Raw genomic sequence first — 54481 nt, forward strand, 5'->3', positions numbered from 1 at the left:
AGGGAAGAACTGAATCCTGCCCCATCCTGAGTCTGGTGCACAGCCCGAGGGTAAACATTCCTGGACACCAAGAAGGGACGGTTCTCTAGAGCCCTGCTCCTAAACAGAGGGGGCTTCCAGAAGACAGATATAGTCCCAAACCCCCATGGACGGAGGGTCCCTGCCTTATCTGGGGGCTACCTTAGAAGGGAGTTCTACAGAGATGTGGTTGCCGTGGAAATGTGCCTTCATGTGTGTATTTGAATTAAAAAATTAAGTCAGGCTTTTTTCTAAAAGAAATTCTTTGGCTGATTGGTTTGACAATGACACCTGGCTTTGTTATGTGAATTGTATAGCAGACAGTCGCCATTGGTTGAATGAGTTAAATCTGCGCCTCCAAGGCTGGGAGGGAAATATGTACACAAAGCATGCAAGCAACACACAACACGCCAGAAATTCCATCCTTTGCAATTTTTTGACATTTATATTTTTTAATATGTTCAACATCACCTAAAACGTATGAGGGGATACTCATTTTTTCTAATTTTTTGAGACCAGGAGTGGTCCTCTATTCTTGTAAAAAAGATTAAAAACTTTTATTGGAACACAAGTCCATCATTTACATATTGTCTATAGCTACTTTGGAGCTACAACCACAACAGCGGATACAGTAGTGCACCAGCGACCATCTGCTGGGTAAAGCCGAGAATATTTACTGCCTGGCCCTTTCCCTTTAAGGGAGACGTTTCCCCAGTGGGACCTGGCTTTTGCTCCTCCTGGCTCCCACTGCTTCTATTCCTTGTCAACCTTTCCCTCATAACCTCCAGCTCATTTTCCAGCTTCAGATGAACTGAAAGAATTAAACCAGACTCAGCTCAGGTCTTCTATGAAGCCTTCCTTGATCAGGGCCCTGGAGCAGAACACACCTGGGTTCAAATCCCACCCCTGCACAGTACTAGAGACTCAATGCCTAAATGTCTAGTGAGTTGGATGAGTTACTTAAATGCTCTGAGTCTCAGTTTCCCCGTCTGGAAAATGGGGATAATAACACCTGCCTCCAGGCTGTAGTGAGGGCCTGTCTCAGGGAGGGCTCCACAACAGAGTGATCTTCGTGGCTGTGACTCATTTCCTGGTCCATCGCCATCCTGACTGCACTGCTCTGTGTTGCCTACTTGCCTGTCTGCCTCCCCATACTCACTATTGCCCCGACTGTGACGTCCTCAAGGGCAAGGTTTCCATCTCTGCTGTCTGGCCTTGTCTACCCTGGCCCAGCTCACCGCAGAGGCCCAGCCACTGTCGATTGAAGGAAAGAGCTGGTTCCTGGGGATGGGGACAGAGGCTGAGGACACACCTGGTCACTGCAGGCAACTCCATAGCGCAGCTCGTTCACAAAGTGCTCGCAGTTCCTGCTGGTCAGCTGGTAGACCACCTCCCGTCCCACCAGCTTCTCTGCCTGCTGAACGATTTTTCTGGGAGGTAGCGGAAAGTACCTGTCATCATGTTTGTTATTGATCCGGTACCTGTCCCGCCCAACTACCACAGACAGCAGTTCCTTCTTCACTATGGCTTTATCCATCAGGGCAGACATGACACTGGCCGCACCAGCTCCAGCAAACTCACCTGTGGATCCACAAAGAGGAAAGAGAGATTGGTCCTGGGCAAGGCTTCAGGGACTCAGGGCTGGCCCTGAGGCAGACAGCCTCATTGTCCTTGGCACCGTGAATAAGGGTGAGCTAGGGCAGGCCTGGCCATCCTGCCTCATCTCAAACTCAAGAAGAACAGGTGAGACCCAAGGCCGCGTGATTGGAAAGGTCACTGGGATTTCCTGGGCTCTGGCTTCCTCATTTCTGAAGTGAAGGACGTGAGTTTTTCCAAAGTACCATGGGAGTTCAGATGTTCCTGAAAGCATCAGTGGGCAAGGTAGCCTGAGGCACGACAGAGGAGGCCGGATCCGCCACATCCCAGTCTCAGCTTCCCCCTCACTAGCTCGTGGCCTTAAAAAGTCACCCTCCCTGAGTCGGAACCAAGGAGCCCCACAGGCTAGGGTGGCATCTTGAAATAGCCAGAAAGGAACCAGTTGAGCAAGACAGTGGCCCGGGTCCCTGCCTGGGCTCACTCATTGTGTTCAAGCAAGTCCCTTCTCTCCGGGCCCCAGTTTTATCATTTACAAATTGAGGGCTTTGGGCCAGATGATGACCACCGTCTCCTAGCTCTACATTTGCCCGTTCTCCTCTAAGTGGACATCAGCCTTACCCAGGCCTGCTGGGAAGCTGAAATGAGACACCTGGAACTGTCACGGAGGGCCCAATGGACGCCAGGGTGTCAGATGAATCAGCTGAAGGCAGCCGGATTCACAGAGAGCCAATCGGTGCAACGTCAGTCTCCGTATAGCCAATTCACCGATTGGCCAGTTTCTAAATTTACTCTTTTTATTTATTTATTTTTTCTTTCTGTTTTCGTTATACTGTAGTTCACTAGTTTTCATTTTCTTTTCGGAAGGGCATTTTAAAGAATGCTAGCTTTGTCTTTGCCCTGCTCACTCCAGCTGCTGGAGCAGGGACAGGGGCAGAGAAGAGAGACCTCTGCAGAGGAAAAAGCAGAGAGAAGGGTCAGCACTCAGCCTTGCTGGACTGCAGATCCCAGAAAGAAGGGGAGGCTGGAGGAAACCAGACATAAAGTATCTCCCAACCTAGTCACGCCTTCTCTGCTTCTAATCTCTCCTTCCCTGCCCCTCAGGCTTCCCATCTTTTTCCCTAGTCCCCCTGCCCACCTCTCTCCCCATCTGCATCCCTCAGTATCCCCAAGCCCTGGTCTCTCTCCCTTTCCTCTCAGTGTCCCCTTCCCTGCCGCCTCTTATCTAGGATGCATTGGTTTCTTTCTCCCAACAGAGGGCAAACTCTCCCATATTACTGGTGAGGCTATAAAATGGTACTCTGGACAACAGTTTCCTATGAAGTTAAACATTCACTTCCTATAAACCAAAAAAACCAAACTGAGTGCCGTCGAGTCAATTCCAACTCATAGCGACCTTATAGGACAGAGTAGAACTGCCCCATAGAGTTTCTAAGGAGCACCTGGCTGATTCGAACTGCTAACCCTTTGGTCAGCACCCGTAGCACTTAACCACTATGCCTGGTGGTGTAGTGGTTAAGTGCTACGGCTGCTGACCAAAGGGTCGGCAGTTCACTTACCATACAACCCCACAATTCTACTCCTACATATTTACCCAAAAGAAATAAAAACCTAGGTCCACATTAAAAAAAAAAAAAAAACCCTATAGGAATACTTATAGAGGCTCTATTCGTTACTGTGAAAACCACCCAAATTTCCTTCAGCTAGTGAAATAAAAGATGATACAGCCAGACCGTGGAATACTACTCAGCAAGCAAAAAGAATAAAGTACTGATACCTACTACCACAGAAATTCATTATGCTATATTAAAGAAGCTGTACACAAAAGACTACCTACTATACAATTCTATTTATATAAATGAAGAAATTGTCTAGCAATATCATTAATATCACATGCTAGCAAAATTGTGCTGAAGATAGTTCAAAATTAGCTGCAGCAGTATATCAACAGGGAACTGCCAGAAATTCAGGCCAGATTCAGAAGCTGATGTGGAACCAGGGATATCATCGCTGATGTAAGATGAATCCTGGCTGAAAGCAGAGAATACCAGAAAGATGTTCACCTGTGTTTTATTTACTATGCTAAGGCATTTGACTATATGGATCATAACAAATTATGGATAACGTTGCGAAGAATGGGAATTCCACAACACTTAATTGTGCTGATGAGGAACCTGTACACAGATCAATAGGCAATTGTTCAGACAGAACAAGGAGACACTGAGTGGTTTAAAATCAGGAAAGGTGTGTGTCAGGGTTGTTTCCTTTCACCATACCTATTCAATCTGTATGCTTAACAAATAATCCGAGAAGCTGGACTATATGAAGAATGGGGCATCAGGATTGGAGGAAGACTCATTAACAACCTGCATTATGCAGATAACACAACCTTGCTTGCTGAAAGTGAAGAGGACATGAAGCACTTACAGATGAAGATCAAAGACCACACCCTTCAGTATGGATTACACCTCAACATAAAGAAAACAAAAATCCTCACAAGTGGACCAATAAGTCACATCATGATAAATGGAGAAAAGATTGAAGTTGTCAAGGATTTCATTTTACTTGGATCCACAATCAACACACATGGAAGTAGCAGTCAAGAAATCATAAGATGCATTGCATTAGACAAATCTGCTGCAAAGGACCTCTTTAAAGTGTTGAAAAGCAAAGATGTCACCTTGAAGACTAAGGTGTGCCCGACCCAATCCTTGGTATTTTCAATCACATCATATGCATGTGAAAGCTGAACAATGAATAAGGAAGACTGCCAAAAGAAAGAACAAATCATGGGAGTACAACCAGAATGCTCCTTAGAAGCAAGGATGGCAAGACTTCGTCTTACAGACTTTGGACATGTTGTCAGTAGGGATCGGTCCCTGGAGAAGACATCATGCTTTTTTAAAAGTACAGGGCCGGTGGAAAAGAGTAAGACCCTCAGTGAGATGGATTGACACAGTGGCTGCAACAATGGGCTCAAGCATAACAATTGTAAGGATAGCACAAGACCCGGCAGTGTTTCGTTCTGTGGTACATAGGGTCGATAGTCGGAATCAACTTGACAGCACCTAACAACAACAACATATGACATTCTGGAAAAGGTATAACTATAGACACAGAGAAAACATCGTAAGTTTCCAGGAGCTGGGGGTGGGGGGGAGGGTGTTCACTACGTAGGGACACAGGGGAATTTGGGGGGATGAGGGAACTGTTCTACATCGTGATTGTTGTGGTGATTACCTGACTGCATTTATCAAGGCTCATAGAACTGTAGACTATGTGATTGGATCCATAGTCTACTACGGAATTTTATTATTTGTAAACTATACCTCAACAAACTTAATTTTTAAAAGCTAAACTTGAATACACATACACACACGCTATACAACTGCTCTGAATGGTTGTGTAGGGTTCTATTGTATGCAGGTATCTACTTTGTTCAACCAGCTCCCTACTGCTGTGCACTTCTGTGGTTTTCAATGATTCTGCATTTTCTTTAATGCCATGAAGCTTCAGAAGGAAGGGGAGGTTGACTCAGCACCTAGCCAGGCCCTGCTCCAGTGCCTTCACACACACTCCTTCATTTCAGCCCTCCAGGACCTGGAAGGCAGATATCCTTATCCCTGCTCTACAGAGGGTGCAGCTGAACTAGGCAAGGTGAAGTTACATGTTCAAGGTCACACAGTTGGTAAATGCAGGGGCCAGGATCCCAAACTGGCTCTATGTAATTGGGAGGCCCACGCTACTTCCATTACACTAGGCACTGTTGTAAATGCCAGTTGTCACCTATTTGACGGAAATAATTGTTTCTTACTCTTTTCCTATACCTCCTGAACAAGAAATACACAGGAGATAGGACACATGTATCAAGTACAATGGAGAACCTGGAACTGAAACCCATTCCATCATGGAAAAAGGTCAACAGTCTGTCCATAGACTTATGATAAAGAGGACTAGCAGTTGATACTCTCAGCAGGGAAGAGCATGATTCATTCAACAAGTATTCACTGAGTGCTAATGGACCACAACTACCATAGCCTCCACCAGACTGAGTTCAGAACAACTAGATGGTGCCCGGCTACCATCACCAACTGCTCTGACGGGATCATAATAGAAGGTCCAGGACAGAGCAGGAGAAAAATGTACAACAAAAATCAAACTCACAAAAAAAGACCAGACTTACAGGTCTGACAGAGACTAGAGAAACCCCAAGAGTGTAACTCCCAGACACCCTTTTAACTCAGTACTGAAGTCACTCGTGAAGGTCACCCTTCAGCCAAAGATTAGACAGGCCTATAAAATAAACAATAACACACGTAGTTCTACCACATATACGAGGCTAAATGGGCACACCAGCCCGAAAGCAAAGACAAGAAGGCAGGAAGAGACAGGAAAATTGGATGACTGGAAATGGGGAACCCAAGGTCGAGAAGAGGAGAGTGTTGACACAATACAGGGTTGGCAACCAATGTCACAAAACAATTTGTGTATTAACTGTTTAATGAGAAACTAATTTGCTCTGTAAACTTTCACCTAAAGCACAATAAAAAAAAATTAATTAAAAAATATTCTCCGAGTGCCTTCTGTGTGCCAGGCACTGAAGTGAGGACAATCACATAATTCATCGGGCATCTGCCCACACTTCCAAACTCCATGCTTATGTGTAAATACGGCCCATCCTTACTTGGAGGAGCCAGGTGGATCACATAACCACCTCCCACGTAGATGGCCCAGTGCTGGTAGCCAATGCGAAAAATCTCAATCAGGTCTCCAAGCTTTGGTCTATCCTGCAACAGAAAAACAGAGACAGGCATTGTTGTGCCCTCCCAGGAAACATCCAAGCACTCCCTCAGCCCTGGTCACCAAGGCAGGAAACAGGGAGGGGAGGTCTCTTCACACAGGTGGAAGCTCCTCCCCTTTACTGAAGCTGCTGGGGCTGGAAAGGTGTTCTTCAGGGAAGGAGGAGATGGGGTGGGGGAGTCTATGAAGTCGGTGTGCACAGCTGGGTGTGAGTGTTTCGTATGTACAGAGCATGTTTGTGTCAGTGAGCAAGTTTGTGATTCCTGAGGACATCTGCAATGCCTCATAGGGGGCCACGGGCCACGTATCAAGGCCTGAGTGAGGCTTGAGATTCAGAGCTCCGACTGGCAAAGCCCAACGTGCCAGACAAGTGCTGAGCCCATGACCCACATTACCCTTTGGGTGAGAACATCATCACCCCACCAGACAAATGAGGAGACTGAGTCTCAGGAGTGTGAGGCCACTTGCCAATGATCCTTACCTAGTGAGTAGAAGAGCAAGTTTGAAATCTAGGTCTGAACGTTTCTAACATTTGTGCCCTTAATGAGCTCAGGCCAGCCTGGGACAGGCTGGGCTTAAGGGCACGCAGCTCCAGGCAAGGGATTACAGGGTGGGGTTCGGAGTCGGTGGTGGGGCAGTGCCCCCCTGGGATTCCTGTGGACAGAAGGCACGTTGTCCTGGCTCAGGTCAAATGTGAGACACACCCTAGGCATAGGAATTTTGTGTCAGGAATGCTCCGAGGCCAGCCACCACCCATCTTCCACCTGACTGATAAGCTGGGTCACATGGGGTGGGACCTCCTGACTAGGCATTTGAGCTGCTACTCGGAGTGGTGAGGTTACCAGTCAACTGGAAGCCTGGAAGGGACAGTGAAATCTTTGACAACCGGGTCAAGAGTCCACTTGACCAAAGATAGGATGATTTGAGCTCAAAAAGAATAATAACTGTACTTAGATGGAAACACGTGTTACATCCATGAATTCTTACTGATATTTTTTAAACTCCTGAAGGATGCCAAGGAATCACCACGTTATCCTAAAAACAAGTAAATAAAGGAAAAGATTCAAGTATTTCCTAAATGAACTACACTGGGAGAACTAAATTAAAAACAACCACAAAACTCAAACTCACAAAACAATACATATGGAGTACTATTATTTATGTACACAAATGTGTACAGAAATATTTGGAAGGACACACACCAAATTGTATAGAGGGGGAGGTATCTACAAAGTGGAGGATGGTGAAAGGGACTTTAGCCTTAATACCAATAGTTTTTGTTTGGGCTTATCTGTTTTTTTTTAAACCAGGAGAATGTATTATGTATTTCTTCTGGAATTAAAAAAAAAGTAAAGACTTTGAAGTCAGACCTACCTAGGCTCAAATCCCCTCTCTGCCTCTTGGACAAGTTACTTCCTCAGAGTATGGGTGCCCTTATCATAGAATTGGGGGTAATTGTTCCTACCTGACAGGGCTGCTGCCAAGATTAAATACAGCCCCTAGCAGATGTTGGAGGAATGCAGCGAGTGCTCAGGAAATGTGAAATGTGGCTTTTATTAAGTCTGAGGGAAAAAGCAAGGGACGGAACAGGGGCAAAGGGATGAAGGGAAAAGCTGAGGTGCTGACAGTGTTTGGAGGTGAGGGGGCAGGAACACCTTCCTGAAAAGCCCCCACCATGTCTCCACAAAAGTCTGAATCATTTTCCTGGACCCTCCTGCCCCTGCTCCTGCCAGGGACCAACTGAAGAGACTGTGACCTAGGAGGTGGGCCCTGGCCAGTGGGCCCCTCAACACTGAATGACTGGATGACGGCTTGGAAAACCTCAAACCCAAACCCAGGGCATGTTGCTCCTCAGCCTCAGTGGGCCAAACCCCACGCAGCCACTGAGACAGGGAAGCCTCTGGGCTTGTGGCCCAGCACTGTGGCTCCTTCCTCCCACTGTGTCTGAGAGAACCGGACCCTCAGGCCCCCTCAGCATGTACCCTGTGTCCCCTCTGTGCCAGAGCTGCAGACCAATGAGGAAAACAGGCATAATCACCACTAACAGGGTTATTGTTGCTGTTTGAAATAAAAGCTTTAGAAATCTTTCTGGGGCACTTACCGAAGACATCCTTCCAGCAAGATGTTGTCTTGTGCATTTGGTCCAGCCTTCTAAGAGTTTCGTTTTTCGTTGGCCCTACCCAGCAATGTAAATATTTCAAAAACTGGATCAAGGTTCACATGAGTATTGCCCTGTCTAGAAACAGGACCAGGGCACACACCAAGTCAGCAAGTGTCTTAGGATAGGTTCTCTAGAGAAGCAAAACCAGTAAAGCATATAAATATATACAGATAGAGATTTGTATCAAGCAAATGGCTCACGAGGTCGTAGAGACTGGAATGTCCCAAGTCTGTGGGTCAGGTTGGTGGCTTCTCCTGATTCATGTAACTACAGGGGCTGGCGAACCCAAGATCAGCAGGTCAGAGAGCAGGGCTGTTGCTCACAGGCTATGAAGATCATGGAATCTCAAGATCAGCAGGCAAGACAGTAGGTAAACTGCTAGCTCAAAGGCCAAGAACTGGAGGTCGGACAAACAGGAGCCGGCTGCAGGACCCAGAGCAAGCAAAAGCCCATGAGCCTTGCCAGAATGTCCACTTACGTTCAATGCAGGCCACACACCCAAGGAAACTCCCTTTCAACTGATTGGCTACTCACAGCAGATCCTGTTATGGGGGTGATCACATTCTATCAAATCTCAACCTGGAAATGATTACAACATCATAAGACTGCCAAACCCCTCAGAATCATGGCCCAGCCAAGCTGACGCACAATCTTAACCATCACAACAAGTAGGTCTGGAAATTAACATTCCCAAAAAGAGGAAGACACTGTAAGAGATGGATTGACTCAGTGGCTACAACCATGGGCTCAAGCATAGCAACAATTGCGAGGATGGCGCAGGACTGGGCAGTGTTTCGTTCTGTTGTGCATAGGGTCACTGTGAGTCAAAACCAACTCGATGGCACCTAACAACAACAATAACAAATTCTGTCTTAGTTATCTGGTATTACTGTAACAGAAATACCACAAGTAGATGGCTTTGGCAAACAGAAATTTATTCCCACACAATTTAGGAGGCTAGAAGTTCAAAATCAGGGTGCCAGCTAAAGCTGTAAAATTCTCAAGGACCCTTAGCATCTCTGCGGAGCCAGCTAGTCTCCCAGCCCATGTGGTCTTGCTCCCATGAAGACACAACCTCTCTCAGCATTTCCGCTCCATTCTGTTGTGGTTTCAGTGGAGTGATCTTTGGAGTATTCCCAAGCCTTAATTATGGAAGGAGACAGTGGGGTTGGCTTAGCTAATTACCTCCTGCCACCATTGGCCAGAATCCTTTGGATCTACCCCCACTGAGGATGCTGGACACCTTCTGAGTGGCTGACCTTGAGTCAGGTGGTCTTGGCTCATCCAATCAATGCCATCTCCTTGCAACCACATCACACCCCTGCTTCCCAGAGCAGGAGGGCTTGGCTGGGTGCTTTCAGCTGAAGGGACCAGCACAGTGACTAACTGTACTGTGCAAGGAGGAAATGGGAAGAGATGTCACTGTCCCCATTCTGGGTCTTGCAGCTTTTCACCTAATCCAGTCTGTTCAGAGTGCCAGGAAATCAGGCTGAAGAGCCACATAAAAGGAGAGTCAAAGCAAGGGCAGGTGGGCTGGGAATTCTGCTTGTCCACCTGTCCATGCAGCTCGTAGGTGGGAAAAGGGACCAAAGCTCTCTCTACTGGGCAGAGAGTGGGGCAGAGGCAGGTCACACACCCAGCCTGCTGGCAAACAATAGGACTACCGCCTGAAGTACATTCATGTTTAATCTTTTTATATTTTTTTCTTATTTTATAAAAGGTGATAAAAATAAAACCTCCGTGTTTCCCACTCCCTCCGCCAACCATCCAGTTCACCCTCCTGGAGGCAACATTACCAGTTTGTTGGTATTCGTCCAGGAATTTCTTAGCTTAAATATACTGTATGTGTGTGTGTTTTAGGTGAGAGTTTACAGAGAAAATTAGTTTCTCATTCAAAAATTTATACACAAACTTTTTCGTAACATTGGTTGCAATCACTGCACTGTCAGCACTCTCCCCCTTTCTGCTCCAGGTTCCCCGTGTCCCTGCCTCCAGTCTTCCTGTCCCTTCCTGCCTTCTTATCTTAGTTTTTGAGCAGACATTGCCCATTTGGTCTCATATATTTTATTGATCTAAGGAACGTGCCCCTCATGCATGTTATTGTTTGCTTTGTAGGTCCGTCTAATCTTTGGCTGAACGATGGACTTCGGGAGTGGCTTCAGTTTCAGTCTTGAATTAGCAGGGTGTCCAAGGGCCTATAGTCCTGGGGGTTCCTACAGTCTCTGTCAGGCCAGTAAGTCTGATCTTTTTATGTGAATTTGAATTTTGTTCTACATTTTTTCTCCCTCTCTGCCCGGGACCCTCTATTGTGATCCCTTTCAGAGCAGTCAATGATGATAACCTGGTACCATCTAGTTATTCTGGGTTCAGCCTGGTAAAGGCTGTGATTCATCAGTCCTTTGGATTAATATTTTCCTTGTGTCTTTGGTTTTTCTCATTCTTCTTTGCTCCAGACAGGATGAGACTAATAGATGTATCTTAGATGGCTACTTGCAAGCTTCTAAGACCCCAAATGCTACTCACCAAAGTGGTATGTGGAACATTTTCTTTATGAACTATGTCATGCCAATTGAGCTACATGTCCCCTGAGGCCAGGGTCCCCAGGCTTCAGCCCCAGAAACTCAGCCCCTCAAGGTATTTGGATGTGCCTAGGAAGCTTCTATGACTGCGCCTCCTTTGTGCTCTATATATGAATATACATACAAATATGTATGTAAAAATATCCACAGCCTAACCCGTATACGCACATGGGTATACTTCTACACACTCTCTCTACCCTGTTCTACACATGTATCTCCCTATATGTCTGCTTGTTAGTTATTGTTTGTTTTTACTGTTGTTTTAGAGTTGTATATGTTATAGTATTTACTGCGGATGCCTCTTTTTTTTTTTTTTCCTGGTGTTCCTCTAATGTCTTCCTTTGCCTTAGTCAATTCTACACATATTTCTTAATTTTGTTGTTGTTAGGTGTCATCGAGTTGGTTCCCACTCATAGCAACCCTATGTACTACAGAAAGAAACACTGCCTGGTCCTGCACCATCCTCACAATCATAGTTATGCTTAAGCCCATTGTTGCAACCATTGTGTCAATCCATCTCATTGAAGGTCTTCCTTTTTTTCGGTGACCCTCTGCTTTACCAAACATGATGTCCTTCTCCAAGGACTGATCCATCCTGACAACATGTCAAAATTATGTGAGATGTAGTCTCGCCATGCTTGCTTCTAAGGAGCATTCTGGCTGTACTTCTTAATGGGTTTCATTATATCTTATACTCTATAAAAGAATATTCAAAATATAACTCTAAGATATAACAAATAACAATAAGATAGCCGTGGACCAACAGCTCAGTTGAAGAAATAGAAAATAACCAATAAATAATCAATATCCATGTCACACGAAAGCTTGTATCTGAATGTTCATAGCAGCATTATTTACAACAGCTGAAAGGTAGAAACAACCTAAATGTCCATCACCTGATGAATCTATAAACCAAATATGGTATATTCATACAATGAAACATTATTTGGCCATAAAAAGGAATGAAGTACATGCTACAACATGGAGGAAACTTGAAAACATTATGCTAAGTGAAAGAAGTCACTCACACACACACACAAAAATCTGTATCTATCTATCTCTATATACATATGATCCCATTTATATGAAATGTCCAGAATGGGCAAATATATACACACAGAAAATAGATCTGTGATCGCTTAAGGCTGAAGTGAATTTGGGGCCACTAAGTGTGATAGCTAAGAGGTGGGGAGTTTCTTTTTGATGAAAATGTTCTAAAATTGATGGTGGTGAGGGTTGCACAAGTCTGTGAATATACTAAAAACCATTGAACTGTACACTTTAAATGGATGAATTGTATGATTTAAGCCTGAAACCCTCCCCAAACTGAATTTTCTATACAGTGTAAAGTCCATATCGTTATCCAGTTGCTAGAATGCTATTTACTAAATCGGCCAGAGATCAAGAAATTGTGGCCCACAGGCCAAACGCAGCCTTCCACCTGTTTTTATACAGCTCAGTACGGGTAGTCCCCAGATTACAAACAAGTTCCATTCCTAAGTCTGTCTTTAAGTGGAATTTGTATGTAAGTCCGAACAGTTAGGTAGTTTGTATCTAACGTTCCAACTCATAGCAACCCTACTATAGAGTTTCCAAGGAGCAGCTGGTGGATTCGAACTGCCAACTTTTTGGTTAACAGCTGAGCTCTTAACCACTGCATCACCAGGGCTCCATTAGTTAGTTAAATGTTTGTCTTAGTATATAGTACATAGCGTGCCTTTCTATACATAAAAAACCATTAAAGAAACACTTCCAGATACAGTAAAACATCTTTAACATAATAATAGTAATAATAATAATGTTTTGATGTGTGTCAGAAAGTAGTGCTTATTTGTTATTAGAAACCATTGTATGCGCTTCGAATTTTTAATATAATAGGCTTTATGGTGGTTGGTTCAATAACTATGGGCTGTACATAAGCTGCAGGGCTTTGAACCAGGACCGGTTCAGTCATGGCTGACGAAGTTAACTGGAAGAATCCCAATTTATTTAAATTTGGGTGATCCAGACCATAACTGGAACAGGAAAAAATAAATGTATGAAGCTCTGGAATGGGAGACTGGGAAGAGGGGTAGTGAGGCCTTCCAAGAGCCTGATGCATGAGATTGGATTATTGCCAGGACTGAGGACAGTGACACACAGTCGAAGCATCACGGTCAGCCGCCATCTTTTAGTGGCGCACCGCAGTTTTCCACGCTGGGCAAAATCCATCAGGCAAGAGATCTGGTTACTATGCAATGCATAGGGTACCATTGCTTTCTAAGAGGGAGACTGAGTTTCTAACAGGGCTTCGACCTGTAGTTCTGCCCATTCTGGTTATGGCTCCACTTTACCCAACTTTTAAAAATTCGGGTCTGTTCTGGTGTCACTTCGTTGGCCAGGATTGAACCAGGAAAAATCAGTTGGAACCCCTGGTAAGTTGGACGTTGGTTACCCAGGGACTGCCTGTAGCTGTCTTAGTTTTCTAATGTTGCTATAGCAGAGGAGCCTTGGTGGCACAGTGGCTAACGGCGTGGCTGCTAACCAAAAGGTCAGCAGCTCAGATCCACCAGCCCCTCCTTGGAAACCCTATGGGGCAGTTCTACTCTGTCCTATAGGGTCACTGTGAGTCAGAATTAACTTGATGGCAACAGGTTTAGTTGTTTTGTTTTGGGGTTTTTTTTTTTTTGCTGTAACAGAAATACCACAAGTGGCAGGCTTTAATGAACAGAAATTTATTTTCAAACAGTTTAGGAGGCTGGAAGTCGCAGTTCAGGGTGTTGGCTCTAGGGGAAGGCTTTCTCTGTCAGCTCTGAGGAAAGGTCCTTGCCTCTTTTCAGCTTCTTTTCCTTAGCCAACTTCATGTGGTATGTATTTTTCCCTCCATTTGTGCTAGCTTCTCTCTGCCTAATCTGCTCTTTTTATATCTCAAAGGTAATTTGGCTTAAGACACACCCTGTACTGCTATGACCTCTTTCACACAAAAAAGAAAACTATTCTCAAATGTGATTACATCCACAAGTATAGGGATCAGGATTGTAACAGAAAAAATAAACGTCTCACAAATTTCAGAATTGCTGCAATCTCTGAGAGCAATAGTCCGCAAATCATTACCCTGACTTGCCTTAACTTCAAGACTCAAAACTGCAAAAATTTTCCACAACACATAGAACCTTGTATTGGATGGCTGATTAGTAAAATATTTCAAATAAGAAAAAGAGTTTTTTCTTACAAAGATAATTATTTGATGGCAAAAAGGGTTCACCTGGATCAAACATGAATTGCTCTCCCAAGAGAAATATGTAACATCTTGTTCTGTACCTGGTTATTTATAACCTACATCTGTGCTGACTTGGATTATAAAAACCTATGCAAAACCCTCTCTTTGGGAGCATTCTCAATTTTGAGTGGAGAGTGCTTCCCCGATTTGCAAATCATGATAAGAGTAAACTCCAATCATTTTCTTAAAATTAACTCACTCTTCTACTAATTTTGACAAAATGCACAATACATATTTCAGGGGGACACAATTCAATCCGTAACAGTAGCTAAGATTCATTTTGAACAGCCAGAAAAGTAAAGATTTTTTTTTTTTTTCTGCTCACACCCTATCACATATGAGGTTAATGACCAATTACTATCCCCATCCCCACTTCACACATTGGAAACTGAGCCTCAAAGATGAGACATTCCCAAGGCCACAACCAGCCAGTTGCTGAGCTGAGACCTAAATGTCTTGACTCCTTGTCTAAAGAATGTTCCACAACTTTTACCTCCCCATACAAACCCAATCTGTGAAAATGAAACCAACTCCTACCAACAGATTGACTGCAAAATGATGGTGTCATGGATTGAATTGTGTCCCCCAAAAAATCTGTGTTGGAATCCTAACCAGTGGATGTAATCCTTTGGAAACAGGGTTTTCTTTGTTATGTTAATTACATCATACCCAAATAGGGTGGTGTGGTGAAATGAGCTCCTTTATGTGATCTTTTGCCTTGGTTCTTTGGAAAAATGGCTTGAGAGATTTTTTTCCCTAAACCCTGAGGAGTTACCTTTGCCCTAATTTTCTACCCCAGGTGGTTTGTTACTTTTGTCCAGGTTGATTGACATTTTCTGGGCAAGCTGTAGACAATCTGACTTTTTGTCTGGTCCTGGGCTGCAGCCAGTCCTGATTGGTATGCGCCTTTCAGGGATTGGTCAATACACCCATGCCAATGAAATGAGTATGGAGTATGCAAATGAGGTGACTATGGCCTACTATGCAAATGAATTATCTGAGGCCTACCAAGAGCAGATTGGTCAGTTTGTGGCCCCCCCCACTGGGAGGGGCCATGCCTTGAAATTGATGAGCAGTTGTGTATATACAAGCAGCCAGCCCCACAGAGTTTTCCAGACAGAAAAAAGCAGGAAGAGAAACAGCAGGAAGAAGCAGAAGAAAGGAAGAAGAGAAAAGAAGCAGAGATAGAGGAGGCAAAGAACCTTCTAAAAGAGCTTGTAACACAGGTCAAGGACTGTAAACACTGAAGACAGAGCGAGCCCCAGAAGAGGCCCTGTAGCAGAGTTGGTGGTGACAGACAACAGAGCCAAGAGGAGCCTGTCCTGACAGGGCCGAGAGGAGTCTGTTCTTAAGGGGCTGAGGGAGCTGAGCGGAGGCCTGAGTGGCCGAGAGGAGCTGAGAGAGCTGCCCAGCGCTGAAGAAGAGAGACTTTGCCTGCGTGCTTCCTGGTCCTGATCCTGAGTTGTAGCCTGTTCATCCTGACTCTGAGTTATACCCTGTTACTTCCTTAATAAACACAACTGTAAGTATGATCTGTGAGTTCTGTGTGGCCACTGCAACTTATTATCAAACCCAGAAGAGGACAGTACCGTGGGACAGATGGCTGGGGTCAGAATTGGTAAAAATGTTTGAGAGTGGAGGTATGTCTAACCTCCACCTAATGGGAATCAGCTTTGGGCTGGTCCTGGTCATTATCCCCCCTGAAGTTAGACAGGTTCTGACACTACTATTACCATCATTTTACAGGTGGGTTCTAAATCTAATCACTTCTGAATTATAAAAAGAGCAGATCAGGCACAGACACACACACGGGAAGACAGGTGCTATATGGTGATCATCTACAAGCCAAGGAACCAAAGAATACCTGAGGTTACTGACAAGAAATTGACATTGACCCTGATTTGAACCTTTAGCCTTCAGAACTGTGAGAAAATAAATCTCTGTTCTTTAAAGCCACCCATTTGTGGTATTTCTGTTATAGCAGCACAAAGTAACTAAGACAGATGGGAACCCATAAACAGACCTGGTGAGAAGCAAAGACAAGCTGGATGTCTGCCCCACCCCCTAAGAGAGCTGGCCAGTGTCTGGCTGTGGGCAGTGGGTTGCAATGAGAACAGAAGCTAACTGTGATGGTCAGCTTTATGTATCAATTTGGCTAGGCCATAGACCCAAATTGTTCGTTCAAACACTAATCTAGGTATTGCTGTGAAGGTGTTCCGTAGGTATGATTAACATTCCAATCAGTTGACTTTAAGAGCATTATCTTAGATAATCCGGATGGCCTGATTCAATCAGCTGAAAGGCCTTAAGAGCAGATCTGAGGCTTCTCCAAAGAAGAAATCCTGCCTATGGACAGTGCTTTCAGCCTGTGACCAAGAGTTCCAGCCTGCCCTTCCTGATGGCCTGCCCTGTGAAATTCAAACTTGCCTAGCCAATCAATAAGCCAATTCCTTGCAATAAATCCATATGCATATATATTCTATTTGTTCTATTTCTCTGGTGGACCCTGAGAGATACACTGGCTAAAACCGAGGACCAGGCCACTCGGGGCAGAGAGAGCTATTGGAAGATAAAGTGGGCCAGACTGCAGAGGGCCTCATGGGCCAGACCCAGGGGCCTTTACCTATTTTCCCACAGGAGTTGGGGCCCCCAGGGGCCTCCTGTTGTCTGACCAGTGCCGCAGACCTCCTGTCACTGCCAATAGAGAGGCCTCCTGTTGCTACGACCCAGGCTGTGTCTCCAGTGCAAAGGATGTGCTTCCCAGGGAGCCCCAAACAGCCTCTGCACACCCCAGACTGAAATGAAACAATAGAACATCTGACCTTCAAGGACCAGCCTAAGGTGGTGTTACCGCAAATTGTGGGTTCGAGCCGCCTGCCACAAAGCCAATACTGAGACAGGAGGAGGTAGAAGGCTTTATTGAATACTGGTATTCAAGAGAGAAAAAAAAAAAAAAGTTCAAGAGAGAGAGGGGGTTAAATTTCTCCCAAATTCTGTCTGCCCTAAAGGGTTGGTGGGAGGGTTTTATACAGTTACCTAATTTTAATGTTTTGAGCACGTAGCCCACAGATGGCCTTATACATCTTAAAACAACTACAAAAGCTCTTCATTAAAGTAAAGATAAACATGTCAGGCATCTGGACTCTAATCAGTATATTTGTAACAGGCTGAAAAACCCTCATAAGAATCTCTCAGTTAGTGGAGCTGTTTTGCCAAGTCCACTGTGGCTGAGATAGGGAGCAAGAAAGAAAGCCTTCCTGTCGGTTTGCAGGCTGAGGCCATTTCTCAAGAGAACAAAGAAAGAACAAACGAGACCAAGGCCACAGGAGCTGAGGTAGCTTCACACCCCTTTGGAAGAGACCGGTGCAGGTGGTGCAATTAAAAAATGTTTAGAGATTACTTAGAGCATCGCTATGGCGTTAGTCATGTCAAGCTCTCAATCACCTATTTTGAATAGGGGAAAACATGTTGTAAGGTATTAGGGTGTTTGTTATGTGTAAGAGTGGAACAGGTTGCTCAGCTATATTTTGAACAGAGCCTGCACCATTTTCCAAGGACTAGAGATTAATCACAGCTTATACAGCTATACTAAAACAAAGGAGAAAATATATTCTAATATTAAAACACTAAAGAGAATGCATTTTCACTACCTCAGTGGTGCCTACATGGCAGCCCTCTGCTGGGATCAACCTGGAGCCTTCCAGGACCTCCCTCCCACACCAAGCCAGCTCCTATCCAGGGCTCTCCAGGCTGAAAGACCTTTGGACTCTTCCAAATCCCCCATGCTATTCTGTTTTTACTTGTTACTGTGTCAACCCCACTCCCAACCAGGCAATGAGTTCACTGAAGCCCAGAAAGGCATCTGGGTCAGAGCCAGGGCCAGGCAGCAGAGGGCTGCAAATAAAAGTTGCTGAGTTAGACTGAACAAAAGTGACTGCGTAGATGCCACACTTACCACTAGGCAAAAACCCATTGCCGTCTAATCGATTCTGACTCCTAGTAAGCTCACTAAGTAAGAGCAGAGTGATTAGGCTGCTTGGCTTGAACACAGGTCAAGGGTAATTAGATGGATGGAGACTCTACAGGCAGAGGACACCTAGGGAAGGAGAGAGAGGAAGATTCTAGGATAAACCTGCAGCTCCAAGGTTTCAGCTCAGCCTGAATCAGGAATAGGAATAAAAGGGTAAACTAAGGAAGCAGTTTCCTTGGTAATGTGCTGAGACAGGGAAGGAGGGATAGTCTAGAGGGCAGGGATGCTCTCCTCCCGTGGTAAGGAGGAGAAGGCTGGCCAGGGACCAGGTGGACATTAATGGAAAACCAGAAAGTCTTGGAGTAAGACTGGCCAGGCAGAGGTCTGGCAGTCCAATGGTGCCAACTGCCCTAGAGCCTTACTCCTGGGCCCCACCAGGGAGAAAGACCAGAGCAGGGGGAGAAGCACAGGGATAGGAGGGGACCAAAACCACCTCAGGAGGTGGCTTTGCTGACTAGGTTGGTGTCTCCTCAAATGTTCCAGGAAAGGGATCTGGTTGGCTGGGAAAGGGGGGTAGAAGCCAGACCCCACTGGGGCTCACAGGATAGGTGGACTAAAGGAAAGGTTGAGGACCCTAGGAGGTTCCTGAAACCCTGACCTTCTCTCTCCTGGTCACCCCTACTCCCAACAGCCCCACTGTGAGGGCAGCACAGAGCTATCTTCCTTCTACCTCCCTTCTTCACTTCAGAACTCACAGATACAGGTTGGACCCCTCCTGCTGTGTAGATTCCAGGGGTCCCCAGGAAATGGGTGGGCTTCATCTTCAAATCCTCCTCCCCCCGCCTCGCACATCAGCATCTAGTGCCCTGCTAGCGCATGAAATGTCTTTGTGTAAATTAGAAAATGGCTTCCCTTCCAGGCAGAAAGTTTGGCCAATGGATCTAGGGCCTTCGTGTACAATTATAACATGGAACAGGATCCATACTTCACACAACACACAAAAAACTAAATCAAAATGGATCAAAGACCCAAATATGACGTCTAAAACGATAAAGATCAGGGAAGAAAAAATACGGACAATGCTAGGGGCCCTAACACATTGCATAAATACAATACAAACCATAACTAACATGCACAAACACAAGAAAATAAGCTAGATAACTGGATAAGATAAGGTAGATAGCTCATCAAAAGACTTCACCAAAAGAGTAAAAAGAGAACCTACAGACTGGGAAAAAAACTTTTGGCTGTGATATATCTGACAAGAGCCTAATCTCTAAAATCTGTAACATACTTCAACACCTCAACAACAAAAAAACAAATAACCCAGTTAAATGGGCAAAGAATATGAACAGACACTTCACAAAAAAAAGACATTCAGGTGGCTAACAGACACATGAGGAAATGCTTGCGGTCATTAGCCATTAGAGAAATGCAAATCAAAACCATAATGAGATACTATCTCGCCCCAATGTTACTGGCACTAATCAAAAAAACAGAAAATACAAAGGTTGGAGAGGTCAAGAAGAGATCAGAACTCTTATGCACTGCTAGCGGGAATGTTAAATGGCACAGCCACTATGGAAAACGATATGGCACCTCCTTAAAAAGCTAGAAATAGAAATACCATACAATCCAGCAATCCCACTCCTAGGAATATATCCTAGAGAAATAAGAGCCACCACACAAATAGACATGTGCGCACCCATATTCATTGCAGCATTGTTCACAACAGCAAAGTGCCCACCCACAGGTGAATGGATAAACAAATTATGGTATATACACACAATGGAATACTATGCAACAGTAAAGAACAGTGATGAATCCTCTAAACATCTCACAACACGGATGAATCTGGAGGGTATTATGCTGACTGAAATAAGTCAATCACAAAAGGACAAATATTATATGAGACCACTATTATAAAAACCCAAGAAAAGGTTCACACACAGGAAAAAAACAATCTTTGATGATTATGAGGGACGGGAGTGGGGAGGAGAGAAGAGGGAATCACTAACTAAATAGTAGACAAGTTAACTTTGGTGAAGGGAAAAACAACAATATAGGGGAAGGCAGCACAACTTGTCCAAGGCAAAGTCACAGAAGCTTCCTAGACACATCCAAACACCTGAGGGACTGAGTTATTGGGACTGAGGGCTGGGGACCATAGTTTCAAGGACATCAAGGTCAATTGGCATAACAGTTCATAAAGAAAATGTTCTAATCCTAATTTGGTGAGGAGTGTCTGGGCTCTTATAAGCTTTCAAGCAGCCACTGAAGATACATCTATTGGTCCCATCATGTTCAGAGCAAAGGAGAATAAAGAAAACCAAAGACACAAGAAAAATAGTCCAAAAGACTAATGGGTCACATGAACCACCGCCTCCACCAGCCTGAGCCCAGAAGAACTAGATGGTGCCCAGCTACCGCCACTGACAACTCTGACAGGGATCACAATAAGGGTCCTGGGCAGAGCAGGAGAAAAATGTAAAACAAAATACAAATTCACCAAAAAAAGACCAAACTTAGTGGTCTGACAGAGACTGGAAGAACCCCCAAGACTATAGACCCAGCACACCCTGCTAATTCAGAACTGAAGCCACTACTGATATCCACCTTTCAGCCAAAGATTAGACAGGCCTTTAAAACAAACAATAACACACATGAGAAGCTTGCTTCTTAGTTCAATCAAGTACACGAGACCAAATGGGCAACACCTGCACAAAAGCAAAGCTGAGAAGGCAGGAAGAGAAAAGAAACCTGAAGGAATGGACACAGAGAACCCAGGATGGAAAGGGAAAGGGGTAGAGTGCTGACACAGTTTGGGGGTTGCAACCAATACCACAAAACAATTTGCATATGAATTTTTGAATGAAAAACTAATTTACGCTGCACACTTTCACCTAAAACACAATTAAAAAATTATTTTAAAAAAATTTTAATGGACCTCTTCCTGTAACCATCACAGCCCTATTCCAGAGCACCTGACTTGGGGGGCAGACAACAGGATTTCACCCCCTCTTTGCCCTCTCAGCATCCTCGTCCCTCAGAAACAGTTGTCTCCTCCACCCCCTCCAAACAGGCCCCACCAGCCTGAACTTAGGTTCCAGGCCTGCACACACCATCAATATACAAACTCATACACGAATGATGGATAGGAACAAGATTTTCACAGCACTTTAGTGACAAACATCCAGATAAAAGGGGCACGTGAAGACATTTCCGTAACATAGCCTCCAGGGTCAGCTAGTCCTGGTTTCACCTTCAAACAAAACGTGAGGCTGAAGGTAGTCCATCTTCCGTTTCCTTCACAGTGCGGCTGGGCAGCCGGTGGGACCGAGGCTGCAAGTCCACTGCTGGAGAAGCCACACTTGGTGGCTGTGGGGCCTGGAACTTAAGCCTGGGGCTTCGAGAGTACTACTAAGATACGCATCTGTTATGGCCTAAATAAATCCACTGCCAACAAAAAATATATATATATGCAAACTCATATACTTGCCTGTCTTGAGTCCCATTTCTTACAATATTTGACTAGACATAATCTGACAATTTTGACTAGTGGGCAGTAAGAGCCTAAATGTAAATGATATTTGAGAGACACCTTAATGGGGTTCCAAGAAAACAATCTGCCATGATTGCAAAGGAATGAACTTAATGTGGTAAAGGTCATGTCTAGGACAGGCAAATGGAAGGAATGGAGTGGGGGCCCCAATTCTCAAACTCTTGAGTGGAGAGGCCTCTTTCACCCTCCCAGAGTGTGGTTCTCTTGCCGTCAGCTGTCACGCTGGTACCCACATGGCTCTCTTGAAAAAGCATGCTAGAGTCTTCCAATTCAGACACCTGAGCTTCTTGGTTGGACAACCTTTGGTGGGTATGGTAGGTTGAAAACTGGTCCCCCAGAGATATATCCACATCCTAATCCCCAAAATCCTATAGATGTGACTTTTTCTGAGATGAGATTATCCGAGTGGGCTCTAAATGCAAGCACAGGTGTCCTATGACAGAAAGGCAGAGGGAGACTTGACACACACAGAAGATGAGTAGGCAGTGTGACCACTGGAGTGGTGCAGCCACAAGCCAAGGAAAGGCGGCAGCCACCAGAAATGAAGAGACAAGGAAGGGGCTCTCCCCTAGAGCCTCCAGAGGGAGTGCAGCCCTGTCAGCACTCTGACTCCAGCCCAGTGAAGCTGATTTCAGACGTTTGGACTCCAGAACACTTCTGTTGTTTTCAGGCACTAAGTTTGAGGTAATTTGTCATACCAGCAGTAGGAAACTAATGTTGTGAGCATCCCACCTCTACCGTCTACTAGCTATATGAACTTAGCCAGTAACTTGACCTCTCCCATCCCCAGTTGCCCCATCTGTGAATGTCGGTTATAACTCCCACACCCTCATGGTGAAGGTCAAGCAGTTTGTGAAGGTGGCTGGCCAAGTGCCAGCCCAGTCCATACCTCACAGGTCCTGGTTTCCATCTCACATAGATGAGGGTTGAGCAGCTGCCCCTGGCCAAGGGCAGCTATGGCTGAAGGGGAAGGGGACAGAAGCCCTCGTGCTTCTCCTCAACTTATCTCTTTAATGAAATGGGCATTTTGAGGTGAGAAAAAGAGTACTTAGATTCTAATTCTTTCTTTTATAAAAATAAGTGGATGGTTAGGGTACCATATTTCATAGAGGAAACTGTGAGCTTGAGACTTCTGATAAATCTCCCCTGGTCCAGGGTCCAAGCAGATGAGGAGGGACTTGGGGGGGATATCAAGCTCAGCACCCCCAAGAGGGCTCTCACGGAGCCAGCTACACCCCCAGTCCAGTAAGGTCTGAAGCCACATTTGTACCATGCGGCCCCAGATCCATCAGGCAGAGCTGATCGGCCCAGGGAGGTCACCTGACCCAAGAGCAGCCAATCAGTAGGCACAGCCAGGATGTGGTCAGCTGAGCCAATCAGAGTCTGTCACAGGAACTTGAAATGGGAGCACAGGAAGCCACAGTCAGCGGGGGAGCTGAGCTGAGCTGAGCGGATGCCAGAAAAAAAGCCAAGAGAGGGATCTGAGATGAAAGACTTGAGGGGTCATGAAGAATTGAAGCGGTGAGGAAGCAGATATGCAGAGGAAGCAGAAGCTACAAGGCAGAGAAAAGATGTAGAAAGCAAAGGGAAATAAGGGAGGTTTTAGCAAGACTGGCAAAAGCATATACAAGTTTCCTTCTGGGCGGAGGATTTCGTATCAACTCCCCTGAACATATATATCTACAGACTCCAGCTGCTGAGGTGTTAGGAGCCATCTTGGATCTAGTTCCAGACCAAGGGTCCTGGCTGTCTGATGGTTCCTGTTCTTGTACATTAATCAGATTTATCCTGCCCCACCTGTATCTCCCACAACTAGGAACACCCAGGTAGTAGAGGTAACTGGACTTGGACTTAGGGTTCCTGCAATGAAAAGGGCCCAAAGAACAGCCCTCAAAGAAAAAGTGAAAAAAAAACCACAACCAGGCCAGGGCACAACCTGGTGTCACCAGGAATAGAGCTCACACCAGGTCATTCTTGCTGCATTTCCCTCAATAAAATCCTCCCTCACTGGGCTTTATTTTATTCTGTGAAAATAAGCCTTATTATAAAACAAAATGAAATCCATAAACCAAACCCCAAACCCTCTAGCAAAACAAGATCCCCTTAATTTAGAAAGTCACTGCTGATAGAACAGTCTCTTCAAGTTATTGCTTTTGCCGCTTATTTCTTGAGAACATGATTCCAATGAGGGCCATGGCTGCCAAGCCCAATCCTGCAATGCCTGCTGCCATGACAACATCTCTGACCTGCAAAGAAAAGAGAGGGGATCAGACTGTATGTCAGGAATCTGAACACAGGCTGTACATTCAACCCAAACCTATTACCCATTGCCAGTGAGTTAATTCCAACTCATAACGACCCTATAGGACAGAGCAGAAGGGCCCCATCAAGTTTCCAAGGCTGACCCCAAATTCTCATAAAAAGACCATACCTAATGGTATGACTGCGACTAGAGGAATCCCAGAGACAATGCTCCCCAGAACTTCTGATGGCACAGGACAGGAACCATCCCCGAAGACAACTCATCAGGCATGAAAAGGACTGGTCAGTCGGGGGGAGAAAGATGCTGATGAAGAGTGAGCTAATTAAATCAGGTGGACACTGGAGAGTGTGTTGGCAACTCTTGACTGGAGGGGGGATGGGAAGATAGAGAGAGAGGGAAGATGGCAAAATTGGCACGAAACGAGAGACTGAAAGGGCTGACTCAATAGGGGGAGAGCAAGTGGGAGAAGGGAGTAAGATGTATGTAAACCTACACGTGACAGACTGATTGGAATGGTAAATGTCCACTTGAAGCTTAATAAAAATTAATCAAAAAAAAAAAAAGTTTCCAAGGCTGTAATCTTTATAGAAGCAGACTACCACATCTTTCTTCCATGGAGTGGTTGGTGGGTTCGAACCTCTGAACTTTAGGTTAGCAGATGAGTGCGTAACCACTGCACCACCAGGGCTCCTTGTACATTCAATAGGGACATTAAGTTCAGGTCACCTCACATGCCCCGTGGCCTCCCCAGGCAGAGTGGAGGAGAGGGCCAAGTGAGGAAAGAATGAGTGGATGGAGCCAGCTGGCCTGGAATTCACATGAACCAGAGGTGAGCAACTCTATTGACCCTGTGGGTATTTCCAAAACCAAAACCAAACCCGCTCCCATCGAGTCGATTCTGACTCACAGCGACCCTATAAGACAGAGTAGAAATGCCCTATAGCGTTTCCAAGGAGTGCCTGGCGGATTTGAGCTGCCGACCCTTTGGTTAGCAGCCATAGCACTTAACCACTACGCCACCAGGGTTTCCTGAGAGTATTTAAAGCACATAACTCCTCAGAGGGTGACTGTGGAAAGGACAGGGAGGCAGTGCCAGGATGGCCAACTAGAAACATGAAGTAAGTGTGAAGTAGAGGGGGACTGCTATTTTGAAAACTCAGTGAACTGTGTGACCTCACCTGTATTGTTTGTCACTGCATCCCCAGTGCCCAGTCTGCCAGACACAGAAGAGCACTTCATGTATTCAGTAAATGGCTCAACTGTGAATAATGGTGATGTGCTTAAAGTTATTAGGATAACTGTCAAACCAAACCAAAAAACTCATTGCCATCGAGTCGATGCCAACTCATAGCGACCCTATAGGACAGAGTAGAACAGTCCTGTAGGGTTTCCAAAGAGCAGCTGGTGGGTTCAAACTGCAGAACTTTTGGTTGGCACCTGAGCTCTTAACCACTGTGCCACCAGTGCTCCATATGAACTGAAGTAGTAGAAAAAGAGGGCTTGAAAAGTAAGAGGAGACTTCAGGGTAAAAATTGAATATATGTCAAATTTCACTCCCTCCTGAAACCCAGTTAGTAAAGCAGAGCATTTGTTGTAGGCATCATTACCCAAAGACAGAGAGAACAAAAGAGAAGACAACAACAGAAAAATGTGAAAGTTGCCAGACAGATGGAAAAGTAATAACCGACTTAGCAGACCCAGAGAACACGAAAGCCAAAGGCAGCAACAGAAAAGGCTGAGAGTCAATCCTATTTCTACAACAGAATCCTCAAAAAGTATCACATATTGGCAACCCCAGTTGCCCCTGAAAGTGGGAGGAAAGAAAGAGAGCTTGAGTTAGGTCCAAGAACCTCCTTTCCCACGCCAACAAAAATCTGAAAGTTTATTCTCTGGAGAGGGTAAAACAGAGGATTTGGGGGCATGGAAATCTAGAATCTCATGTGAGGATATGGGTATTTTACCATAAACAAAGGCATTGAAAAACCATAAAAATGCTAAGGTGAGACTCCCAGCCCTACTATCCCTCTCTCCTCCCAGAACTTCACCTCCTAGCAGGAGTATTAGAAGACTTTCCTGAGATTCTGACCAGCCCAAGTGGAAACAACGAAAGACACCAATTCTGGGAGTTTTTTAAACAAACAGACGGCCCAGACAACCCTGCAGTGAAAACTCAAAGTCAACGAGCCACCGGTCCCCCACTTGCTCAGAGCTTCCATTTGCTATTGAGTTAATCATGAGCATACCACCAAGGATAGCAGACGTCTGAGGAAGCCCTCTAAGATAGAAGACAAAACAGAAAAAATCTGGAGAAACAGAAACCATGCTTAGCAGCCAGAACTCAGATGACAAAGTCTGGGTAAAGCTACAGTCCTTGGGCTCCACTGCTGGTCAGTCTTTAAACCTTCCTCTAAATGGGAATTCAGCAGTTTTTTGGCAGCTGTGGTTCTGTTGGGTTAACTTGCTAGAGAACCTGCATAAAATCACTTGTATCCAGCGTTTTCCTTACTAAGCTGTGTGTCAGGGAGAAATGGTTTGCAGATAATGGAGGAGAAACAATATGTCCCTAGTTCTTTACAGAACGTCATAGTGGGAAAGCAAATGCTGATGCAAATGGTTCATACAAAGGTTACTTTGTCAAGGAAACTAACAATGACCTTATTGTTTGTGGCCATGCTTTGTACACAGTCAAAGAATGTGATTAAATACAAGCAAGTGGCATCTACTCAGTGCTTAGAGTGCAAATTTTATGAGGAAAACAATCTGCCCACAAGAGTCAGTGCTGCCTTCAGATGCCATTGATAATTTTCTTGTTGCAAGGTTGATGAATCCAGCCCAGCTACTGACCTGACATTATAGGATTTCTGATCATGAAGAAGGGCTACATGGTGTGCATCACAGATCTCAAATCGGAATATTAGAAGAGAGAAAAAAATGTCCCCCATTAGAAATCCTAAGAAATCTTTTTTAGAAGTGGGCAAATTGAAATTCGATCAGACTGCATACATTTAGCTATGTATACTACATGGCTCCTCTGAGTTAAGTTACAGTTTCATTAAGTCTGACTTGTTTCTAGGAAACAGGAAAGGCTAACGTTCTTCCTTCACTCACAGCAATGTCGCAAGTGGATAAAAGAGGGTTTTGAGAAGAGCAGTGTTATTCTGAAAGCAATTAATTTAGACTAAGAGAGGTTACAAAGTAAGAATGATTATAAACTATTTGTATAGAAATATGGTTTCATTTACAGGGATTTTAAAACAACACCCCACTATGTGTCCAGATTGATGTAACATACAATGTCATATATGTAATATACGTATTACCACCGACCTCATCTTCAATTTGTACTTCTCTTAATATTTTATCTGGCACGGACTAGACTCTGTTGTGAGTATAGCTGCCAGTTGCTTTTCTTTTCTTTTTTTTTTTTTTTTAAGTACTATTCAGTATGAAGACTTCTCTACAAAAGCTTGCTAAATAAATATTTTAGGTAGGTCGAAGTCAGATTGTTTTCAGCCTAAGTTTCTCTTTTTTATGTTGATTGTTGCTGCTACATTTTTAAACTTCTTTTATTTTAGAATACGCTTAGGCATGTAAAACACAAACCACACTTTAGTTTAAATCCGTTGCTTCCCTTTCTTACTAGGAAGTTAGATGAGTCACAGGCTTTCTATTAAAGGAAGACCTAGTCTGTTGTTTCAAAGAAGCCAGCACAGATAAAAATAAGGACTGACAAAATTCTTTTAAACAAACAAAATGTCCTCGTGAGTTAAACAAAAAGGAGACTGGCTGCTTTGACAGCTCTTACAAAGAAAAACACCACTGGACTACATCCACCATCTCAAGTGAAGTTGGACACACGTAGAAGTTGTATTTTAATTTGGCTCATAGCATGTGTTATGATCATTACTCACTAGGCCAGTGGTTCTCAACTTGATAGGGTTTTTCCCTGCAGGGAAAATTTGGCAAGGTCTAGAGATATCTTTTTTTTTTTTTTTTAGAGACATCTTAGGAGTCCCCGGGTGTTGCAAATGGTTAGGCGCTCAACTACTAGCTGAGAGGTTGGCAGTTTGAACCCAGCAAAGGCGCTTCAGAAGACAGGCCTGCAGTCTGCTTCCAAAAAGTCACAGCCTTGAAAATCCTATGGAGTTCTACTCTGCACACATGGGGTAGGTAGCTAGGAGTCGAAATCAACTCTATGGTAACTAAGAACTGCAACAGAGATATTTTTGGTTCTTGAAAATGAAGGAGGAGGGTGCGCGCTGTGCTACTGGCATCTAGTGGGGAGAGGCCATGGATCTTGCTAAAAACATCCTACAATACAAGGACAGCCCCTGACAAGGCAGAATTTTCATGCCAGAAGTGTCAACAGTGCCAAGGTTGAGAAACTCCCATCCCAGGCCAAGAAATGAAAGAGGAACTCTTTGGAAATTGTACAGATGACACCTTTTTCTTTGTTTTGTATTATATTCTGGTTTAATTTTCTGTGATGGGGTCAAATAGAATTATTTATGCTGTTTTATTGTTCTTGTTGCTGTTCTTTGCCTCTTTCAGGTAGATGAGAAGGACAGAAGGCTAAAGCCAGAGAAAGAAAAATGTGATGTGTCTGATCTGTATTGTCTTATTTTGCAAGAAGAGTGGAATTTTGTTTATAAAAAGTAAACGGTCAAAAATATTTCTTAGTTGTTTTGCTATCTCAGGATTTGGAATTTTATTTGATTCCTCTAAATATTACCTGTGCCTGGAGACATATGTACTTTACTAAATGATGTAACAATTTTGTGCTGACAGAAAAATGCTCTACTTATATAAACTTGTAAATTTGTTCTTCATTTTATTAATAATCACAGAAAGAATAACTAGAAATTAGATGACTAGGATATATTCTATAAATCCATCAAATCTTCCTAGGGTAGGACCCTGAATTTTATTGAGTATCTTATTACTTCCCAGGCTTGTATGGTAATCTAGATTTGGGGTTTAGTGATGATGTTGTTGTTCTTGTGTGCCGTTGAGTCAATTCTGACTCATAGTGACCCTACATGACAGAGTAGAACTGTCCCATAGGGTTTCCTAGGCTGTAATCTTTAAGGGAGCAGGTAGCCAGGTCTTTTCTCCTGTAGAGCCACCGATGGATTTTCAGTTAGCAGCCAAGCACTTAACCATTCCACTACCAGGGCTCCTTTTGATGACAAGAGTATGGAAATTTGCCTGAAATGGAAACCACGTATGAATGAAGACCTTGATTCTTATGAAATATCACCATCGATGCAATCAGATTGTTTTTGGCATAAGTTTCTCTTTTTTATCCTGATATTGCCGCTGCTACATTTTTAAACTTCTATTATACCTTAATCTACCGATGAATGTTAATTTTCTAATTAAAAACAAAATAAATGAAAAACAGGAGAGAGAAGAAAAGAGAATTAGAGGAGCAGTCTAAAGTCCCAAACTCAAAAAATCAAACCCATTACCGACAAGTCAATTCTGACTCATGGAGACCTCATGCATTACAGAGTAGAACTGAGCTCCATAGCATTTTCTAGGCTTTTCAGAAGCAAATCTCCAGGACTTTCTTCCACTACACCACTGGATAAGTTTGAACTAAAGGTCCAACACTCAAATAATAGGAGTTCCAAAATGAGAGAAGAGAAAATTAAAAAGTTCCCAGAACTGAAGGATGTGAGTTCCCAGGTTAAAAGGAGTCACCAAGTGCCCAGCCCAATACATGAAAATAGACCTACACAAGGTATATTATAGTGAAATTTAAGAATATTGAAGATAAAGAGAAGATTTTATAAGATTCTAAAAGGAAAAAATAGATCACAAACAAAGAATCAAAAATCGGAACAGCTTCAGACTTCTAAACAATAGCATAACTAGATGACTGTGGAGTGATGCCTTCAAAATTCTGAAAAAAAATTTATTCCAACCTGGAATTCTATACCCAGCCAAACTACCAATAAAATGTGAGGGTAAAATGAAGACATTTTTGGACATGAAAGGTCTTTAAAATTTTACCTCCCATGCACTCTTTATCAGGAAACTATTAGAGGAGGTGTTCCACCAAAACAAGGGAATAAACCAAGAAAGAGAAAGATGTGAGCTACTGAAAATATAAGCATTAATTCCGGAGAGAATTAAAAGGAATTTCTAGGATGATACCAGGATGACAGCTATGGACCAAGTGTAACTCAAGAGAAAAACATTTTGAAAGCTATCATCCCCAAGAGACTTATGTGCTGAGTGCCATCATCCCACAGATTCCTTCTATCATTGTACCATCTTTTTAACCTGAAAACATACAGGCACTGAAGAAGTTTCTTTCATGGCCCTACCCACTGGCTTCCTCAGATGGGGCCTCTTATGAACTCTCAGGGAAGTTTAATCAAGCTTGTGACCCAAAGACTCTGGAGTCTTTGTCAAACATTGGCAATGTGGCCCTTTCCTTACCTAGCTAGATGTGTATTTGGTACTCAGTTTTTATATTAAGTACCTTTCACATTCATATATATGTAAACAGTTGTTGAAGAAGAATAACACATTTGATTAAGGAAAAACAATAAAAAGATACCCATTGGAAGATATATAATATCTCATAGGAGAGAGGAGTAGGAACCAGCTAGCCACTATGGAGTCAGCAGAGTGAGCACAGCTGATTATCTGCAGTGTAAGGGAAAGCTGAGAGTGGTCCTTGTAGGTGGTGTTGGTGAATGCCTCCCTGTCCAAGTCACTGTGGCTCAAAGAGGCCAGTAGAGGAGGTACTGGGTGAAGCAAGCAAAAAAAAAAAAAAAAAAAATGCAGATGAGGACTACTATGATGACTTTTACTACTATAACACACTAAGTGCATTTTCTGAGTCGGCACTGTGCTAAGCATAAATGTGCTCATATTTAATCCACACAGTAACCCTCTGAGGTCAGTATTATCAATGGTACTTTACCAAGGTTTAGGGAGTTTGAATAACTGTTCCAAAGTCATACAGATAGCAAGAGGCAGCGCTCAGATCCAGCCCATGCCTGTTCCCAGGAGCCCATGCTCTTGACCACCACACTGACCAAGGAAGAAGAGATCAGTTCTCAGATATAAAAATAAACGACCTGACAGACTTAAAGTTTCACTGAAAATTAAAAATCATACCCTTTTGCTTCAATAAGCATCTAAGAACTTTTTCAAACAATGTTCTTATCCCTCCCTGCCCCCTGCCCACACCCCAAAAAAAAATGTAGAAGTGGGAAAGAAGTTAGTTATCCAGGAGAAAAAGAAATTCAAAGAAGAGAGGGGGCAATACTAAATAAGTGAACAAAAATCAAACTAAGGAAATGAACAAAACTGCATCCGCCAGGATCTCCTGGGTTGACCCTTGCATTTCAGCAGAGCTGAGGACAGTGTTTTGTAGAAGCATGATAAGGCACCCTCCACCCACCCTCAGGCTAACACTCCCTGCTCTGCTCTAATGAGGCAACATGTTAAGCTGCAGTGACTCACTGCTGGGCACAAGGGTCCATATATCTACTTATGCCAATGGATGGTCTAACTCAGCATTGCCACCATGCAAACCCAAGGGCATCATTTTGTTTTCAGAGTAACAAGCACTAAGAAATAGCAAGCTAACCTCTCCTCTATTGTTAGTATGGCCTTGTTCCCCCATTCAGGGCTGTAGATGGCCCCAGTCAGGAAAGGCAGAGAAGAAAAGGACTTAGGGAGAAAAGAGGAACCCAGGAGAGGAGGTGTACCGTTCATGGAAATGTAAGACCAAAGACATTCCATCTCTGCTATTCTGACCTTGTCCATGCCTGTCTCCACCCTGGTCCAGCTCACAGCAGAGGCCCAGCCACTGCCAGCTGAGGGAAAGAACTGGTTCCTGGGGATGGGGACACAGGCTAAGGACACACCTGGTCACTGCGGGCGACTCCATAGCGCAGCTCGTTCACAAAGTGCTCGCAGTTCTCGCTGGTCAGCTTGTAAAGTACCTCCTGTCCCACCAGCTCCTCCGCCCGCTGGATGATTTTGCTGGGAGGTAGGGGCGGGTACTTGTTATCATGCTTGTTATTGACCTGGTACTTGTCCCGCCCGGCCACATCATATAGCAGTTCCTTCTTCACTATGGCCTTATCCGTCAGGGCAGACATGACACTGGCCGCACCAGCTCCAGCGATTTCACCTGTGGATCCACAAAGAGGAAACAGAAGGATTGGTCCTGCGTAGGGCCACAGGGACTGAGCTGGCCCCAGCACCATTCACGAGGGGAAGAGCAACATGTGGAAGGGCCAAGGGTCAGACCCAAGACTGTGTGACTTTGGAGAAGGCTCTTGTGATCTCTGGGCCCTAGTTTCCTTACCTGAAATGAGCAGTGTGAAGTTCCATGATTTGTTAAGATTTTTTCATAACCTAGAGAAGCTGGCCTTCTGCATCCTGTGACACCTGAGTGGCCCTCTTGATTATACAAATATGAGCCAAGTATACATCCAAAACTCTGGGGGAACAGATGTGACCCTTTCATGATTCCAACAAGGCTACAACTCCTTGATATAAGCAAAGCCAATTACTGCAGAAAAAGTGGATGGGCTTGGGCAAGGAGTCTCCACCCTTCTGGGAGCAAAGGGACCAAACCCCACAGCTGCTTCCTGAGATGTAAAGTGAGTGGGTACACAGGCATGGCCCCACCCAAGGCCCAGGGGCTGGAAGGAGCAACAAAGCTCCAGAAATGAAATCACCTTGAAGAAAAGGAGCCTGGGTTCAACACAAGGACAGGATGGCCGAGAGAGAGAACTGATGCAAGCACAGAGACCAGGCACTCCCCCAGTATGGTGGGAGGGGGAGAGCATGTTTTGGCCATGATGGATGAAAAGGTGGCTGTGAACTAAAGAGGTGGAACCCAGGAGCCCTGGGCTATGCATCATGAGAGGTGGCTCATTCTCCCTCAAAGAGCAGCCATGGCGGCACCTGTTGAACTGGGTAGGACCAGGCTTCAACTATGATACCATGTGGCAGCAACAAGCAATGGCAGGAGGGACTGATCAAACCCCAGGTCCTGCTCTGCTTGGTCTTCCAAAGAGGAATGAACCCCTTGTCCCAAGCACAATCTTGAGACTTGGGAAAATCTATGGGATTCAGACTTGCTACTAAGAGGGCAGGTGGTGCTTGAGGGATTAACTGAAATAAATAAAGGAGATGATGCTCTATTTGAGCCCTGAATTTGTGGAAAGGGTCAGCACGGACACAGAGGGAATGGGACCAGGTGAGGTCCTGAGGCCCCATAAGGTTCAGCCCCAAGGCAGGGCGAGTGGCAGGGTCAAGACTTGGATGAGGCAAACAAGGTGCCTAGAGCACGAGATTTAAGGAAGCACTCTCAACGTTGTACAAGTGCAAGGTCTGCAGCCAAGTGTAAGGGCCTCCTTAAATTTCACACACCTGGTGCCACCCTAGTGAGCAGTACAAGGGTGCACAGGTAAAAGGTCAGAAATCCTGGGTTCTGACTCAAGCTGAGTGGTCTTGACCTGTCACGTAACCTTGCCCTTGAGTAGCTCATCGTCCAGTGAGGGGATACTGACAAGGACCAACCAAACAAAATAACATACTTTAGCATCTTATTTCAGGTGCTGAAAATGCTATGGAGAAAGTTAAGTTGGGTAACAAAGGAAATGATGACCAGAGGAGGCTTCTCTAGCTTGGGTTGGGGAGGGCCACACAAGGAATGGATATTTGAGTTGAGACCTGAGTGATGAGGAGGAGATACCTGTCCCAAGATCTAGGGAAAGGCATCCCCAGCAGAAGGAACAAGGACAAGACCTCAGGAAGGAAAGATCTTGGCATGGTTGAGGGGCAGCCAGGAGGCCACTGCAACTGAAGTCTAGAGACCCAGGAGGAAAGAAGAGGAAGATGAGGTTCCAAGATGAAGGCAGAGGCCAAACCACTCCAGGCCCAATGGGTCAGGGCATGGATTTTGAATCTTACTCTACATGTGAGAAGAAAGCCAACTGAGACTTTAGGGGAAGAGTGACATGTCACGCTTCACAGTTGTCCTTTTTTTTTTTTTTTTCATTTTTATTACACTTTAAGTGAAAGTTTACAAATCAAGTCAGTCTCTCATACAAAAATTTATGTACACCTTGCTATATACTCCTAGTTGCTCTCCCCCTAATGAGACAGTACACTCCTTCTCTCCACCCTGTATTTCCGTGTCAATTCAGCCAGCTTCTGTCCCTCTGCCTTCTCATCTCATCTCCAGGCAGGAGCTGCCCACATAGTCTCATGTGTCTACTTGAGCTCACTCCTCACCAGTATCATTTTCTATCTTATAGTCCAGTCCAATCCCTGTCTGAAGAGTTGGCTTTGGGAATCGTTCCTGTCTTGGCCTAACAGAAGGTCTGGGGACCATGACCTCTGGGGTCCTTCTAGTCTCAGTCAGACCATTAAGTCTGGTCTTTTTATGAGAATTTGAGGTGTGCATCCCACTGCTCTCCTGTTCTTTCAGGGATTCTCTGTTGTGTTCCCTGTCAGGGCAGTCTTCGGTTGTAGCTGAGCACCATCTAGTTCTTCTGGTCTCAGGCTGATGTAGTGTCTGGTTTATGTGGCCCTTTCTGTCTCTTGGGCTTATAATTACCTTGTGCCTTTGGTGTTCTTCACTCTCCTTTGCTCCAGGTAGGTTGAGACCAATTGATGCATCTTAGATGGCCACTTGCTAGCATTTAAGACCCCAGACACCACTCTCCAAGGTGGGATGCAGAATGTTTTCTTAATAGATTTTATTATGCCAATTGACTTAGATGTCCCCTGAAACCATGGTCCCCAAACCCCCATCCCTGCTACACTGGCCTTCAGAGCACTCAGTTTATTCAGGAAACTTCTTTGTTTTTGGTTTACTCCAGTTATGCTGACCTCTCCTGTATTGTGTGTTGTCTTTCCCTTCACCTAAATTAGTTTTTGTCTGCTATCTAATTAGTGAATATCCCTCTTCTTCCCTCCTTTCCTCCCTCCCTCCCCACTCTCGTAACCATCAAAGAATATTTTCTTCTCTGTTTAAACTATTTTCCGAGTTCTTATAATATTGGTCTCATACAATATTTGTCCTTTTGCAACTGACTAATTTCACTCAGCATAACGCCTTCCAGATTTCTCCATGTTATGAGATGTTTCACAGATTCATCATTGTTCTTTATCAATGAGTAATATTCCATTGTGTGAATATGCCATAATTTATTCATCCATTGATGAGCACCTTGGTTGCTTCCGTGTTTTTGCTGTTGTAAACACTGCTGCAATGAACATGGGTGTGCATATATCTGGTTGTGTAAAGGCTCTTATTTCTCTAGGATATATTCCAAGGAGTGGGATTGCTGGATCGTATGGTAGTTCTATTTCTAGCTTTTTAAGGAAACGCCAAATATTTCCAAAATGGTTGTTCCATTTTACATTGCCACCAGCAATGTATAAGTGTTCCCGTCTCTCCACAACCTCTCCAACATTTATTATTTTGTGTTTTTTGAATTAATGCCAGCTTTGTTGGAGTGAGATGAAATCTCATTGTAGTTTTGATTTGCACATCTCTAATAGCTAATGATCCTGAGCGTTTCCTCACGTATCTGTTAGCTACCTGAATGTCTTCTTCAGTAAAGTGCCTGTTCATACCCTTAGCCCATTTTTTCATTGGGTTATTTGTCTTTTTGTAGTTGAGTTTTTGCACTATCATGTAGATTTTAGAGATCAGACGCTGACCAGAAATGTCATAGCTAAAAACTTTTTCCCAGTCTGTAGGTAATCTTTTTACTCTTTTGGTGAGGTCTTTGGATGAGCACAGGTGTTTGATTTTTAGGAGCTCCCAGTTATCGAGTTTCTCTTCTGGTGTTTGTGCACTGTTAATAATGTATACACAGTATACACAGTTGGCTTTTTCATCACATGTAGATAGTAAATCAATACTGTAAATTGATTTACTACTCTAAAAATCGATTGATTTACACTTAAGAATGATCATGCTGGCTGCCCAGTAAGGAGGGACTGACCATGAGTAGGCAAGAGGCAGAGAGATGAGCTGGAGGCTGCAGCAGTCTCCAGGTAAGAGAAAATAGTAGCTTTCACCAGCAGAAATGGTGAGAAGGCAGGTCTGGGGTCTGTTTTGGAGGCAAAGCCTTTCCTAAAGGATTAGATATGGGGTGAGGAAAGGAAAAGAACTAAAGATGACTCCTATGTTTTTGGCCAGAGTAACTAGATGGTGTCATCTACTGAAATGCAGAAGACAGGGAAGGAGAAAAGAGTAGGTTTGGGTTAGATGACATCAGGCCTTTCATCTGGGGTATGTCAAGTTCAAGACATTAATTAGACACCCAAGGGGAAATCCCAAGTTGTCAAGAGGTTATAAGAGCTTGAAGCTGAGCAAGGAGGCCCAAGCTGAGGGTATGGGCTTAGGATACATCAGTAAATAGAAGGTTTTGGAAGCCTGGGACCCAATGAGGTCACCTGTGGAGAGTGAGACCTGAACCCCATTTAGGGGTGTGGGAGAAGGGGAAGACCCCTCACAGAAGATGAGAAAGGAAGGGCCCAATGAGGAAAGAAGATAGATACCAGATGAAGAGCAGAGAAAAAGGTCACTGATGTCAAATGCTACAGAGAAGTCAAGTGAGCTGTGGTCAGAAAAGCAACCTTTGTTTTCGGCAAGATGTGCAAGGTATTTTGGTAACCTTGATAAAAGCCACTCTAGTGGGGAGCAAAAAAGACAGCCTGGGTGGAGGGGACTGCAAAGAGAATAGTGTTATGAATTGAATTGTATCCCCCCAAAATATGTGTTGAATTCCTTGTCCTTGTACCTGTGGAGGTGATCCTGTTTGGAAATAGGGTTTTTCTTTTGTTATGTTAATGAGACCATACCAGTGTAGGGTGGATCCTAAACCTAATCACTTCTGAGTTATAAAAAGACCAGAATAGACACCAAACCAAAGACACAGAGACACGCATATGTGGGAGACAGGCACCATGTGAGGATCGTCAACAAGCCAAGGAACACCAAGGAACCAAGGATCACCTGGGGCTAGCAGCAAGGAAGGAATCAACATGGTCAAGACTCTGATTTGGACTTTTAACCTCCTGAACTGTGACAAAATAAATTCCTGTTCTTTAAAGCCACCCACTTGTGGCCTTTATGTTACATCAGCACCAGGAAGTTAAGACAAATGGGAGGTGAGAAGCCAGATACGGTGATGGTGGACAACGCTGTGATGAGATTTGCTCTAATGGGGGTTAGCTGGAGAAGGATGTGAGATCAAGAGGTGTGTGTGTTTGTTTTGTTGACAGAAGATCCTACAGATGTTCCTATGCCAATAGTAATGACCCGATAGAGAAGGAGAAGACAGTGATATAGAGAGGATAGGGTATCTGAGGAGAAAAATGTTTATAAAAGTGAAAGGAGCCAATTCAGGGCCCACAGGTAAGGGCTTGCTTTTTAGATAACAGCAGGGGCACTTTTTGCATTTTAACAGAAGAAATGCATTGCCCAATGCAATGTGTCTTTTGATTTCTTGACTGCTGCTTCCATGGGTATTGGTTGTGGATCCAAGTAAAATGAAATCCTTGACAATCTCAATCTTTGCCGGAGCCATTGGTTAACTGGGGGTGGAAGAGATGAGATCAACTCTGGTTACATCTGATATCTCTATAAAGTACGGTGTGAGGTTAAAAGTAAAAGGCGGGCAAAGATTTGTTCGAGAATTGTCCAAAACAGCTCTATTCACAGGAGCCAAAAACTGGAAACAATCCAATGCCATCAGCAGAAGAATGGGTGACAAATTGTGGTATATTCATGTGAGTGGAAAAGGCATCATAATGAAAAAGTAAGAACTTCTGCTACATACATCCATGCGGATGACACTCTCAGGAATGATGTTGAATGAAAGAAGCAGATACAAAAGAACAGACCGTGTGAGTCCTCTTACATGAAGCTCTAGAACAGGCAAAACTAATCTATGGTCAGAGAAGTTAGAATAGTGGTTACCTCTGGGGAGGGAAAACCCTGGCGGCGGAGTGGTTAAGAGCTACGGCTGCTAACCAAAAGGTCAGCAGTTTGAATCCACCAGGCACTCCTTGGAAACTCTACAGGGCAGTTCTGCTCTGTCCTGTAGGGTTGCTATGAGTCAGAATCGACTAGACAGCAATGGGTTTGGTTTGATTTGGGTTGGGGAGGGAGCGGGTTATTGAAGAGGCAGGCATGAGGGAGCCTTTTTGGGGCCCTGTATCTTGATCTGGGTGATCATTACAAGGATAGGTACATTTTTAGAAATTTACTGACGTACACCTTATTATACTTCTGCACTTTACAATATTTATGTTATACCTTAAGTAGAAATTTTAAGAAAATGGGAGAAAAATTCTCCAAGTTAAGTATTTTCAGCCTTATTTTACAGGCAAGGAAACCAAGTTTGGTAGGTAGAAACTGGATTCATAACCCAGTCTTTCTGCCCAAACACCTGTTGTGCCCTTTCCAGGGATTTTATGCCTAAGAATTGAACCTGTTTTATACAAAGTCATAATATATAAAACACAGAAAACCAGAGCTACCACACTGGACGCCCACCTCAGCCCCTCTACAGAAACCCTGAGGTTCCAAGGGGCAAAGTTAAAAACCACTGCCCTACAAAAAGCGAACACCTTTTAACATTCAGGAACCAACTGCCAGTTGGGGAACAAGGAGAACGTTAGGGTCACCTGCTACCACAGCTCCCCCATCTCCCTTTCCTCCCAGCTCCTGAGCCCAGCACACCAGCCCTTACTTGGGGGAGCCAGGTGGACCACATATCCATCGCCAACGTAGATGGCCCAGTGTCTGTAGAGAGGGCGGAAAATCTCAATCAGGTCTCCAGGCTGGGGCTCTGGCTGCAAAACCAAGAACAGGGCTGTTAGAGGCGGCAGGAGACTTTGGAAGCAGGGCGAGGAATTGATCAGGAAGGTGCAGCTCAGCAGCCCCCAGCTATCTGCTCCTCTGGACATATGTCCCGAGCACAGCCCTGCCAGTCCAGTGCTGGTCTGACTTCATAAGCCTGGGCCAAAGACCTGCAGGCACCATGGCCCTGCCCACCTGTCATTCCAAATTGCAAATTGCAACCTAAGGAGTTTCTTCATTAGCTGGAGCCTCTACTTTATTGTTACTGTTTCTAGGAATATTATTTATTGTACCCTTACTCCGAGCCAAGCACTCTGCGAAGTGTTTTATAGGCATTAACTCAATAAATCCACACAACCATCCTATGAGGTGGGTACTATTATGAACTCCATCTTATGGATGGGGAAATCCAGGCCCAGAGACTTGAAAGTTGCTTGTGAGTGACGTGGCCAGGATTCTACCCTAGGCCAGCTGATTCCCAGGCGTGGCATCTTGACCACCACCCCGACAAACACCACTGGGTATTTGACTAAAAGTTGCCAACCTGGGGTCCCTGCCAGGGGCTGCTGAATCAGGAGGGTGTCCCATGAACACTCTGCAACCTGGTTCAGGGCCTGGTTGAAAACTGGTTATCTGTCTCTGGCAATGACGTCCTGCTCCGCTGGTAATAAGAGGGTGTGAGCGAATACGTGAGACAGTGTGTCTGAGAAACTGAATGTGTGAGTGTGAGAGAGAGTGAATGTGGGAGGGTGTGTTGTGAGAGTGCACGTGTGAAAGCATGTGTGTGAGTGAGCACGTGAGAGGGTGTGTAATAAAGGTGTGCATGAGACAGCATGTGTATGTGTGTGTGTGAGCGTACATGTAAGAACATGCATGTGTGTGTGTGTGTGTGCGACAGTTGTGAGAGTTCACATGGGAAATCATGTGCGTAAGCAGGCATGTGAGGATGTGTGTATTAAGAGTGTGTGTGTGACAACACTGGGGAAGCCAGCACAACCTGTACAAGGCAAGGTCATGGAAGCTCCACAGACACATCCAAACTCCCTGAGGGACCAAATTACTGGACTGAGAGCTCTGGGAACCATGGTCTTGGGGAACATCTAGTTCAATTGGCATAACACAGTTTATAAAGAAAATGTTCTACATTGTACTTGGTGAATAGCATCTGGGGTCTTAAAAACCTGTGAGTGACCATCTAAGATACTCCACTGGTCTCACCCCTTTGGGAGCAAGGGAAAATGAAGAAAACTAAAGATACAAGGCAAAGATTAGTCCAAAGGACTAACGAACCACAACTACCACGGCCTCCACCAGACTCAGTGCAGCACAAGTAGATGTTGCCCAGCTCCCACCACTGACTGCTCTGACAGAGATCACAAGAGAGGGTCCCAGACAGAGCTGGAGAAAAACAGAGAACAAAATTCTAACTCACAAAAAAAGACCAGACTTACTGGCCCAACAGAGATGGGAGAAACCCTGTGAGTACAGCCCCCGGACACACTTTTAGCTCAGTAATGAAATCACTCCTGAGGCTCATCCTTCAGCCAAAGATTAGACAGGCCCATAAAACAAAACAAGACTAAATGGGCATCCCAGCCCAGGAGCAAGGACTAGAAGACAGGAGGGGACAGGAAAGCTAGTACGAGGGAACCCAAGATCAAGAACGGAGAGTGTTGACATGTTGTGGGGTTGGTATCCAATGTCATAAAACAATGTGTACCGTTTAATGAAAAGCTAGTTTGTTCTGTAAACCTTCATCCAAATAATTAAAAAAAAAAAAAAGCTTACAAAAGATATGTGTGGGTGAGCATGTGTATGTGAGTGTGAGAGTGTATGTGTAAGAACACGTGTGTGTGAAAGAGTCTGAGGCAGTTGTGGGAATGCACATGTGGAATCATGTGCGTGAGAGTGTAAAAAGCCATATTCAAAACGCTGCACAATGTATGATTCCATTTATCTGGCTTTTCAACATAGGCAAAATCACAGGACAGAAAATTGATCGGTGATTGCCAGGAGGTAGGGGCGAGGAGAATGGGTGACCCTGAGGGCTGTACAAAAACAGACAGAGGCCGCGTTTGGCCCACGGGACGTAGTTTTCATACTTCTAATTTTATAACATGATGTCTTGTGTTATCAATTTTGATTCAGCTGAGTTGGCTCCCTGTATCATTAAGAAGTTGTTTTCCTAGATGGATCATAGTGGCATCAGTTATTCAGATCCTTGGCTCGTGGCACGCTGTCCTCACTGGTCTCTGCATGACCCCCTCTAGTGTGTCTATTTATTTGTGGCCTTTTATTATCATTCTTTACTTTTCTCTCCCAATGGCAACCATCCTAACATGTCTAATGTGTGTCTTTTGATTTGTATAATGCCTTTATGTTGTTGTTGTTGCTTTTTAAAAATTACTTTTTGGGTTTGGTTCTTACAAGTATTGTTGGTTTGTATGCGGGCATCTTCAGTTTCTCTAAGTGGCACTATGTGACAGCGCTCACTCTGAGTTTTTCGCTCAACACTGTGTTTTAAATATCCATCCATGTTGCTCTGTAAACGTTGAGCCCTTGCTTCTAACCAGTGCATAGGGCTCCTTTTACTTCATTTTTAAAAAGAGGCTTTCTTGAAAGGTCTTTTTTTTTTTTTTTTAGCTTATGCGTATTTGGGAATCTGGGTCTTTTGCCCTTAGAAGGGGGATAACTTGGGTGAATTTTTTTTTAAAAATCACACTCTTTTCCTTCCAAACTGTAGATATCACTCCATTATTTTTAAAAAATTATTTTCTCTTTTTAAATTAAGGGATAATTTATGCCTTTTAATGTTGAGTTCTATGAGCTTTGACAAACACATACAACTGCAAAATCATCACCACAATCAAGATATAGAAGAGTATAGAAAGTTTAACACCCCCAGATTCTCCAAATGCCCCTTTGTGATCAATCCCTCTTCTCACCCCTACCTCCTGGCAATTACTGATCAGTTTTCTATCCTATGGTTTTTAAGCCTGCACTGATGAGTTTTCTGCCCTATGGTTTTGCCTATTCTGGAATGCCAGGTAAGTGGAATCATACATGATGTAGCTTTTTAAGGATGGCTTTTTTCACTTAGCATAGTCCATTTGCTGCTCCATTATCTTTTAGTGTTTAGCGTTATAAAGACTGGATTCCTTTGTAGTTAGCTGAATGTTTCTTTTTTTTTTTTCCTACGTCAACCATTACAATGTTTTTAATGTATATTTTTGGGCCGTTGTTATAAGTTGTTGTTGCATTTTACATTTTTAAATGGTTAGAAAAAATCCAAAGAAGAATACTATTTTGTGACACATGAAAATTATATGAAATTCAAATTTCAGGGTCCATAAAGTTTTATTGGAACACAACCATGCTCATTTTTTTTACATATTATCTACAGCTGCTTTTGCTGAACAACCATAACCCAAAAAAAAACAAACCTACTGCCATCAAGTCAATTTCAGCTCATAGTGACCCTATAGGACAGGGTAGAACTGCCCCATAGGGTTTCCAAGGAACGGCTGGTGGATTCGAACTGCTGACCTTTTGGTTAGCAGCCTGAGCTCTTAACCACTTCACCACCAGGGCTCCTGTACAACTCTAGGTCCTGCAAAACCTAAAATATTTACTGCCTGAGCCTCTACAGAAAAAGTTTACTGACCCCTGTTATAAAAGAACCCCGCTATAAACATCGACTCCTTGGCTGTCCTCACTCAACTCAGTCTGAATCCAGTTGTACGTGTTGTCAGAAACAACTTATGGGCCAGCGGTGCCCTTCCAGATCCAGGCATGAAGTGCCAGGAGGAGAGCGGCCCCCTCCAGGCAGGGCTCAGGTGGGATCTATGGCCAGCAAAGTCCCTGGTGCTCTCCTACGCACTGCACCCGCATGCTAAGAACAATGGCAAAGCTGAGATTCTGCAGCCACGAGATTTCAGAACAAAAACCCTTTATTCCCCTAACAAAAGCAGATTTACAGAGCTATGTAATAGCCATTTCCCTTAGCTAGCAAACTGAAGAGCCATTTCTGGCCTCTGAAATTCATACTGGAAAAACAACCCAAACGACCATCAATAAGAACTATTTGCACCACACAAGGACCCAAAGACCCTGAAGTTAATAGTAACATCTAGGTGGCGAGTAGTCAGATGTTTATTAAAAAATTCTTGCAACTTTGAATATCTGAAAACTCAAACTACGTTTGAAATTTCTATAAAATGGTAGGAAGAAGGCTATAAACTTAAACTTGACTACCAACCTACAAAGGAACCCTGGTGGCACGATGGTTATTTACTTAACCTGTAACTAACTGTAAATAAATTACCCTACATTTTAGACAGCCATTAGAGAGAACAAGGTGGGCTTACATGAACAAATATGGAAATAATTGAAAAAAGCAAGTTGAAAAACATTATTATTTCATTTTTGTTAAAAATAAATTTTTATAAATTTCTAAAATGTATTATACACTACTTATGATCTGAGGAAAATACACCACACTCTTGTATATGATGTATGGGGGCAGGGAAACTCCAGGGGCTTTCACATTTTATCTTATATTACTTTAGTGCTTGGATTTTTTTACAGGTATGAATTACTTTTATAATAAAAAAAATTTAAGTTTTTTAATGAGAAAAAAATTCCTCACATTGATAAACTCGCAGTTTTTTAATTGGAAAAGGTTATTATCTATCACCAAAACCTCTGGAAACCATCTCCTACCTGGAACCTATAAATAAGCCTGGGCCCTGGTGGCACAGTGGCTAAGAGCTATAGTGAGCTACAGCTACTAACCAAAATGTTGGCAGTTCAAATCTACCAGCCGCTCCTTGGAAGCTCTATGGAGCAGTTCTACTCTGTCCTCTAGGGTTGTTATGAATAGGAATCCACTTGATGACAACAGGTTTTAACAATGCTTAAAAATTTGTAACATTTAAATACAGTATATAAAACCGTAAGATAAACAGAAGAACAGTATCAATGGATATGTATCGGATTGTGGAACAAAGAAAGACACTCTAGGTATTTTCCAGCTTTTCTGCAACAACCATGTTTTAAGTTTATGGCCTTCTTCCCAACATTTTATTTAAAAATTTTTCCAAACACAGTTTGAAATTTCAAACATTCTAAATTGAAACTATTGTTTAATGAACATCTGAACACCCACCACCTAGATGTTATACTGCCGTTGCGGCAGGGCCCTGGGTAGTGCCATTAGTTTGCGCTTGACTACTAACCTAAAAAGGAGCCCTGGTGGAGTGTAAACTGTAAGACTACTTATGCCCATTAAACGCTCAGCTGCTAACCAGAAGGTAAGTGGTTCAAACCCATGAGCCGCTCTGTGGAAGAAAAGTCCTGGAGATCTGCTCCAGTAAAGACTGCACCCTTGGAAACCCTATGGGAGAGCTCTACCCTGTCCTATAGGGTCACTATGAGTTGAAATTGATTCGATGGCACACAACAGCTAACCTAAAGGATGGAAGTTCAAACCCACTCAGCAGTGCTGGGAAAAAAAAAGCTTGGTGAAGATTACAGCGAAGAAAACCGTATGGTGTAGTTCTACTCGGTAACACACGGGGGTCACCATGAGTCGGGACCAACTTGACCACAAGGGGTTTGGTTTGCCCTCACTTTATCACAAATCTGTCCATCCAACCATGCCTCTTATATGGTATTTTCAGGCTTTTTTTTTTTTTTTTTTTTTTTAAAGTGATCAAGGACCTGAGAGAGGCACTGGTCAAGCACCATGGGAGTCAAAGGCTATATAACCCCTGTCCACAGGGACTCCGCCCCGTTTAAGAGCCTCAGCTCTGGACACTGGACAGAACCAGGGATGAAAGTGAAAGCACTTTTAGAACAATTTCCAACCTAAGGGTTGAAATGAAGCAAAAAGAATGTTCAAGGCCATTCCAGAAGTATTCCAATCCACTCACGCTTGGCCCCAGTTGTCTCATCAGATTTTTTTGTGTTTTGTTTTTTTAATAAAATATTTTAGGCAAAAAAAAAATATATATATATATATATATATACAGAAAGTAAGACAATAAATGTGACTGCTTTGTTTTTAAATCAAAATGGATTTAATTTTTTAGAAACAACATCCTGGTTATACCGTTGGGACACCAGAGCCAGACAACCTAGGTTCAAATCCTGGTTCTGCTACTTATGAGATATGTAACCTTGGATAAGTTACCCAACTTCCCCTGGCATCAGTTTCTTCATCTGTAAAATGGGCATAATTATAGCACCTGAGTCATGGGGTCATCCTGAGGATCAAATGAGTTAATACATATAAAACCTTCAGCAAACAGGGTCTGGCACATAGGAAGCATTCAGGAAATGGCAGTCACTGTTTGTGTGGGTGTTATTTCTAGTTTTCACTTGAAAAGGTTGCAGGCAGCTCTGAGACTAGCTGGAAACACTCAGAAGGTTGTGAAACAAAAACTAGAAGCATGTTTTCTGTGTTCCCCAAAATCATGTGATAAGTGTGGAAATTCCTAACCTTTCCCCCTTCGCTTCTGACACTCTGGGAAAAATGTCCAGATGCTTGTTATAAGTGGCAAGGCTGAAGTGCAGGGTAGGTACTAAAACGGAATTTCCCAGCAGGAAGACGGGAGCTTCACGGTCCAGGTTTTAGAAAGAAAAGAAACCCGTGTGGAGCAGTGTCAACTCTGTACATCTAAGGCTGTGTCCCCAGAAGAGGAGTCTGCTGGGGTCTCGCCCATCCTCTCTCCCTCTCCCAGGGCATTTGGTGGCAGCCCCTCTGTACTCAATTGCTGTGTGACCTTCCGGATCTTGTCTTCTAAAATCAGTCTATTAAGCCCCATTCTACAGGGTTTGTGTGAGGAATAAATGAGATAACAAGGGTGGAAAGGAGTAAAAACTGTAAAACTACCCATGCCTGTGAGAAGGTTAAGACCCTCTGTCAAGGCCAGGTGGGTGCCAGAGAGGATAAGGAGGAGGCCAGGCTGCTCAGGCCCAGAGAAAAGGTGGAGGAGGAGCTGGGATGACACATCACCTCTTTGCTTGTCAGGGCCCTGAGCTGTGCCCTCCCCATCTGACCCTAGCCCAGACTGTAGGGAAGAGACAGGCGCAGCTGGCCTGCCCTCAGCAGTCCAAAAGGCAAAAGCATCTTGGAAAACAGAGGCAAAAAAGTCACCCACCCTCCAGATTTCCTCTTGAACTCCAGGCCCCTGGCCTATTCTACTCAGCAGCCTTTACCCCACATGAATCAGTACTGCCCTCTGACTCCCCTGGGAATAACAACCATCACCACAGGGCACTGCTCAGGGGTTTGCACATGTTACCTTGAATCCTTACAGCCGCCTCATTTTACAGACCAGGAAACTTGGCTCAGATGAGAAGTAACCTGCCCAAGGTCTCAGAGCTCCTAAGAAGCAGCACCCAGGTTCCACCAGTCTGCCTGCATCCAAAGGCCGAGTTCTTTACACTACACCAAGCAATTCACACTAAGGTACTGATGTCTGATAATGACCTACCCTGGCCATTGTTTCTCTGCATCGCTGTGCTCTAGGCCTGAAATGTCCTTCACTGTTCACCTGGCAAACTCCTACTCAACCCTGCTCAATGTCTCCACCTCCTCCACGCCTCTCTTGCTGGCCCAGCAGAGCAAGTGGCTGCTGCCTCTGCTTACCCAGTCCCAGTATTGCTGAGCTAAGCCAGTGGGAAGGAATGCTCAGTTTCCACACCCAGCTAGCCAGCCAGCTAGGCTTAAGCAGCATGCTAAGGGCCAGGACTGTGCCTAATTCACCAGCATCCAACGTGGTGCATACAACATTCCAGAGGAGGCTTGTGACCTTGAGGGACATGCTGCTTCCTCCTCCAGCCCCTCACAGTCCGGGAAACCTTGAAGCCCAGATTGCTGTTTGAGAGTATCTTCTTCTCTCTCTATCTCTTTGCACCTTAACTAGCTCGGCAGAGATCCATCAGAATTTTCACCAAACTAAGAGGATCATAAAGAAGTCAGGGGCTGTGGGGGCCATGGTCTCAGGGAACATCTAGTTCAATTGGCATAACATAGTTTATAAAGAAAATGTTCTACATTCTACTTGGTGAGTAGTGTCTGGGGTTTTAAAAGCCTGTGAGTGGCCATCTAAGATATGCCACTGGTCTCACCCCTTCTGGAGCAAGGAAGAATGAAGAAAACTAAACATACAAGGAAAAGATTAGTCCAAAGGACTAATGGACCACAACTACCACGGCCTCCACCAGACTGAGTCCAGTACAACTAGACGGTGCCTAGATACCACCACTGACTGTTCTGACAGGGATCACAGTGGAGGGTCCCAAACAGAGCTGGAGAAAAATGTAGAAAAAAATTCCAACTCAAAAAAAAGACCAGACTTACTGACCTGACAGAGACTGGAGAAACCCCAAGAGTATGGCCTCTGGACACCCTTTTAGCTCAGTAATGAAGTCACTCCTGAGGTTCACCCTTCATCTAAAGATTAGACAGGCCCATTAAAAAAAAAAAAAAAAGAGAGAGAGAGAGACTAAAGGGGCACACCACCCCAGGTGCAAGAGCTAGAAGGCAGGAGGGGACGGGGAAGCTGGTAATAGGGAACCCAAGGTTGAGAAGGGAAGAGTGTTGACACGTCGTGGGGTTGGTAACCAATGTCATAAAACAGTATGTGTGCTAAATATTTAACGAGAAGTTAGTTTGATCTATAAACCTTCATCTAAAGTACAATTAAAAAAAAAATCCTTTAGCTACGGCCTCGTTTGTACAACGCACTGCAATTACCCAACTGTTACAGGGCCTGTAGCCCTGTTCCAGATGTACTGGGTGTGGTGTTCAAAACAATAATTAAAGAGCTCTAAGAGAACAAGGGATACTCACGGTTTAAAATCAAGAAACGTGTGCATCAGGGTTGTATGCTTTCACCATACTTATTCAGTCTGTATGCATAGCAAATAATCTGAGAAACTGGACTATAGGAAGAATGAGGCATCAGCATTGGAAGAAGACTCATTAACAACCTACAATATGCAGATGACACAACCTTGATGAAAGTGAAGAGGACTTGAAGCACTTATTGATGAAGATCAAAGACTACGGCCTTCAGTATGGATTACACTTTAACATAAAGAAAACAAAAATCCTCACAACTGGACCAATAAGCAACATCATGATAAACAGAGACAATAATGAAGCTGTCAAGGATATCATTTTACTTGGATCCACAATCAACGCCCATGGAAGCAGCAGCCAAGAAATCAAAAAACATATTGCATTCAGCCAATCTACTGCAAAAGACCTCTTTAAAAGCAAAGATGTCACTTTGAGGACTAAGGTGCACTTGACCCAAGCCATGGTATTTTCAGTCACCTCATATGCACGCAAAAGCTGGACAATGAATAAGGAAGACCGTAGAAGAACTGATGCATTTGAATCATGGTGTTGATGAAGAATACTGGACGTACCATGGACTGCTTTTTGGTGGTGGTGCCAGAAGAACAAACAAATCTGTCTTAGAAGTACAGCCAGAATGCTCCTTAGAAGAGAGAATGGCGAAACTTCATCTCACATATTTTGGAGATGTTATCAGGAGGGACTGGTCCCTGGAGAAGGACATCATGCTTGGTAAAGTAGAGGGTCAGTGAAAAAGAGGAAAACTCTCAATGACATGGATTTACATAGTGGCTACAATGAAGGGCTCTAACACAGTAACAGTTGTGAGAATGGCACAGGACCGGCCATTGCTTCCTTCTGTTGTGCATAGAGTTGCTATGCGTAGGAACTGATTCGATGGCACCTAACAACAACAACATCTCAGGCTTACAACTCGATTAATTAAAAAATACAACATGGATAAACCTTGAAATCATTATGCTAAAGTGAACAAGCCAGACACAAAAGGACAAATATTATATGATCTTACTTAAAATATCTAGAAGAGGTAAATGCATAGAGACAAAAGGCTGTTAGTGGTTTCCAGAGGCTGGAGGTGGGGGAGAATGGGGAATTACTGCTTAAAAGGTACCGAGTTTCTGTCTGGGGCGATGAGAAACTTCTTGAAATAAATAGTGGTGATGGTTGCACAAAAAAAAAAAAGGAAGCCTAGAGCCAGAGGGCAGGGGAAGGTCCTGCAATTTCCTTGCATTATGTGGTCTCAGTTTCACTTTGGGTTTCATTTTTTCAACAGCAGCTGCTCAGATGTCACAGATTCCAGGATGGGATGGGGCAGAGGAGGGAAGACAAAGGTTTCTGACCCACTTACTCTTGCACACTTGCAGCTTAACGAGGAGAGAAATGATTAGTGCTGGCACTAACTGGAAGGCATCACAAACTGAACTAAAGGGCCCAGGGAAATCTGGGCACATACGATAGACTCGAAGTCTCTTCCACCCCAGGGGGGGCTCTGCGAAACTGCTTCAACAACAACTACTAACATTACTTCACCCCTAAAAGCAAGGCCCACCACACGTCTGTCAGTTTGTGGTAATGTAGTGGCTTGCACGTTGATATGATGCTGGAACCTATACCACCGGTATTTCAAGTTTCAGCAGGGTCACCCATGGTGGGCAGGTTTCAGTAGGGCTTTCAGACTAAGACTAGGAAGAAAGGCCCAGAGATCTACTTCCGAAAAGTAGCCAGTGAAAACCTTATTGATTATAACAGAACGTTGTCTGATACAATGCTGGAAGGTGAGCCCCCCTAGATGAGGAGTCACTCAAAATGCACAGGGGCTGCAACAATGGGCTGCATATCAACGATCATGAAGATGGCACAGGACCAGGCAACATTTCATTCTGTTGTAAAGGTCACCGTAAGTCAGAGCGGACTCCACCGCAGCAGCAACAAAAGCAAGGCAGTGAAACACCCAGCGTGGGACAGCGGGAGCTGCCCACCCAGAACCCGGTGCAACCCAGTGCCGTCGAGTCAACTCCGACTCCAGAGTGCAGGCAAAAAAGGGGTAGCTTGTCTGTAGAGAATTTAAAAACAATGAAACAAAAACTCAGTCTGCTTTTGATTATTATCATGTGCTCACAAATTCAAACATCGTCAATGATGAAATACTACTCCTAAAAAGATAGCATATTGGTCTAAATTCTAACTAACGGCTGCAGCTGCTTTTAAGATTGAATAATTTATATGTGAGGCTCAAATGAGCACGTTTTTATTTCTTATTCTTTAATAAACTCTGCCTTCTACATGGAAGTTAATCCGAGAACACGCAGTTAGTTACACAGTTACCCTCTAACTCACACAGACTCATTAAGTTCCTGATGGTTCCCAAGGGTTTGAGCTAACATTGGGCAGAGTTTGTGTCTCCAATCCTTGTGGTACTACATTTTCTGTGTTTAAACAGAAGACCAAGGTTGCCAGTCTTAAGAGTAGCAGAAAGAAAAAAATTAAAAGAGCAATATTTAAAAGGCTGGGTCATTTTCACCAAAAACTAGACATTCATTCTAAGGCAATGGATTAAATGAATGTCGTTTAATTTTCTCTGATATTTGCAGGAGGAGACAAACTTTGGGAATTTTATCAAATAAGGTAGAAATTTTTCAAATGAACAGATATTTAAAAGCCACTAGAACTGATTTTCTTAAAAAAGAGAGACTGGCAGAATTGTAATTTCTGGCATTTATCATGGGGCGGGATTTTTATGCATCTCTGCCAAGGTTTAAGGCTTTTCCAACTATTTGAATATTTGTTGTTTCATGTGAAAGAACTTTTTAAAATTAAAACTAATAAAAAGTATCTCCATCAACTGTAAGCTAAATCGACAAATCTAGCTCTATTGAATACTGGACATGAATAAGCAAAAAAGATCAATTTTGACAAAGACTGACAATTTTTCAGAAGATTCAGAAACAAACTATAATGTTATTCTTCATTACTGCAATCAACCTATATACAGAAATAAGTTTTTTCCCTTTTTTTCAAAAATACATTAAGGCAATTAAAACCTATTAATGCATTCCCTTTTATTCTGTTTTCGTACAGTATATTTTCTTTTTCATTTTTTATTGCTTTACTGGCATGATTGCATACATGAAGTTCAATAAAAGGAAAAGTTTATACCGGAAATAAAGTTATCTGAGAGAGGAAAGGAGTATTTTTAAATGACCACTCGTCCCAGTGTCAAATATACAGGTATGCCCAGATGCCAAGCTTGGTGCTAAGCGCTTTACAGAGATTGAAACAATAATAGTGAATTATGGGTGCTCACTTAATACGAACGCCAGGCACTGTTCTGAGCGCTTCCTAGGTATTAAATCGTAGAATCTGCATACAATGGACTTGAAAGTTATCAAAGTTCCACAGCTAGGGCTTGCCGAGTGGGGATACACTCCCAGGTGGGTCTAGCTCAAAAGCCCCTGCTCTGAACCTCTCTGCCGCTGGTCTTGCTAGGTGGAAGAGGAGCATCTGCTAAATCCGAGTTATAATTTCTGAACCACGTTACAGGTTGGAAAAAGGAAAAGAGAGAGCTGGAAACTTACTGGCTGACCCTGGTCACAGGTGAGTCAGCTGAGACCAGAAGAAGCCTCTGTGGTCAGGTCGAGCCCCAGACACCCAGCCGCCCGGAGCCCGCCCAGGTGTTCTGCTTCGACTCAGGAAGGCAGCACCTGACCCTTGGGGAGAGGCCTCACCCCTGCCCGCCCTCCTGCTCCTGAGGGTCCTGCCTTCTGCTGAGCTGTGCCAGGTAAGGGAGGGCAACAAACAGGCCCACGCAGGCGCACTGAGGAAACAACGCCCTCAAGTGGCCCTGACCCACATCTGACACCTGATGCCCGGCAAATGATGGCACTGTGGTCCCACACCCTCCAGGATCCTCTCTTAAGTACTAACTCAGGCTCCACCCTGAAAACACGGTCCCCACCCTGACCCCACACTTACAATGAGCGCGCGCATCTTTCCTGAGAGGACTTTCGATCTCGAGCTGGGTTCTCTTGATCAGCTGCGTAAGTGCCTGAGGCAGAGGGAACAAGGATTCATTGAGTCACCAACAGAAAACATCGTCCGCAAGACCCCGGGAAGGGCGGCTGCAGACGGGGAAGCCGTGCGAGGTTGTCTCTGGCCCCTCCAAAAAGGGCCAGCCACCTGACGCCCTTAGGGGTTCTCGCCGACCCCCTCCCTGCCGCGCATTTGCCGGTGGACGAACCAGGGGACTCCTCGAAGGGGCAGGGGGTTCGCGTGATACCCGAGAGGAGGGCGCAACCGCAGGAGCGCGGCGGGTGTCTGCCGACCTCAGCTCTATCAGGAGCCGACGAGGCGGCGCGACTCGTCCCTCCTCCCTGCCGGGTGCGCGCCCGGCTTTTCCTCCGCCACACCCAACCTCTCCATCGCCCTGCGCGACCCCGGCGCCACACCCAACCTCTGCGTCGCCCGCGCGGCCCCGGGGGCGGGGCAGACACCCAAGCACCTCACCTTCCCAAAGTTGCCGAGTGAACTGCTCGCCCCACTTGCGGGCTTGGGAGCCTGTGCGGCGCCACAGCAAAGGAAACGGCTTTAATGGCCGCAGGCCCGGCCTTGGCTGGCGTGAGGTCACTCGGCCCCTCCCCGCAGAGCTCCCTGCCAGGGCAACGGGGACAGCCTGCTCCAGCCTCTGGGTACAGACAGGCCAGCATGCCCCGCCTCCCTGCTCACCCTGGAGGCTCTCCCCATGCCCCCCCCCACGCCCTCCCCCGCCTCGCTACGTCCCCTGTAGCTCAGCTCCTGGGAAGCTTCTCCGCACCTTCTTCTTTTACACTGGGCTCTGTTTGCACCCATACTGTCAAGCACAAGTCCTATTGATCTCTGTACATGCATCACACTGGAGTATAATGGTCCGTTTACTGTCTCTTCCATTCCAGAGTGGGCTCTTTCAGGGAAGAGACTGGGTCTTTAGCAATCGGATATCCCCAGAACCTTGCACAAAATCTGGCACACCCTAGGAATTCCATGAATGAATGATTGAGTGAATGAATGAATGACCAAACACAGGCCTCCCTCCCCACTGGGCTATGCCTCCCCAAGAATCAGCTCTTATTCACCTCCATATTTTGACCATGCCAGAGCCAGACTGCTTGGGCCAAATCCTGGCCCAGCACTGCCACTTACTAACTATATGGCCCAGGGCACATTTCCCTCTCTGAGCCTTAGTTTGTTCATCTGTAAAATGGGGTGATGATATTTATAAGAATGCATCCCTCAAATGAAGAGCAGTGAATGAGCTGATGCTTATAAAGTCCTGAACCCAATGCCTGGCATGTGGTAAATACTCTGAGGACCTGTCTGCTGTTATTAGTAACATGAGAAATGGCACGTGCTCATAAACATCACATGGTATTCACCAGCTTCCCTGCAAGGAGGGTCAGAGGCAATATAAATGCCAGAGCTTGTGTGCATTATTACTCTCTGGAAAAATTGTTGAGTATATTAAGCAAATGAAGCAATCCAAAACCAAGATGAAGTAGAGGAAACCAGGCTGACTTCTACTCCTCCTTACACTGTGTTTCCAGAGTTGCCCGGTATTACCACCTCCTTTTTCTTTTTCCTATTGCTCTTCCAGGAAAAAAAAAAAAGCAAATTGCAGAGGAGGGGCCAAGGGTATATATTTTTACCTTTCACAGGGCTCTCAAAAAGAGCTCTATGGGAAAGACCCCAGGACTTACTGAGAAAGGACCATACGATGCTGGCATTGTCCTTAACCCCCATATCCATTCCATCACCATTGTACAGGTGAACGGCCATGCAGGGATCAAACCCGTATCTCAGTCCAAAGCCTCGTCTTTTCCATATGCCATAGCTTCAGAGCCCCATTCTTCTTCATGTGACACGGGGACAACGGGGGTATTAATTGGTAACTATGTACAATCTCTCTTTATTCTCTTCCTTCTAAAGACCATGAATCCTCTAAGAAATCCATTGTTTTGCTGAGTGTTTGAGGAAGGAATATCTGAGCAAATGGGAGAAAGAAGGCTAAATTGCTGGGCAGACCTAAGAGACCCTGTGGGGAAACTGAGTGGGTGGAATGGGTTCTGAGGAAAAGCAAGGCCAGGGCAGAGGGAAAGAGGGAGAGGTTGTTATGCGATGCAGTGTTTCCACACAAGGAGCAGAATCCATGAAACGTGTAGCCATAAGGGTTTCCGTTGCTTAACACCAACTCTCAAAATACAAGAGCTCCTCGGAGGAAAAGTGCTCTATCAGCCAACCACACACAGTCAAGAACTCCACAGGCTTTTTACATGTGTCCAGCCACTCTGGCGAAGCTTTGTGAATATGCAAGTTTTGACAGATTGCTCTCAGCAGAAAAATCAGGCGTTTATGAAAGATAAAGTATAACTTCCTCATCAGCTGCCCATCTCTGAAACCCCTCAAGACTCCTTACTGAAGAGAACAAATCCCTACTGAGACCCTGAAGAGTTTCTACTACATAAATGTTTAGTGCAACCATCTC

General features: G+C 44.5%; 2 protein-coding genes across 5 annotated transcripts in view; both read right to left on the reverse strand.

The window, feature by feature from the left end:
* The window catches only part of LOC126080974 (phospholipase A and acyltransferase 3-like), a 9387-nt gene extending 683 nt beyond the window's left edge, over positions 1-8704 (reverse strand). The window contains exons 1-3 of one of the 2 annotated variants that reach the window (XM_049892299.1): positions 8513-8704; positions 6296-6398; positions 1331-1599 (exon numbers count right to left, since the gene is read on the reverse strand). In XM_049892299.1, the coding sequence (XP_049748256.1) occupies positions 1331-1599; positions 6296-6398; positions 8513-8521 (381 nt within the window). In that variant the 5' untranslated portion in view covers positions 8522-8704. Of the gene's footprint in view, positions 1-1330; positions 1600-6295; positions 6621-8512 lie in introns of those variants that run through there. The other variant, XM_049892298.1, reaches the window with a different exon arrangement.
* Positions 8705-21825: 13121 nt separating this feature from the next.
* LOC126080975 (phospholipase A and acyltransferase 3) lies at positions 21826-52561 on the reverse strand. Of its 3 annotated transcripts, none has more exons than XM_049892300.1 (5): positions 52471-52561; positions 51940-52012; positions 38965-39067; positions 32098-32366; positions 21826-24188 (listed from the first exon to the last, which is right to left on the reverse strand). In XM_049892300.1, the coding sequence occupies exons 2-5, from the start codon at positions 51952-51954 to the stop codon at positions 24087-24089; spliced, it is 489 nt and encodes a 162-aa protein (XP_049748257.1). In that variant the 5' UTR covers positions 51955-52012; positions 52471-52561; the 3' UTR covers positions 21826-24086. The 3 variants fall into 3 exon arrangements, with proteins under 3 accessions (XP_049748257.1, XP_049748260.1, XP_049748259.1); XM_049892303.1 differs by lacking the exon at positions 52471-52561 and adding an exon at positions 52244-52347; XM_049892302.1 differs by lacking the exon at positions 52471-52561 and adding an exon at positions 52205-52335.
* Positions 52562-54481: the final 1920 nt, after the last annotated feature.

This window comes from Elephas maximus, chromosome 7, assembly GCF_024166365.1.
Source record: "Elephas maximus indicus isolate mEleMax1 chromosome 7, mEleMax1 primary haplotype, whole genome shotgun sequence".
NCBI classification, from domain to species: Eukaryota; Metazoa; Chordata; class Mammalia; order Proboscidea; family Elephantidae; genus Elephas; species Elephas maximus.

Bases quoted from the DNA above. Each gene is read 5' to 3' on its own strand.
- LOC126080975 (XM_049892300.1), bottom strand. The intron at 32,367-38,964 runs GTAAGGGCTGGT...GTGGATCCACAG, and splicing joins GGTCCACCTGGCTCCCCCAA to GTGAAATCGCTGGAGCTGGT. The intron at 24,189-32,097 runs GTGTGTCCTTAG...TTTTCTTTGCAG, and splicing joins GAGTCGCCCGCAGTGACCAG to GTCAGAGATGTTGTCATGGC.